We start from the raw sequence: 72,089 nt of genomic DNA, 5'->3' as shown, positions 1-72,089 counted from the left end.
AAGCAATAACAAAAATAACATCAGCAAAATCATGAATACCATTGACCGGTTCAATTGACATCAATGACAACATATCATTAATTCAATCTATATGCAAAATGCCAACAATCTAAAAATGCCAATATGGATATGTTTTGGAGGGTATAAATATGTTATATGAAATCCTTAGTAGGCAGTTAGAAGTTTATGAGTTCCTTGATACGAGATTGATAATTGGAGGTCTCTCAGAGATCTAGCTGGATTGTATTTTGGCTTGCATGTAACCAGTTGGTTACCAGTTGTATTCTGGCTTGTTAGCCTACATGTAACTAGTTGATACTGGATAATCTATGATGAATATATGATGGTGCGGAAATCTGATTCTATTATTTTTCAATGTGTTGTTGTTGCTTCCATTGTGTTACTCTTGTTGCATGGTTTGGACTATTCTCTTTGAGGACCCACTAAATTATGGCTGCACCATTATCATGTTCAATAACAGTTCTCTCGAGATCATTTTCATTCAATCGTAGGCTGTACCATTGGATGATGAAAAAAACTAATTCAAAGGACTTAAAGTCACACTCAAATATATCATCCAAAATCCCATAGTATCAATTTTCTAAGACTTCTGGGTGTATGTCGCTTCTAGATGAAGCATTAGTCACCTGAAAGACTGCAGTTATCCCAGAATCACAAGTTTTCTTCATGTCATCCAACTTTTTTATTTGAAATTTATGACCATTGCACCACATAGCCTTGTGGTGTTTCACCTGCAATATGTCAAACATGTAAAAATTATTGCATCATCAGTTGATAAACATATTTATTCTTGCCAAATGTATGCAAAGAAAAAAAACTCAACATATATACATCAATATAATTGAATATAATTAAATAATATGGGTGATTAATATATTTATATGTATCTGTTTATCTCTTAAACCATATGCTAAATTAATTTCCTTTGGTGTAACATTGGAATCTCCATTACAGTGAGCTTCTTTAACCAATGAAGCCACACCTTCCCATGTTAATGCACAACCAGATTGTTGACATCCTTTAATCCATACCGTCATCCAATCAAGACTGTTTGTGACGTACAAATATAGTGCATCCCACTCTCGACCAACTGTATAAAAAAAAAAAAATTCACCAACGACATATAATTAGTTAATTACCATGGTATACGACCTTAATTTATAATTGATGTATATTGAAGATTAATAATTAAATAAGTACAATATGTACATAAAAACCAAATGTAGAATGTATTCTAATTAATCTACATGACCATCTTATAATTACCTCTCATTTTCCTCAATCTACCTTTCCCCATCAGGCACTCCCCTTCAAATTTGTTAATGGAGTTGGGATCCCAAATGTGATCTACAAGGAACTTTGCTGCAAACTTAAGAAGATATTGAGTAATGTACACCATGGTCTGGTATACCATATATCCCTCCACCATAGAGCCCTCAAGATGTGCTCTTTGTCTAACCAAAGCCTTCAAAATTTCAAGTGCCTCTCAACCATCCACATTGACCTTGTGTGTATAGGTCCACACAATTCAATCTCCTCAACTTGGTGTATGAGGAAGTGTTCTTGTGCATTGAAAAATGCCAAAGTTAGACACTTTTTCATTTCACACATTAGACAAGGAATTTTTCTCTTCCAATAATTTATCTTCTTTTTGGTTTTCTTTAGATGACAACCATCTACAAGTGATTCAAGGTGCAAATATATTAACGAGATTTAATAAAAATATACAATATATTACATAACAAGTAAAACAAATGGCAAATATAAGTTTTATACAATGAATTGAACAAATATTGCTACTTACCTCATGTATTTTTCAAGATCATATATAACTTGCTTGACATTGTTGTAAAAGTTGTCTAGGAGAGATAGAGGTAAAACATACTGCAACAATTATAAAATGATCTTTTCATTATTTTTCCAAATGTAGTAAACATAATACATTGAAAAGTACATGCAGTATACAAATATATATAATATACCAGAATAATTACCTTAGTGAAGGTATGCCAATCATGCATTTTCATCCCTGACTCAAATTCAACTTCTTTTGTTATGATATTGTTTATGTTCGCAGCAAATCCTATGGGAAATTGAATTTTTCATATGACTTATTTTATAGCATTGCTTTGTTGCTCTATTAATAACCAAGGAAGGGCACTTATATTAATTTGGTCTCCATGGCTATTTAACTGAATGACATTTTTCATTGCATGATTGGCTTCCTAAATGTCACTACAAATTTTGACATTTTTTTCTTTGTCATGCCTTCCATCCAACATTTTCCATAACATTTATGTTACATTCTTTCCGATATGCATTGTATCAAACAAATGTACAATTTGTAGCTAGTCATAGTAGGGAAACCTACTAAATTGTCTTAGATAATTTTTTAGTCCCTGTGGAAGCCAACCATTAATGCCTTGATGACCTTCATGAATGTGATCTACATCGAACTTTATTGCAAACTTAGGAAGATATTCAGTAATGTACATCATGGTCTGGTATACCATATATCCCTCCACCATATAACCCTCAGGATGTGCTCTTTCTCTAACTAAATCCTTCAAAAAATTTAAGTGCCTCTCAACCATCCACATTGACCTTATGTGTATAGGTCCACATAATTCAATCTCCTCAACTTGGTGTATGAGGTAGTGTTCTTGTGCATTGAAAAATGTTGAAGGTAGACACTTTTGCATTTCACACATTAGATGAGAAATTTTTATCTTCTAATAATTCATTCTTCTTTATGGATTTCTTTAGATGACAACCATCTAAAAGTGATTCAAGGTGCAAATATATTAACGAGATTTAACAAAAATATACAATATATTACATAAAAAGTAAAACAAATGGAAAATATAAGATCTATACAATGAATTGAACAATATCGCTACATACCTCATGTATTTTCCAAGCTCATATATAACTTGCTTGATATTGTTGTAGAAGCTGTCTAGGAGAGATAGAGGTAGAATGTACTGCAACAATTATAAATGATCTTTTCATTATTTTTCCAAAAGTAGTAAACATAATACACTAAAAAGTACATGTAGTATATATATATATATATATATATATATATATATATATATATATATATATATATATATATATATATATATATATATATATATATATATATATATATATATATATATATATATATACAAGAATAATTACCTTAATGAAGGTATGCCAATCATGCATTTTCATCCCTAACCCAAATTTACCTTTCTTTGTTATGATATTGTTTATGTTCAAAGCAAATCCTGTGGGAAATTGAATTTTTCATATGACTTCTTTTATAGCATTGCTTTGTTGCTTTGTTAACAAATAAGGAAGGGCGCTTATATTAATTTGGTCTCCATCTCTATTTAATTGAATGACATTTTTCACTGCATGATTGGCTTCCTGAATGTCACTACAAATTTTGACAATTTTTTCTTTGTCATGCCTTCCATCCAATATTTTCCATAATGTTTCTGTTATATTCTTTCCGATATGCATTGTATCAAACAAATGCACAATTTGTAGCCACTCATAGTAGGGAAACCTACTAAATTGTCTCAGATAATGTTTCAGTCCCTGTGGAAGCTGACCATTAATGCCTTGATGACCTTCATGAATGCAATCTACATGGAACTTTTCTACAAACTTAGGAAGATATTCAGTAATATACACCATGGTCTGGTATACCATATATCCCTCCACCATAGAACCCTCAGGATGTGCTCTTTGTCTAACCAAAGCCTTCAAAAATTTCAAGTGCCTCTCAACCATCCACATTGACCTTGTGTGTATAGGTCCACACAATTCAATCTCCTCAACTTGGTGTATGAGGTAGTGTTCTTATGCATTGAAAAATGTTAAAGGAAGACACTTTTGCATTTCACACATTAGACAAGGAATTTTTTTCTTCCAATAATTTATATCTTCTTTATGGATTTCTTTAGATGACAACCATCTACAAGTGATTCAAGGTGCAAATATATTAATGAGATTTAACAAAAATATACAATATATTACATAACAAGTAAAACAAATGCAAAATATAACATCTATATAATGAATTGAACAAATATCGCTACTTACCTCATGTATTTTCCAAGATCATATATAACTTGCTTGACATTGTCGTAGAAGTTGTCTAGGAGAGATAGAGGTAGAACATACTGCAATAATTATAATATGATCTTTTCATTATTTTCCAAAAGTAGTAAACATAATACACTGAAAAGTACATGCACTTTAACAATATATTTATAATATACCAGAATAATTACCTTAATGAAGGTATGTCAATCATGCTTTTTCATCCCTGACCCAAATTCACCTTTCTTTGTTATGATATTGTTTATGTTCGTAGCAAATCCTGTGGGAAATCATTTTTTTGTATTGACTTCTTTAATAGCATTTCTTTTTTTGCTCTATTAATAACCAAGGAAGGGTGCTTATATTAATTTGGTCTCCATCGCTATTTAATTGAATGATAGTTTTCATTGCATGATTGGCTTCCTGAATGTCACTACACATTTTGACATTTTTTTCTGTCATGCCTTCCATCCAATATTTTCCATTATGTTTATGTTATATTATTTTTGATATGCATTGTATCAAAGAAAAGCACAATTTGCAGCTACTCATAGTAGGGCAACCTACTAAATTGTCTAGGATAACTTTTCAGTCCCTGTGGAAGCTGACCATTAATGTCTTGATGACCTTCATGAAGCATATAAGTTAAACACATTAACAATGACAATCATTGTCAATTACAACATGAGTAAACAAAACACAATATAAAAATATAAATTCCAAACATATCATATATGATAGATAAACAATTTGATCTGATGTATAACTTTGACGATTAATTCTATAATATTCCTTCCATAGGTGAGGTGTCATTCTTCATGGTTTTGATGTAGTCTCTTCTTTCCCATTGAAAAGATTTTTTTTAGTAGTTTGATACTTATGATTTATTTGGAGGAAGTACCTATACTCATCAAGTACCTGCTTTCCTAAACTTGTTGAATGATGAGATTTCATCTTTGGACCACAAGCTAGACATGCAAATTTTCCCTTTGTTTGAAGACCTGCAAGATCATATATAATTGGATTAAATATGTCAATTTTATATTTATATATAATGAATAGATTATTTAAAAAACATGCATGATATCTATTTCATAAAATTAAATAGTGTTAAAGTGTAGTCGAATGTTATAACATACCACAAAAATGTGTTAGCCTTGGGGCATCATGAATTGTCCATACAAGCATTACATGGAATTGAAAGTGTCTGTGTCCTATTGGTCTAGAAACATCATACATAGTGATGTCATTCCATAACTTTAGTAACTCATCTATAAGAGGCTCGATATATACATTCATATATTTAACTTGGTACTTACCTAGCTAAATGAACATAAAAATTACATATTTATTATAACCATTTTACTACAATATATATAAATTAATGTACATGACTATTAAATGAAAAAATATAAGTCATTATGCAACCAATAAGACAAATGAGATGCTACTACATTAAAGAAAATTGATGTAAATAGCTACTTCGAACAATCATTGCCAACATTATGTGCTCCCTCTTTATTGACATCCATGGCGGAATGTTATTGTTCATAACAAAAATAGGCCACATCGAGTAAATAGATCTCAACTCTCCAAATGGATTGAAACTGTTCATTGCCAATGAAAGCTTGAGATTGCGAGGTTCTTCTTTAAAGTGTGGTTATTTTTCCTCCATGTACCTAGATGCAGAGTGCATGGTAATCCTTAAATTACACTAATCTTTCGCACCTAAATAATCGTTGCATACGTGGAATAATGAGAATATAATGAATAAATTTGTGAGGCACCTTTTTTGTTAGTTGATCTGTTCGATATCTACTGATATGACATTCTAGGCATTCTGTTACAAATTCACATTGTTTATGATATATAATATGATCATTGGGACATGCATCTATTGCTTGATACTCCATTCCAATATCTTTCATAATGGCAGATAAATCTCGGTATGAGTGAGGTAAAATATTTGATGGTGGTAACAAAAATTCACCTATCAATCTACGACAAAGAAAAAAAAGTTAATATAAAGAATATTAATGGTACATATTTCATCATTTATTTACTAGTGATGAACTAACAATAATTAAAATAGATTAAAACAGATGACATATATGACATACCTTAACATCCGTGAGATTGCTATGTTGGATAAACCATTCATAACCTTCAAGTTCACTAGCAACAATACAACAGAGAGAAGAGTTATTTGCGATCCTTTATAAAGGGGCTCGTATGCCTTCTCAAGTATAGGTAAATCATGAACATCATCAAATTCATCTCGATCATCATGATCAGCTATGCCACTAAATGTGTCATGGATCAATGTATTTGTGCCATCATCTTCAACTATGTTTTCTAGCGCATGTTCATCTTCTTCCATAGGATCATTAACATCATCTTTGATATTCATAGCTCCATGTTCCTCCACTTACGAAACCATATTCTCCGGTATGTGATAATCCATATCATGTGCCTTAGGGTGTCCCACCTTTATAATAATGATTGACACAAATAAACCATGATCATGATAAACATAAAAAGACATTAAAAATGTTAAAACGATATAAACATTTACAAATTCAATCAATATAAAGACATATAATGAACAACTTACCAATGGACGATAATCATGCCCCCCTTCAATGTGACCATGTTGCCTCCAATTATTCTCAGTTGTTGTGATTAAAAGTCTTCTCATATTTAAGCCCTTGTAATTATTGCAAGGACAATAACATTTCTCATCACCCTTTCTTTTCAATCTAGCCCACAATCTAGCAAGTGTCTCTTCATTTTGTTCTGGACTAATATTATCTGACATGATTTTTCTTTACCAAGCTTGAATATTTAGATCTTCAAAAAATATCAAACTCACACTACAATAATTTTTAATCATAGACATGTAACAAAATCTAATAATTGTGATATTTTGCACCAAAAAAATTTGGTATGAAACCACCCCTGCAAAAGAGAAGATAACCTGAAGCTAATGACCCCAAAAAACACTTTAAAATGTTAATTCCAGAACTTATTAAATTCTGATTTTACTATGATTTTCAACTGTTAGACTCCTAAAATCAGAATATTGAACTTGCACAACAAAATCTGGAAATGAAATTCTGAAAATGCATGTCTAAAAATGAAATCTGATGAGATATTGCTTGAAAATATGATTTTCAAACCTGGAACAAATCTGACTTCACAAATGAATTCTGGAAAAAGACAATGACTACGCCCTCAACCTGGTGATATATTCTTGTTTTTTGGGATTTTTTTCCAATAAAATCATCCTTAGTTATCCACAAACTCTTGCAAGCATAGATAAATTATCCATCTCACTTTTATTTATTAAAAAACATGTAACAAAATCTAATAATTCTAATATTTTGCACCAAAAAAATTTGGCATGCAACCACTCCTACAAAAGAGAAGATAGCTTGAAGTTAATGACCCAAAAAAACACTTCAAAATGATAATTCTAGAACTTATTAAATTTTCATTTTACTATGATTTTCAACCATTAGACTCCTAAAATCAGAATATTGAACTTGCACAACAAAATCTGGAAATGAAATTCTAAAAATGTACAAGTCTAAAAATGAAATCTAATGAGATGTTGCTTTAAAATATGATTTTCAAACTTGGACATATCTAACTTCACAAATGATTTATGGAAAAAGACAATGACTACTCCCTCAACCTGGAGATATCTTCTTGAATTTTTTGTGATTTTTTTTCAAGAAAATAGCCCTAAGTTCACCACAAACTGTGGCAAGTATAGATAAATCATCGAGCTAACTTTTGTTTATTAAAAAAACATTTGTCGATATTTCGATGAACACGTTTGTAAGAGTTGTGACGAAAATATGGATCATTGAAATTCCAACAAACGTCGGGCATAAATTGATAAAAACTAAAAATTCAAATTAAATATCACAAGTATCCGACGATACATCTAATTATGCATCTTTCATCAGAAATTTTTGTCGAATTTTGCAGTCAAATGAGTTAGTGTCTTCATAATTGAAATCAAGTTCTTGTTGATTGACTTAGCCTGTCCATTTCCCTATGGGTTAAAATCTGAAGAGCAGGCAAGGCTAATTCCAAAATCATAATAGAAAAGAGGCATTTTAGCAAAAGAAAAACTACTAACATTATTACCTACAATCTTCTTGAGCACTTTGAATCTAACCAGAATATTTTCCTTCAAACATTCAACCACAACCTCTAATGTTGTATTCTTTACATGGATTGGTTCTACCCATTTAGTGAAATAATCCATGGTTGTAAGGAAATGAGTATGACTTGAACTTGAGTTGGGGTTTATTAGTCCAATAAAATATAAACCCTATTGCTGGAATGGTTCATCAATAACTACAAGTTTTAATGGAAGTGCTGCTAATATAGGTCTATTGGTTAATTTTAAACATTTTTCACACTTTGATGCTACCCAATCATAAGCATCTTTAAATATACCTAGCCAATAAAGACCTTGGTGAAGGATTTTGAAGGTGGTCACGGATGTTGAGAAATGTCCTCTACATGCTTAATCATGAAAGGTTTCTAGTAGCTTCTTTTGTTGGGCTTTATCCACACATTTCAAAAAGGTTCCATCTACTCCCCTCTTATAAAGGTTCCCCTCCCATAAACATATTTAGAAACTTTGAGTTTTAGGTTTCTTTTCTATTTGGGAGATAATGAAGGTGAGCACTCATCGTATGTTAACAAATAAGCTACAGCTAAGAACCATTCGTTAGTAGTGCTAGAAAATAGAATAATTGGTATAACCCTCTCCTCTTATGATGCCTAGGCACGAGGATTATCTCAATCATGAATGAGGCCTTACAAAATCACAATACCTTTGGGCTTACAAACCCCTCACAAACCATCATATCCGGGTTCCTAGGATGCATGATAAATGAACTTCTAAGGGCGGAAAATGGTTAACACATTAATTCCAAGAATACATTGACATAGGGATGTTCAAGACACTAGCACAAACCCCAAACAACTTATTCCAACCATGGCATGGCTTGGAAGCCAATTACAAGGTGTCTTCTTCCACATGGTGCACCTAGGCCTAGTAGCCCTTCAAGTGTAGTTTGCATCCAAAAAAAGGTCTTAACCATCTAAGGAGACACCATAGAAGTAAATATGGGTTGATTTAAATAATAGAAGCCACCCAAAGGAGTTTTTTAAAGGTTTTCAAAGGATATTTATGACTTTCCTAAAATGACTATCCTAAAACTATCACTATTTTAGGCTTGTAAAATTAGGCCTTCAACACAAGATTCACTACAAAGATCATACAAAATATCAACTCAGGGTACCAGAACTTGTTTTAGTCTCCACAAGGTCTTCTCCACCAAATTTTGGTCTCCAAGGGGTCACTTTTTACATCTGCACTTCCTTTTGCAGCCTTATGTCACTTTTTTAGGCTTGTCACATGAAGATGCCAAGCCTAGGACTTCACCAAACTCCTTCCAAACTTATCCTCCTACCCTGCCACTTTAAAAATATGAAAACACATACAAAAACCTATCATTCCACCAGGTTTCATGATCAGACCTTGATAGAATGAGGAGAAAACATGTTTTTATTGTTCAAATCCTAAGTGAGGAGGGTTTCCAGGAAGTTTTCAGTAAAACACTCTCCAAATGCACAAAAATCAACCAAATTGCACAAAATCAGTCTTGAATGAAATTTAGGTCACATAAATTTCCAAAAATTCAAACCTCACATGCTGATCTATCCATACAAGAAAGTTATGAATGCTGCAATGAGACTTTTACAAAGAAATCTAGGAAGTTGCAATCAATAAAACAACCAAAAATCTCAAAATACTTAATGAAAATTCATGAGACCAATGCCAAATAAAAGGTAAATTTTCCCTCTTTTAGAATATATGAACCTTATACCATTATTGTACTATACAGATTCACACCATGCATGGGAATAGAGAAGTTTCAAAAAAATTGCAGGAAAACTGAGTTTTTTGTATTGCTTATCACTCCAAAAAACATCAACAACTTGGCCTTGAACCGCATGAGGCCTTATAAATAATTTGGAGGGTCTTTCCAACTATCCCCAACTGAATTTCAAAAGTGTGTGACCATTGGAACCCTTTTACAACAAAACTTGAAAATGTTGCAAAAGTTGCGTAGCAACTTTTGACATTTTTAGCCAACACATCAAAATGACTCTAAATATATTCCTACTCACTAATACATGTAAAAATAGATCTAAATAGACAATAAAACATGAACTAAACCCATTTTTGACCCCCTTGGAATGGTTTGACCAAGGTTGACCCAATCAGGACCTAGTAGGACTACAAGGCCTAAATTGAGCCAAAGACCTTACAATTGAAATGAACTGATTACAAATGATTAGAAATGACATTAAATGGTCCATATGACCTTACTACAACAAAAAAAAAGTCAAATCCTTCAAAATATGACTTTGGGCAACTTTAAGACCCTAAGTGCTCCTGCACCATACACCCGAGGAGAGAAAAATATCAAGTCTCATTTGAGATCAGTTGTTGAATAGAAGTCCCATGTTTCTTGATGTTATCTTCACTTATCCATGTGGCATATACTTCAAGAAAGCCTTTCCATTTGACCAAATACTCCTTATAGACCTTCCTCCTTGTTCTTTTCACCTCCTTGGTGTCTAGGATGCTTTCATGATTCACGAGTTGACTAGGGGGTAACTCGTTGACCCAATATTAATCTTTAGGAGTTGTCAGAACTAAATCATCACCTAGAACCATGGAATTCTTAAAAGGATACAAATCTAATACATTAAAAATAGGAGAGCTACCCCAAGAGGTAACTCAATCTCATATGCATTTTGTTCAAATTTATGGACCACCTTGCAAGGTCCTATCTTCTTCATCATGAGCTTTGTGTACTTGCCCTTAGGAAGCCTTTCTTTCTTCAAATGTGAAAGCACCAAGTCACCAAATTTAAACTGAACATCTCTTCTTTTCAAATCTTCCCTCTCCTTGTACTTTTCCACCTTCTTTTAAAGAATTTCTTTCACTTGCTGATGAACATATCTCATGGTGATGGAAAAATATTCCCCTTGAGCACTCCTCTCCATACCTTTTATATCTCTCAATTCAAAAACACCTCTTGGGTGCATACCATAAACAACTTCAAAGGGGCTTCTTCCTATACTTTGGTTCATGGAGTCATTATAAGAAAACTCTGCCCGAGGTAGTATCAAATCCCAAGATTGACCATGCTCCTTAGTAAGACATCTTAGTAGGTTCCCTAATGACCTATTAACCACCTCTATTTGGCCATTTGTTTGTGGATACTAGGCAAAACTAAAAGACAATTTTGTGCCAAGATTCTTCCACAAGGTCCTCCAAAAGTGACCTATAAACTTAGAGTCCCTATCAGAGACTACCCTGAAAGGCAAACCATGTATCCTTACAATTTATTTGAAAAAAAAACCAACGATGTTAGATGCATCATTGATACATTTACATGGAAGAAAATGAGCCATTTTGCTAAATCTATCAACAACCACAAATACACTGTCAAAACCCCTTTGTGTTCTAGGTAGTCCCAACACAAAATCCATACTAATGCTTCCCAAGGCCTATTAGGAATTGGTAGGGGTTTATAGAGCCATGCAATTGATGTTCCCTTGGCCCTCTGACATATAGTGCAATTTTCCACATACTTTCTGACATTTGCCTGTATACTTGGCCAAAAGTAAAACCTTGTAACTTGCTTCAATATTTTATCAATACCAAAATGTCCCCAAGACTCACAAATACACTGTCAAAACCCCTTTGTGTTCTAGATAGTTCCAACACAAAATCCATACTAATGCTTTCCCAAGGCCTATTAGGAATTGGTAGGGGTTTATAGAGCCATGCATTTGATGTTCCCTTGGCCCTCTGACATATAGTGCAATTTTCCACATACTTTCTAACATTTGCCTGCATACTTGGCCAAAAGTAAAACCTTGTAACCTGCTTCAATATTTTATCAATACCAAAATGTCCCCAATACTCCCAATATGCTTTTCTTTTATTAAATTCTCCCACATTGAACATTTAGGCACACATAATTGACTCCCTTTTAAAAGAAAACCATTATGAAGTAAAAAATTAGAATACACCATGAAATGTATTCAAATATTGATTACAAACCTCATATGGCTATTTGAAATCTTCATCAGCTTGATACATATCCTTAAGTGCATCAACCCCAACACTTTGTAGTTGTACTTTATTGGTCATACCCTTCTTATGCTTGATGATGAAAGTGTATGCTTGCAAATACTCAACCCACTTCTTATGCCCATGGTTCAACTTATCTTGTCCATTCAAGAAACTAAGTGCATGATTGTCAGTGAATAATACAAACTCCTTTGGCAATAAATAATACCTCCACTTTTTGAGGGCTTGAACCATAGCATATAATTCTAGATCATAAGAGGAATACTTTCTTTTATCATCATTCAATTTTTCACTAAATAATGCAATGGGTTTGCCTTCTTGACTTAGGACAACACCTATTACTTACCCACTAGCATCACATTCTACTGTAAAAAATTTATTGAAGTCAGGGAGAGTGAGAATAGGTTGTTTTGATACCTTCTTCTTCAAGTATTCAAACCATTGGTCTGCTTCATTTGTCCATAGAAACTTACCCTTATTGTCCCCTTTGATGGTGTCAAGGATAGGTGCACATATTTGACTGAAACCTCATATGAAATTCCTATAGAAACTTGCCAAGCCATGAAATATCCTCACCTCTCCAACTAATCTAGGTGTTGGCCAACTAATAATGGCCTCAACATTGGATGGATCCATCTTCAAAATTCCCCTTGAGATGACAAAACTAAGGTACACCAATTCTTCTTTCATGAACTCACACTTCTCCAAGTTCATCATCAACTTCTCATGTAGCCTCCTTAACACCATATGAAGATGCCTCAAGTTCTCCTCCTTGGACCTGCTAAACACAAGAATGTAATCCAAATAAACAACAAAAAATTTACCAATAAAAGGCTTCAACACTTCATTCATTAGTCTCATGAATGTACTAGGTGCATTAGATAAATGGAAGGGCTTCACAAGCCACTCATAGAGGCCTTCATTGGTCTTAAAGGTTGTCTTCCATTCATCTCCCTCTCTGATCCTAATTTGGTGATAACCACTCTTCAAGTCAATCTTTGAAAAATAACAAGCACCACCTAGATAGTCCATGAGGTCTTCCATTCTTGGCATAGGAAACCAATATCTAATAGTTATCCTATTGATGGCTCTTGAATCAGTACATAACCTCCATTTACCATCATTTTTAGGGGCCAACATAGTAGGTACAACATAAGGGCTTAAACTCTCCCTAACTAGGCCCTTATCCAATAACTCTTGCACTTTCTTGGATATCTCTTCATTTTGGGAAGGGGTCATCTTGTAGGAAGCCTTATTGGGAAATTTAGATCCTAGTATTAGGTCAATATGATGACTGATATCTTTGGTTGGAGACAAAGAATTGGGCAATTCATCCACTATTATGCCCCTATAATTGTCTAGCAAGGTTTGTACATCACTGGGGATGATACTTTCTTTCTTAAAGGACAAACTTATTTGTTTATTGGCTTAATAATCAAGGCATATCCCTACCCCCCTTCCTCCTTAAAAGTCTTCAAAAAACCCTTCTCACCCACCATCATAATACTAGGTCCCTCATGATTAGCATTCCCTTCTTCTTGTAGAGGGGCAAGATTGTAGGTCACTCCATCTTTCAAAATGGCATAGGTGTTCTTCTCCCCATCATTCTTTTCTTTCCTATCATATTGGCAAGGCCTTCCAAAAAGTAAGTGACATACATCCATAGGGATGATGTTACATAGGAACTTTTCCTTAAATGCACAATTGTTGAAATCCACCCAAGATTTCTCATCTACCAACACTTGTTGCCCCTTATTGATCCATAAAACTTTATATGGGTTAGAGTGAGGGATTCTCTTCAAATTTAATTTTTCTACCATTTCTAATGCAACAATATTATCAATAGAGCCTAAATCCACTACTACCCTACAAACTTTACCTTGCACCTTGCAATTAATTCTAAATAATGCCTTCCTTTGTGGGGGTTCCTTGGCAACCGGTACCTTGAGTAGCATTCTCCTAATCATCAAACTTTCTCCAACTTCCGATGTAACACTCACCATAGGTGAAGTCACACTCTCTCCATCTTCTTTCACCAATTGGTTCCTCCTTTCCCTACCATGGGAACTTGATGCTTGTTTCTGGAAACACTTGAAGGCTAGGTGTCCCACTTGATTGCAATTGTAACACCTACGAAAAAAGGTGTTAAAGCCCCTTCCTGGTCCATTGAACCTTCCTCTAACATTTTTCCTCCTTCCCCTGAAGCTTCCTTTATTATTTGACTCCCCACCTTGTTCATTGTGTCGACAATTTGGTGGAATTTATTATGTGTTGCATTGATGTTTTGTCATTGATGTCAACACTAGCTATTTGGATGCTTTACCGGCACCCTTCTGGTCTAGGTAGGTTGAGTAGTTTCTGCTTGATTTGGATCTAACATAATCCGATAGGCTTCGATATAGTTTGGTTATGGAATTGTCTTATTCATGATACTCATGTTCATATTAGTAAGTTGGTTTTGGTCTGGTGATCGGATGTTATCCTGTTTGCTTGGAAGCTTGGATTGTGGTTTTGGCGAGCATCTCACCAGCAGAGCTTTTGATGAAGATATTTGATGATATGCATAAGTGGTATTGGTGCAGCTTTTGGTGGAGTTTCTAGATGTTATTGGTGATCATGTTCAAGACTTGAGAGATGGAGATCATTTCTATAGTGTGTGGACCTATATTGGGTCCCGATTGATCTAGGTTATGGATCAACTTAATGTAATGCGTGGATTGGAACTCTCAATGTGTTTCCGGGGTGTCTTATGTGTTGGATATTAGTTGTTTGGTATAAGGCAAACATGTTTTGTAGTTATGTAATTGGTTTATTGTCTGGTGGTTGACCTGATTGTTTATGTTCAAGGGTTTATATATATAGATGTAAGATCTCAGTGTAGATCATCATGGTTAATTATGGTCAAGGGATGTAATGTGAAAATAATGTAATATCATTCAAGAAAAGGATTCAATCGATCATTGGAGATTGAATTGGGTTTATGTAAGAGGATTTAGTCCTCCAGTATTGAGCTTAACCAAAATTGTACTCAGGCATAGGAGATGCTATATTTGCAATTCAACACTTCTTCGGATTGTGGTCTGGATTTCTATGTAGTCAGTGAGACTCCTTTTGTGATGAGTAGTGTGCTCTAGGTTGTTGGCCTTCCTACAAGTGCAGGCCCCTCAATTGTAATTTGCATACTTATTGCAGAAGTATTATCTGACTGTGGGTAGGCTTCCCATCATGGTTTTTCCCTTTACCGAGTTTTCCACGTATAAATCTTGGTGTCATGTGGATGGTATTTATTCTTTGATTATTGTTTATGCTTAATTGGTTTAACTGCTATTCCAATAGTTGGTTTAAGCATTCCAGTATTAATGTTTTGGGTTCTAGTATTAAAGTTTTAATTGCTTAAGGTTTAAATAATTTGTGACAACAAATTCACCCTCCCATCTTAGTTGTCTTCTAGTTATTTTAACTGCCTAACAATTGGTATCAAAGCTTTGGTCCTATCTATAGAAATCTTAACTGCTTGAGGAAGATCCTATGGCGAGTAACAGTTCAAGTTCATCCATTTCATCTAGAGATATCTTTCAGAGAGATATTCCTAGACTTGATGGAACAAATTACACAGTATGGAAGATTCAAATGGAGACTCATCTGAGATTTCTTGGCAAGGAGATTTGAGAGATCACATAGAATGGTGTCACACCTCATAATCCGACATCTGGAAATCCTCCTCTAGAAAACCTATATAAGGAGCTTGAGAATTATTGTAGAGAAAGAGAAGCCCTCTTGTGTGCACTTTTTGATCAGAAAATAATAGGATTAACTAACAAATCATCTAGAAAGGCTATATGGGATAAGTTCGAGACTCTTAATGAAGGTGACCCTACAATGAAGATTGCTAAACTTGATGGTCACTGGGTGAGATATGCAAACTTGAAGATGGAAGAAGATGAAAGGATTATTGCATTCATGGAAAGGGTAAATGAGATTGTTATGAGAATTCAATGTTGTGGTGGAACTCTGAGTGAAGATGAAATTGTTTTTGAAGTCTTGAGAGCCCTACCACCAACTTACAAGATGAAGGCTACTGCTATCAATGAGTTGAGAACAATGGCTAATACATCTGTCAATAGAGATACCTTGGTTGGGAAATTATCTTCTTTTGAGCTTGAAGAATTTGGACCTTCTAGAGCTATGAAGACTGAACCTTATTTTCATGCATCTACATCAACAATTGGTAAGCAAGATTGGAAAGCTTTCTATACAAAGGAATTGTAAGATATGAAAAGAGAAGATGATGAATTTGAGCAACTTGAAGCCCTATTTTCTAGAAGAGTACCTAAAGGACCGGTAGGAAGTAAGTATGAAGGAAAAGCACCTTTTAAATGTTTTGCATGTTATAAGATTGGTCATTTTGCATCTATATGTCCTGAAAGGAATTCAAGATTTGAAGAAAGAGTTAGAATATCTTTTAAGCCTAACCCTAGATAGCAGAATAAGTATAAGTATAGGAAAAATAGAGACAAATCATGATACATAGTGGATGAGGAAGGCATTATTGATTCTGATGATGAACCGATAGAAGACTCTACTAGTGGTTCCAACAATGGGAAGGAATGGGTGTTCTTGGCTATCAAGGAAGGTGTTCCGACACTGGAAGTGAATGTACCTAAAGAAAAGGCACCTTCTACTAAAATTGAAGACAAGGATGAATGGGTAATTGACAGTGGTTGTTCACATCATATGACTAGAGATAAATGGAAGTTTCTATCTTTGCAAGAATTTGATGGCGGTCTGGTTAGATTTGGAGATGAGACAGCATGTATGATCCAAGGAAAAGGAACCATATCATTAGATGGTAAGAACAATACTGACAATGTTTATTATGTTGATGGTTTAAGGCATAATATTTTGAGTGTGGGACAATTGGTGGATAAGGGATTTCAATTACAGTTCAAGGATGGAAAATGCAAAATCATTACCAGATCTGGTTTGGAGATTGCAACCGGTACACAGACAAAAGGTAATATATTTCATTTGAATTCCGGTGAGAAGACATGTTTGATTACACAAATTGATGATAGTTGGCTATGGAATAAAAGGTTGTGATGTGAATTTTAATTGCATTGTGAAGATCAATTCAACTAAGGCAGTTAGAGATATACCTAAGATTATGAAGCCCTATAATCTGGTATGTAAAGAGTGTCAAATGGGTAAACAGGTCAGAACCTCTTTTAGGAGTATACAAGATAAATCTAATGATGTTCTTGATCTTATTCATACTAATTTGTGTGGCCCTGCTAGAGTTAAAAGTTTTCAAGGTGATAGATATTTCATGCTAATCATTGATGATTATTCTAGAATGATGGTTACTTTTCTAAAAGAAAAACCTAAGGCATTTGAAAAGTTTAAAATCTTTAAGGCTAAAGTGGAAACTAAGATAGGATTGAAGATTAAATGTTCGAGGTCAGATCATGGTGGATAATTACATCCGGTGAGTTTAATAACTTTTGTGAGGAGCATGGTATAAGAAGACAATTTTCTGCTCCCTGGACACCTCAATAGAATGTAGTTGTTGAAAGGAAGAACATAACTATCTTGGATGTTGATGTAGAGCCCTCCTTGTAACCTTCCAATCACTCCAAGGTGTATGACACTAACCCTCAAAACAACAATAGGATCCTATCAAGGCAAGGCTCTACAACATTTGTTCAATATCTCACCATCTCCAAGACTAATTCCTACCCAGCTTGGATAACTTTCTCTAGCATACACTTCGAGACCTCCAAGGGTTATTGATAATTAGCACACTTTTTTGGGTCAAACATGACTCACCTAGACTAGTTCCAACCTTGGTTTTAAGGGTTCAATCCCATTCCCCATAGTACCTTCACAATTAGGCCTATTTGCTTGTAGCCCTTTTAAGCGGGTAAATGGACCTTGAGTTCAAACTTTCCCAAACACCCTAGCAAAAAAATTATGGATTTAAGTACCCTTTTTGAAGTTACACAATTCACCAAAAGGAAGGGTCAATGTCTGACAAACAAAGGTCTGAACCGGTAGAGTGTTAACTATCCTAAAGGATTAATTAGGCCTCCATTTATGAAGCATCTATGTCCAGGTGAGTAAACTGTACAATCACAACCCCATGAGCATGTGGGGACCATAAACCATCATGGATTCTAGGGTTACACTCTTGGAATCATCGCCATTTGCATTCAAGGGTAACTTTGTTGTTTAAGGTCTAGGTAGCCACATAGAGATGTCTACCTAGGGTCGGTTCAAACACACATCTCCCTTGCTCCTCCTGCAAAATACTTTTGGAATCATAGAATACACTGACCATACTTGTATTTCACCAAATACCATGGGTCTTAGATTGATAAATTGCACGTTATGGCCATGGAGGAGTAAAAACCCAAGGTAAACCCTGGTTTTCCGGGCACCTACAACAAAATTTGAATATCAGGAGTAAAACACACAACCATAACTTCAAACCAAAGCCAAAACAAAGATAAATCTACTCTCCAAGCAATTAACATCACTGGTAATTGATCCCAATCTGTACAATATCATACTTCATACCAAAACTATAGAATTGCAGGAAAAACTTAGAATTTCATTAGTTTATAGTCACCAAATCTTTCCTCCGTAAAATCTGACTTGGGAATCGGATCCACATGGTGTATAAAACCACTTCACAACTTCTCTTAACCAAAAATAAGAGGTTAGAGCCATTGGAGGAGTTAAAACAAACAAAAATGCAAAAAAAGTGCATAAAAGTTGCTCATGACAACTATCGACAACTTTTACAAAAGTTGTCAAAATGTCATCTTTCGCTTCCTAATGCCTTGGGTCAAGACTAACCCTTCCTAAAACACCCTAGAAGCACTAAAGCCACTAGGATAAATATTTCCTACACATATTTTATCTCCTATTTTCCAAAAGTCCTAATTGGCTTATTGGGATGCCAAAATAGGAGTTTGGCTCACAAGATGGGGTTCTTTATTACAAACACACAATGCATGGTTGAAACACATACAAAACATCCTAAAGACATGTCTGATGCCTTATCCTTCCTTCTCTGAGTCTGATTTATCATCTTGAAGAGGTTCTCCTACACCATACTCCCCGGAAGAAGAAATCTTAAGTCCACTTGAGATGAGAGCCTACAGGTCTGCACCATGGTCTTTGATCTGCTGTTCTATCATCTAGACTACTTCATAATCAGGTTGTCCTTTCCAAGCCACCAAATACTCCATGCAAAATTTGTTCCTTGTTCTCTTTGCAACCTTAGTGTCTAAAACCTTATGCAACTTTGGTGGTTCATGTTTGGGAATGCCATCATCCGCAATAACCTGAATTGTGTCTTCTCCTGCATCAACACTATATTTATAAAGAGTTAAGTCACATACATTAAAGATAGGTGACAAACCAAGATGAGGTGGGAGTTGAAGTTCATAGGAATTTGGGCCACATTTTCTCAAGATTTGTCAAGGTCCAATCTTTCTTTGCATAAGCTTTGTATATCTGCCTTTTGGAAGTCATTCCTTCTTCAAGTGAACCCACACCAAGTCTCCCACATCAAACTGAACATCCCTCTTCTTTTTGTCAGCATGAGCTTTATATCTTTCTGCAAATTGTTGAAGATGAGTTTTAACTTGGTCATGGATTTCCTTTATGGCGGTAGCAAAGGTTTCCCCATCTACACTAATGGCTTCTCCTTGAGGTATCTCTCTCAACTCCATCACACCCCTTGGGTGGATGCCATATACAATTTGGAAGGGTGATTTATCGATACTCCTATTCACTGTATCATTATAGGAGAATTATGCCTGAGATAATATGCTATCCCATCTTTCTCCATGTTGTCTAGTCAAACACCTTAGCAGATTTCCTAGTGACCTATTTGCAACTTCAATTTGACCATCTGTTTGGGGATAGTAGGATGAGGAGAAGGATAGACTTGTACCAAGATTCTTCCAAAGGGTCCTCCAATTTCACATCTCTATCAGAGACTATAGTCAAAGGTAAACCATTTATCCAGACAATCTCCTTGGAGAACAAGTATGCAGCATAAGAAGAATCACAAGTGGTTTTGCATGGCAAGAAATGTGTCATTTTACTAAACCTATCCACCACTACAAAAACACTATCATATCCTTTCCTTGTCCTAGGAAATCCTAAAACAAAATCCATACTTATGCTTTCCCATGGTCTTGAAGGGATGGGTAAAGGCTGGTATAGGCCTACATTTGTGGACTTTCCCTTTGCCTTTGGGCAGATCACACATGTCTCCACAAATCTCCTGACATTTGTCTGTAGTTTGGGCCAAAAGTAGTGCCTCTTCACCAAATCTAGTGTCTTGTCAAGACCAAAGTGGCCTGCCATTGCTCCACAATGTTTCTCCTTAATTATATTTAGTCTCATAGAGCATTTGGGTATGCATAGTTGTGCACCCTTAAACAACAATCCATTTTGAATCAAAAATTTAGAAAACTCAACATGAAACCACTCATAAAATGAAGCACAGACCTTATAGACCTCTCCAAAGTCTTCATCATCCTCATACATGGCTTTCAAGGAGTCTATTCCAACACTTTCCAACTGGATTTGATTTGCAGTTAGAACTCTTCTGCTCAAAGCATTTTCCACCTTATTCTTGACCCCTTTCTTGTGCTTACGAATGAAAGTGAAGACTTGTAGGGTCTCTACCCACTTCATATGTCGATGATTCAACTTTTCTTGACTATTTATAAAGATAAGGGCCTAATTGTCTGTGAAGACTATGAATTCCTTTGGCAGCAAGTAGTGTCTCCACTTTTTCAAGGATTGTACTAGAGTATACATCTCTAGGTCATAGGATGAATATCTTCTATTTGCCTCATTTAACTTCTCATTGAAGAAGGCAATAGGACTTCCCTCTTGACTGAGCACTGCCCCAATAGCCATGTGACTAGCATCACACTCCACTTGGAAGATCTTGTTGAAATCAAGAAGGGCAAGGACCGGTTGTTTTGCAACTTTTCTCTTCAATGTTTCAAAGGGGGTATCTGCCTCTTCTATCCAACTGAATCTGCCATTCTATCCTCCCTTTATGGTATCAATAATAGGAGCACAAAAATGGCTAAATCCTCTTTTAAACTTCCTATAGAAGGTAGCTAATCCATGAAAACTTCTAACATCATTCATTGTTCTAGGTGTAGGCCAAGACAATATGGCACTCACCTTTCCTTGATCCATTTTCAACTCACCATATGAGATTACAAATCCCAATTAAATGATCTCTTTCTACATAAAGAAACACTTTTCCAAGTTGATCATTAATTGTTCTTCATACAATCTTCTTAGGACCAGGTCTACATGTTTTAGATGCTCTCCTTTGGTTTGACTGAAAACTAGAATTTCATCTAGGTAGACTATAACAAATTTCCCTATGAAATCCCTCAAGACTTCATTCTTTAACCTCATAAATTTTCTAGGTGTATTGGATAAGACAAAGGGAATGATCTTCCACTCATACAACCCCTCATTTGTTTTAAATGTAGTCTTCCACTCATCTCCCAACCTAATCCTAATCTGATGATAGCTACTCTTCAAGTCAGCTTTTGTAAAATATCTAGCACCCCACAAACAATCCAATAAATCTTCAATCCTAGGCATTGGAAATCTACACTTGATAGTAATCTTGTTGATGGCTCTTGAGTCAGTGGAAAGCCTCCAAGTGCCTTCCTTTTTGGGTGCCAAGACTGTAGGGACTGCACATGGGCTCAAACTTTTTCCAATCAGTCCAGACTCCAATAATTCTTCAACCTGTTTTGCCATCTCAACATTCTGATCCAGTGTGAGCTTGTATGATACTTTATTAGGCAAGGTGGATCTAGGTATATGGTCTATGAAATGTTTTATATCCCTCATGGGAGGTAGTAACCTTGGCATGCCATCAAAGATGACACCCTTGTATTTGTTTAGTAGTTGTTGCACTGCAGGGTCAATCAACCTCAATATGTCTTCTTTCTTATCTTCAGACCTCTCCATCTTTGTTACTATTGGACTAGGGATAAGGGAATAACAAATCATGCCTTCATCTACCATGTTCTTCATGAATTGCTTCCCTCCTAACACCAACACCTTGGCCTCCTTTTGTTTGGTTTCCTCTTCATTCTCCATCAAAGGTAACAACTCAATAACCTTACCATATTTTGTGATAGAATATGTGTTCCTAGCACCATCATGTTGTGCCTAAAATAAAATTGCCATGGTCTCCCAAATAGGAGATGGCAAGCATCCATCCTTTCAATGTCAAACATCAACCTATCTCTATAGGTTCCAATCTAGAATTCTACCCAAGATTTCTCTTCCACAACAACTTGTTGTCCTTATGTGAGCCATGAGACCTTGTAGGGGCAAGGGTGAGTTAGTCACCTCAACTTTAGTTTCTCCACCATTTTTAGAGATTCAGTTGAACCAAAATTTATTAGGACCTTGCATACTTTCCCACCCACTTTGCAAGTGGTCTTGAATAGGGACTTCCTCTGTGGGGGTTCTTTATCAGTCATCTTCATGGTAGTCATTGCTCTTCTGATCATCAAAGCTTCACCTCTTTCAAGGTAGCCATATCTATCAGGGGTATTGACACTTTGGTACATATTTGCACTTGCCACACTTTGGCAATCAACTTCTAAAACCAAGTTACTTCTCCTTTCTCCCATGGAACTAGTAGATTTATCAGGGCATTTGTTGGCCATGTGTCCTTCTTGATTGCAGTTATAACATCTGATTGGACCTCTACCTTTAGATCTTCCTCTAAATGGTGGTCTCCTTCCTTTGAAGTTACCTCTCTAATTGTATCCTCTATTTTTATTAGAACTACTCTCTCCTTTAGTGCCTTCTTGACTAGTTTCACCTTGGTTTCCAAAACCATTTCCCTTTCTTCTGAAAAAATTTCTTCCACCCCTCTGTTGTCTTCCTCTTCCTTTATTGTTCTTCTCTTGTCTCCTTTTTATCTCTCTTCCACCTTGATCCCAAGTTTATGACATCTACCAATGGTATCTAGGCTAAGAAGATTTAGTTCTTCTTGAATGTTGTACCTTAATCCATTTAGGTACCGAGCAACTTTCTCACTTTCTTCCTCTTTTGTTTTAGACTTCATGCATAGCCTTTGGAACTCCTTAGTGTATGATTTCGCATCCATCTCCTTCTACTTGAGATTTTGTCTCCTCTTATGGAGTTGAATTTCATAGTCTTTGGGTACATAAGCCTCTTTTATTAAGGAAACCATCCTCTTCCAAGAAACAACCTTGGGCTTGTTGTCCTTCTCTCTTTCCTCTTGGACAAAGTTCCACCAAGTTAGGGCTGCTCCCTTCAACTTTAACTTAGCAATCTTCACCTTCTGGTGTCTTGGAATGTCTTTACATTAAAAGAAACTAGACAGGGAGTCTATCTAATCTACCACAACATCTAGTTCCATCTTCCCAGTGAAGGTTGGAAAATCTATCTTCTGCTCCATGGTTCTCCTCTCCATGTATTTGAGGGCATTAAGGAAGTGCCTCTGGTCAAGAGAAATCGCCTCTTCCTCTGGCATAGGGATCTCATCCTCATCCCCTTCTTCACCACTACCAGTGCCTCCATCTTCCTTCCCATCTAATCTTCCTCTCAACCTCTCTAGCTTCCTCTGCATTGCCTTGCAAGCAGTGGCCTACTGTCTCACAATATTTGTCAATTCCATGTTGGTGATCGGTCCCCTAGGGACTTCTTCTTATTGTCCCTCTGCCATCTCTCAATTCTCTATCTCCTTACCAAAGTTGTTACTAGCTCTGATACCACTTGATGTAGAGACCTCCTTGTAACCTTCCAATCACTCCAAGGTTTATGACACTGACCCTCAAAATAACAATAGGATCCTATCAAGGCAAGGCTCTACAACATTTGTTCAATATCTCACCATCTCCAAGACTCATTCCTACTCAACTTGGATAACTTGCTCCAACATACATTTCAAGACCTCCAAGGGCTATCGATCATTAGCACACTTGTTTTGGGTCAAACATGACTCACTTGGACTAGTTCCAACCTTGGTTTTAAGGGTTCAATCCCATTCCCCATAGTACCTTCATAATTAGGCCTACTTTCTTATAGCCCTTTAAGTGGGTAAATGGACCTTGAGTTCAAAATTTCCAAAATGCCCTAGCAAAAAAATTATGTATTTAAGTACCCTTTTGAAGTTACACAATTTCCCAAAAGGAAGGGTCAAGGTCTGACAAACAAAGGTCTGAACCGGTACAGTGTTGACTGTCCTAAAGGGCTAATTAGGCCTCCATTTGCGAAGCATCTATATCTAGATGAGTAAACCATACAATCAAAATCCCATGAGAATGTGGAGGACCATAAACCATCATGGTTTCCAGGGTTATGTGCCTGGAATCATCACCATTTGCATTCAAGGGTAACTTTGTTGTTTAAGGTCTAGGTAGCCACATAGAGATGTCTACCTAGGGTCGGTTCAAACACACATCTCCCTTGCTCCTCCTAAAAATTACTTTTGGAATCCTATAATAAACTAACCATACTTTCATTTCACCAAATCACATGGGTCTCAGATTGATAAATTGCAAGTTATGGCCATGGAGGAGTAAAAACCCAAGGTAAACCCTGGTTTTCCAGGCACCTACATCAAAATTTGAATATCAGGAGTAAAACACACAACCATAACTTCAAACCAAAGACAAAATGAAGATAAATCTCCTCTCTAGCCAATTCAAATCATTAGGAATTGATCCCAATCCATACAGTAGCGTACTCCATACCAAAACTCCAGAATTGCAGGAAAAACTCAAAATTTCATTAGTTTGTAGTCACCAAATCTTTCCTCCGTACAATCTCCCTTGGGAATTGGATCCACAAGGTGTATAAAACCACTCCACAATTACTCTCAACTGAAAACAAGAGGTTAGAGCCATTGGAGGAGTTCTAACAAACAAAAATGCAAAAAAAGTGCATAAAAGTTGATCATGACAACTTTTGACAACTTTTGTAAAAGTTGTCAAAATGTGATCTTTCGCTTCCTAATGCCTTGGGTCAAGCCTAACCCTTCCAAAAACACCCTAGAAGCACTAAAGACACTAGGATAACTATATCCTACACATTTGATCCCCTATTGTCCAAAATTCCTAATTGTCTTATTGAGATGCCAAAATAGGAGTTTGGCTCACAAGATGGGATTCTTTATTACAAACACACAATGCATGATTGAAACACATACAAAAAATCCTAAAGACATGTCTGATGCCTTATCCTTCCTTCTCTGAGTCTTATTTATCATCTTGAAGGGGTTCTCCTACACTAGATGTTGCTGGAACAATGATGATGGAAGCTAGTCTACCTCATATCTACTAGAGAGAAGCAGTGAGCACAACGGTTTATACATTCAACATAGTACATATCAAAGGAGAAACCGGTAAGACACCTTATGAGTTATGATTTGGCAATACACCTATAGTTAAGTATTTTAGAATCTTTGGTAGTAAATGTTATATCAGGAGTGATGATAGCATTGGAAAATATGATCCTAGATGTGTTGAAGGCATATTTATTGGTTATTATAATGAAAGCAAGTCATATAGATGTTATAACAAGAGATTGCAGAGAATTGTGGAGAGTGCTAATGTTAAAGTGGATGAGCTGAATAGAGGTCAAATCAGAGTTTATGAGAAGGAACCGGTGGTGGAACTTATTATATCTAAACCGGTAGCACCTTTATCGGAACAGAGTGTTGAACCAGTTACTCTAGCAGTATCACCAAATTCTACAGTAATTGAAGAAGCGGGAAGAGGAACAAAGAGTCAGAAGACTCCTAGGTATGTGAGATTGAATCATTCAGCAGATCAGATCATTAGGGATAAGAGCAATGGAGTAATGACAAGAAGAAGACTGACAACTAATGAGGTATGCTTTATTTCACAAGTTGAACTAGTATCAGTAATTGAGGCATATAAAGATGAATATTGGTTGAAAGCTATGGAAGAAGAATTAGATCAGATTGAGAAAATAACACATGGATTTTGGTTCCCCGGCCTAAAAATAACAATGTTATTGGAACTAAATGGGTTTTTAGAAATAAATTGAATGAGGATGGTCAAGCTGTAAGGAATAAGGCTAGATTGGTTTGTAAAGGATATTCTTATAAGGGAGGAATTCATTATGGAGAGACTTTTGAACCTGTAGCTAGGATTGAAGCTGTAAGATTATTTCTTCCCTGTGCTGCTCATAAAAACTACAAGGTTTATCAGATGGATGTTAAGTGTGCATTTTTGAATGTGGATCTTGATGAGGAAGTTTACTTTGAGAAACCTGGTGGGTTTTCACTATCAGATGATAAAAACATGGTTTGCAGGTTAAGGAAAGCTTTATACGGATTGAAACAAGCACCTAGAGCTTAGTATGCAAGGTTGGATAAATATCTTTTGAAGCTTGGTTTTACTAAGGGTAATGTTGATAGTAATTTATATTATAAGATCACTAATGATGATATACTAATTATTGAAGTATTTGTTGATGAAATTATTTTTGGAGGTGAAGATATGTTATGCATGGAATTTTCTAAGAATATGGAGAAAAAAATTGAAATATCTATGATTGGGGAAATGAAATTTTTCTTAGGTTTGCAAATTACTAAAACTAATAAAGGTATTTTCATTTGTCAAACTAAGTATGCTAGGGAATTTTTGAAGAAATTTGTTATGGGAGATTCTAAACCGGTAAGTACTCCTATGGTTACAAGTGAGAAATTAACAAGGAAAGATGTTTCTACATCGGTAAATCCTACAAGATACAAATCAATGATTGAAGGTCTACTTTATTTGACGCAGACTAGGCCTGACATAATGAATGTTGTTTGTATTGTATCAAGATTTTAGAGTGATCCTAGAGAAAATCATGAGAGTGCGGTGAAAAGGATTTTTAGATACTTGCAAGGTACATCAGAATATGGTTTGTGGTACCTTAAGGATGACAAATTTACTTTATGTGCATATACAGATGTTGATTGTGCTAGAGATGTTGATGACCAAAAAACTACTTTCAATGGAGCTTTCTTTCTTGGAAAGAATCTTGTTTCATGGATCAACAAGAAAAAATCATGTACTTCTTTATCTACTTTTGAAGCTAAGTATGTTGTTGTTGCTACTAACTATACACAGGTTCTATGGATGAAGAAAATGTTAAAGGATATAAAGGTGGATTGTAATGCACCAGTAGTTATTCACTATGATAACTCTGCTGCTATTGACATATCAAAGAATCTGGTATTCATTCTAAGATAAAGAACATATCTATCAAGTACAACTTTTTGAAGGAAAAGGTGGAAGCAAATGAAGTTAGATTGGTTTATGTGAACACTAAAGAGCAGATTGCAGATATCTTCACTAAACCTTTGCCTAAGGAATCATTTCAATATTTCAGAGATAGATTGGGGGTTTCTGCCCCTTCAGTAGAGACTTGATTGATGTAGTTTGGCATTAGTCCAGTATGCATTATCAAAGATACTATTCATTATGGCACTGATGTGGGGATGCTACTGCTCTGGGGGAGTAGTTAGCTTTGAGTTTCAGTGGTTTATGTTTTTTCTTTGATATTTTTGTCATATTTTTGGCATTGATATCAAAGGGGAAGAGAAATTGATGTGAAAAACAAAAACTTAAGGAGTTGTATACATCAGGGGGAGAGATATATGTGTTGGTATTATGGATGACTTCGTCATGTGTTGCATTGGTTTTGTCATTGATGCCAACACTTATCTTCTTGGAGGTCTATATTGTTGATTTGACACTATGGTTATATTGGTACATTGTTGAACCGACACATTGTGGTCCCGACATGGATATTGGCTTATGCACAGTCATTGGTATATGCTTCACCGATAGGTTATATGGTTCACTGACAGTGATGATGACTCGTTATTATCTGGAGATCATTTTGTTATGTCGAAGACATGGATTGGATGTTTGGTTTTGGTGTTTTTCTTATTGGTCTAATCGTAATCGAGTTCTCATATTTTCCTTTACCGGCAGATAGGTCTAGATTATGGACCAGTACATGATATCATATTCCAGATCAGCATGACACATTTTGGAAATGGTTTATTGATTGGATAATGTGTAAATGTATTGAGGCCAACATATTGTATCACATCAAGATTTATTTTGTAATTGATTTAAATGTAATATCTTTAGTGAGCCAACCTAATGATTTAAGTCTTAGGTTTTGTATAAATAATTGCAAGATCTTATTGAAGATCACATATGATGAGAGTGTGAAAATATTGAAGATCATTGTGAAGAGAAAATCCCTGTGTGAATCACGCAGACATTATCAGAAGGTTGAAGGAAAGGTTATGAAGGTGTTAGGCACTCATGGTCAAAGCTTAAACCGATATTGAATCTAGCATTGCAGATGCTATATTGAAGCAGTACATTTTTATTGGATTTAAACATCCAATTGTAGTCAGTGTGACTCTTATTTTGTGATTGAGCAGTAAGCTTTAGGCGGTTGGTCTTTCTGCATGTGCAGACCCCATTATTTTATTCATTTACTATCTACAGTAGTATCATCTGATTGTGGGTAAGGTTTCCCACCATGGTTTTTCCCCTTACCGGGTTTCCACATCAAAATCTTTGTATCATGTGTTGTGGATGTTGTTTCTCTTTTTGTTTCAAGCATTAAGTTATACCGGTATTAATATAACTGGTAATCTGTTTTACCAGCACTGAGTTCTAATTTGGAATAATTTGTTTTGGGTTATAATTTATTGACAACTGATTCACCCCCCCTCTCAGTTGTCCTTACCGGTTCCTAACAATATGTATAATTCAGAGCTTTACAGAGATATCATTCATAGGGGAATTTTGGTCTTTGTTTCAGAACTTCATTTCTATATCTTTATGTGGGAGATTGTTGGTTGTCTTCCATTGGGGGATACTTGTTTGGTATTTCTTGGTACTTAAATGTTTTTCACATCTAGTGTTATCATCAATGCCAAAGGGAGAGATTGTTGGCCATTTGGTGGAATTGATTATGTGTTGCACTGATGTTTTATCATTTATGTCAACACTACCTATTTGGATGCTTTACCGACACCCTTCTAGTCCCGATAGGTTGAGTAGTTTCTGGTTGGTTTGGATTCGGCATGATCCAGTAGGCTCCGATATAGTTTGGTTATGGAATTGGCTTGTTCATGATACTCATCTTCATATTCAATTAGTTGGTTTTGGTCTGCTGATCGGATGCTATCTTGTTTTCTTGGAAGCTTGGCTTGTGGTTCTGGTGAGGGTTTCACTGACAGAGCTTTTAATGAAGATCTTTGATGATATGCATAAGTGGTGTTGGTGCAGCTTCTGGTGGAGTTTTTGGATGTTGTTGGTGATCATGTTCAAGACTTGGTGGATGGAGATCATTTTTGTAACGTGTGGACCTATATTGGGTACTGGTTGATCTAGGTTATGGATCGGCTTAATGTAACGTGTGTATTGGACATCTCAATGTTTTTCTGAGATGTCTTATGTGTTGGATATTAGTTGTTTGGTCTAAGGCTGACACATTTTTTAATTATGTAATTGGTTTATTGTCTGGTGGCTGACCTGATTGTTTATGATCGAGGGTTTCTATATATAGATGTAAGATCTCATTGTAGATCATCATGGTTATGTTTAAGGGATGTAATGTGTGAATAATGTAATATCATTCAAGAAGAGGATTAGGTCAATCATTGGAGATTGAATTGGTTTTATGTAAGAAGATTTAGTCCTCTGGTATTGAGCTTAACCAAAACTGTACTCAGGCATAAGAGATGTTATATTTTCAATTCAACACTTCTTTGTATTGTAGTTTGAATTTCTATGTAGTTAGTGAGACTCCATTTGTGATGAGAAGTGCGCTCTAGGTTGTTGGCCTTCCTGCAAGTGCAGGCCCCTCAATTATAATTCACATATTTACTGCAGAAGTATTATCTGACTATGGGTAGGCTTCCCACTATGGTTTTTCCCTTTACCAGGTTTTCCACATATAAATCTTGGTGTCATGTGGATGGTATTTATTCTATTATTATTGTTTATTCTTAATTGGTTTAATTTCTATTCTTGTATTTGGTTTAAGATTTCCGGTATTAATGTTTTGGGTTCCGGTATTAAAGTTTTAATTTCTTAAGGTTCTGGTAATATGTGACAACAGATTCACCCCCCCTCTTAGTTGTCTTCTGGTTATTTGAAATGTCTAACACATTGTACCCACTGGATTCACCTTGCTACCTTTGTGACTATCCTCTTGCTCCAAAAATACCCCTACCTCTAAAATTTATTCCTCTATCTCTTCCTTGCTAATCATGTTTCCTTTTCAACTTTTCTTTTGCCCTTAGTTCCACTTGGAAGTGCTCATCTACGGTCTTAGGGATTAGAAGACTGATTTCATCTTGGATTTTGAACCTTAGACCATTAAGGTATCCACCTTCTCCTTTTCATTCTCTACATGTCCAGACCTTAGATTGAGTTTGTGAAACTCCTCAATGTAGGCAGCCACATCCATATTTTTTGTTTCAAGTTTTGCATCTTTGAACACCTGGACTTCATGATCGATAGGTAAGAATTTTCTCTTCAGTTTTTTCACCTTTCTATCCCATGAATTAATCATAGATTTATTTTTTTCACCCTTTCTCCTTGAGTGAAGCTCCACCATATCAAGGTAGATCCTTTCAATTTTGTTTTCACAATCTTCACTTTCTTGTCTTCTGGTACTTCCTTGTACTAAAATTAGTTGTTCAAGGCATCAATCCACTCTATTACCTCCTTAGCATCCATCTTTCCTCCATACATTGGGATTTCCATGTTGACATCAGAAGTCTCTTCCTTTACATTCTTCAAAGCATTAATAATCCTTCATTCTTCAGAAGCCATATCCTCTTCCCGAGGATTTGTTTGAGGGGTTCCACCTTCACCCTCTCCTTCTTCTTCTTTGGGGTCATTGTCACTTTCTTCACCCCCATCTCTCCTTCTCTCTCTATCTTTCAGTGTTGTAATCTCATCTTCTAGGGACTTCAATCTCCTAGCCATCACTGTGCCACTCTTTGGAGGCTTTTTGTCTTCACATGACAACTTGTTGTTCTTCACACACCACCAATTTATTTTTCCAATCAAAACTTGGATCTGATACCACTTTAATGTAGAGGTACAAGGACAATCTCAATCACTAATGAGGCCTTACAAAATCATAATACCTTTAGGCTTACAAACCCCTCACAAACCATCATACTCGGGTTCCTAAGATGCATGATAAATGAACTTCTAAGTGTAGAAAATGGTTAACACATGAATTCCAAGAGTCCATTGACATAGGCATGTTCAAGACACTAGCACAAACCCCAAAAAACTTATTCCAACCATGGCATGGCTTGGAAGCCAATTACAGGGTGTCGTCTTCCACACGGCGCACCTAGGCCTAGTAGCTCTCCAAGTGAAGTTTGCATCCAAAAAAAGGTCTTAACCATCTAAGGAAACACCGTAGTAATAAATATCAATTTATTCCAATAAGAGAATCCACCCAAAGGAGTTTTCCAAAGGTTTTCAAAGGATACTTATGACTATCCTAAAATTGTTATTGTTTTAGGCTTGAAAAATTAGGCCTTCAACACAAGATTCACTCCAAAGATCATACAAACTCTCAACCCATGGTACTAGCACTTGCGTTCAATCTCCACAAGGTCTTCTCCAGCAATTTTTTGGCATCCAAGTGGTCACTTTTTTCTTCTATGCTTCCTTTTTCAGCCTTATGTCACTTTTCTATGCTTGTCACATGAAGATGCCAAGCCTAGGGCTTCACAAAACTCCTTCCAAACTCATCCTCCTGCCCTGTCACTTTGAAAATATGAAATAAAATACAAAAACCTATCATTCCACTAGGTTTCATTATCAGACCCTGATGGAATGAGGAGAAATCATGTTTTTATTGTTCAAACCCTAAGTGAGGAGGGTTTCCAACCAATTTTTTAGTAAAACACTCACCAAAAGCACAAAAATCGACCAAATTGCACAAAATCAGTCTTTAATAAAAGCTAGGTCATAGGGATTTCCAAAAATTCATACCTCACATTTTGATCTATCCATACAGGAATGTTATGAATGTTGCAACATAACTATTACAGAGAAATCTAGGAAGTTGCAGTCAATAAAACAACCTTAACTCTCAAAATACTTAATGAAAATTCATGATACCAACACAAAATTAAAGGTATATCTTCCCTATTTCATAATATGTGACCCTTATTACATTACCATACTGTACGGATTCATACCATGCATGAGAATAGAGAAGTTTAAAAAAAATGTAAGAAAACTAAGTTTTTTGTATTGCTTATCACTCCAAAAATCATCAACAACTCGATCTCAACCCACATGAGGAATTATAAAGAATTTGGAGGGTATTTCCAACTACCCCCAACTAAATTTAAAAAGTGGGTGACCATTGGGACCCTTTTACAACAAAACTTGAAAATATTGCAAAAGTTGCATAACTTTTTGCAACTTTTGACAATTTTTAGCCAACACATCAAAATGACTCAAAATGTGTTCCTAACCACTAATCCATGTCAAAATGGATCCGAATAGAAAAAAGAAAACCAACTAAAACCATTTATGACCCCCTTGGAATGGTTTGACCAAGGTTGACCCAATCAAGACCTAGTAGGACTACAAGGCCTAAATTGAGCCAAAGACCTTACAATTGAAATGAACTAATTACAAATGATTAGAAATGACATGAAATGGTCCATATGACTTTATTACAACAAAAAAAAATCCAAATCCTTCACAAGGTGACTTTGGACAACTTTAAGACTCTAGGTGCTCCTACACCATCTTAGTGGGTAGAGTTAGCCATCATTTTACACAACCCTTTGCCTCAGACTAAGGTGGTGGGATTTATATAAATATCATACTCTTGCACCTTTTCTACCCAGGTACCCCTTTTGTTGCATCCAATATCTTGATGTGTTACGATGCTTTTGATAATGGAATTTGAGATAAAAACCATAGTATGAGAATGCAGGATATAAAATTTGGAACTTTTCAAGGCTTTGACTATTGCATATGAATTGTTTTCCATGGGAGAGTAATTGAGCTCATGTTTCTTAAAGGGAATGCTCATAAATGAAATGGGTGCCTCTATGCCTTGCTGATTTTTCTACAATAGTATGACTAACATGTTATGTTCTGAAGCATAGGAGTCAATAACCAAATCCTTTTGGAAATCGGGGTGGATTAATGTGGGAGAATTAGAAATGGCTTATTTGATATCTTGGAAGGATTTATTACCCTCTAGGGTTCATTTGAAGGTGGGATTATTATTCATCATTTTTACGATAAATCTGGTCAATTCAATAAAATCAGGGATGAATCTTCTTAAAATGTTTACCTGACCAAAGAAAGGTCTGGTACCAATTCAAGAAATAGGGAGACTTAGCTGTTGGCTTGTTTAGACTCTCTCTAAATCAATCTTAATTCCATCTCTAGAGATAATAAGTCTCAAGAGTTTTCTCTTTGTCATCACAAAAATAGACTTCTTAGGGTTCAGAGAAATACCAAAATCCCAACATCTCTATATGGTTTCCTCTAAGTCATGCAAATGATTCTCCCTTTTCTTATAGAATAATGTTAGCTCATCCAAGTAATCCACTATGATCTTACAGTTATTATTTATGTCTCCAAAGGTCAGATCCATAGCTCTCTAAAAAGTAACTCCTACATTGATAGACCAAAAGGCATTCTATTGTAAGCGAAAACCCCGATGGGAGTGGTGAAGGTAGTTTTGTGTCGATCCTCTGGTGGTACCTCTATCTAGTTATATCTAGAAAAAAACCATCAAGAATGGACATCATTTCTGAACTAGAGATAGTCTATAGTATATGGTCCATCACAGGTAAGGGATAATTATCCTTTGAGGAAGCCTTGTTAAAATTGTAAAATTCCATACAAATTCTTATCTCACCATTCTTCTTCCTAACTAGTACAATGTTGGCAATCCATGTAGAATGGTGGATGGGATAGATAATTCTTGCCTTAAGCATCTTGTCAATCTCATTAAAAATATCCTCAACCACCTTAGGATTATATTTTTTTTGTTTTTTCCTAAAAGGGGTTACGCCAGGCTTAAGGGGAATATGATACTGAATTTTACCATCTCTAAACTTTTTAAGATCAACATAACACCTTGCGAAAACATCCTTATATTTAGTCAATGTGGAAATTAATTTTTCCTTCTAGTCAGGGAACAATATTTCCCTATGCAAACCATCTTAAGGTCATCTGTTGTTCCCAAGTTGATCTGTTCATATTTAGAAGAAGTTATGAGTGAGGTAGAGTTCTTATGTTTGATATATTGGTCATGTCAATTGAAAAAGTTCTCCAAGAAGGCCAGGCCTTTGCGGATCTTGTTTCCTTTCAGCTAAATCACTCCATCTTCTTTTTTGTCCTTAGAAAATACCTTTCCTTCCAAAGAATCATTGCTCAGTTCATCATTACCTTCAAAGAACACATTGGCAAAGGCTAAGGCTTTCTCGAGGAAATTAATAATCTACTTGTCATTGTCAAAGACTTGCCACTAGTTGATATTATTAGTTATGCTAGGTGTATAGATTACTTCTACATTGTATGACTTATCTTTGAAGTCAGGGTGTGGAAATAACAAGGAGGTTGATAAACTAAGGAATCCGTCCTACTATTCATATCTCTAGGAATTGATTCTAATATGAATGCCTCAAAATCTTCAATGCAATTCCATACTTTGTCTCAATAGTATCTTAATCTACTATTTTTCACAGTGTATAAATGTCTCACCTTTCTAACTATCAACTTAGCATCTCCTTTGACCTTTAATTGTTTGATTCCCTTTTCTTTTGTAATAGCCAAACCCAAAAGTAAAGCTTCATATTATGTGGTATTGTTTGTATTCTAAAATTCTAATTTGTAAGGAAACAAAAATATATGATTGTCTAGGGAGATGAGAACTACTCTCATTCCAAATCTAACAATTGAGCTACTTTCATCAAACTCTAAAGTCTATAATTCATTAGATAGACATGGGTTGATTACATCAATGTTTTCTCACTTCATGGAAGTGCATATGTAGGTGCCAAAACGCGTCTCAACATACAAGATATCCACTTTAGGGTTGCCTGACTTTAAGACTATAAATTATGCCTTTGGTTCAGGATACAGACAAACATTCTTTTCATCCATGAGTATCATGGCATATGAGCAATCCATTTGAATCTGCCCTCCCAAGTCTTTACAAAAAAATTTACTAAGAAACATTCCATAGCTTGTAAGGATATCTACTATCAAGATGGTGAGCTTTAATCTCCTTTTGGGATAAGAGGCTAGGGTACCTTATGCATCCTTGATTTGGCCTAATATTTGTTTCTCAGTAGAGTCCATCGAAAATATCCATGAGAGGAGGTGATTGTTAGACCAAGGGCTTTAGATACCTGGGAGGGCATCATTTTGTTAGAGGCCTTTAAGTAAATCACACAATTACTTAGTTTAAATCCACCTATGTATAAGGAGACATAAAATGGCTTCGAATTTTCTAGAGGATTCTTGAGATTAGGGGGCTTTGATTCTTGTGAAGAAAAAGAAATATTTTGGTTTCCTATAATTATTGGATCCTCTGTGGTCATTTGGGCATTAAGAGATGAAGGGGCAGACCCTCATTTGACAAAATAGACTGATCTATCCAATTTAAATGGGTTTATCTTAAGGTACTCATCTTGAGAGATTTGGATTTTAGTATTCTTACAAGATTCAATAATATCAAATGAATTTGGAGATAAATTATTGATGGTATTCAAAGGTACCTTGATAAGAGTTTGCTTGGTGCCCTTATATTTTGTCCTTTTGGCATTACAAGTTTCTCCTCTCATGAGGAAAAAATTGGATTCAGATGTGCTAGATTCATTTTGATCCTTAATTTCTCATTCTTTCCTTCATGCATATTATCTTCTAGTGAATACTGCAAAATTCACAACATCCAATTTAGTATATACATCTTCTATTCTTTCTAGGATGGATTTATATTTGAAGAAATTTATACTAGCATCCCTCGATTGAGAAGGTTTAACAACCTGATACTCTTCCAGTTCATTGGTTGAAATCATTTACATAGTCAACACCATTTCTGGACAATCAACCTCATCATGATCCATGGTAATATGGAAATTACATACCATGGGATTTCCCTCATTTGTTGTAGGAGGACCTTCAATGGCCAATCTTGGAGGAGGACCAGCTATTTCTAAGGGTTTTGGATAAGCCCCAAACTAATTGAAGTCATTTCTTGGTATATCTTAGTAGAGGGGTTGCTAAGAGCTTCTAGGCATTTGTCTTTTTAGAGTGATGACATAATTTTCCAACCTTTAAATTAATATATTAGTGGATTGGTCATTAATGTTTGCCCATTTGCAATTCTTTCTTCCATTTACCCGTCATTATCAAGTCATCTTCTATTGAAATAGCCAATGTTTGAGTTGTGGCTAGGTTAGCTTCTCTTTCTCTCTTCAATGTAAAATTGACATCCAAAGGGAGAGTATTTATGAAGAAACTCTTCAACAGTGCATGTGCGAGTCACAAGGAAACTAAAATTCTATTGGGTAGCTTAATAAATTTGGCCACAAAATCTTGCATGGGTTCATGAATTTCCTTTTTCATCGAGGAAAATTGTGTTATTAAAGTATGCTCATTTTTAATAGTCTTGAATCTATTTTCAAATGTGGTTCTCATCTATGCTCAATTTTGAATTGACCCATTTAATAAGTGATAGAACCACTGTGTTGCTTCATCAACCATAGATTCAATGAAAAGCTTTATAGAGACATCTTCATGCTAAATAACCAATATTGAACAAGAAGCAAACAAGGCATTGATGTGTTCCTCAAACATAACATTTCCACCTCCTTTGAGCTTAGGGATAAACTTTCTAGACCCTTTTGGTAACTGATTGAATTGGGTTGTTAAACTGAGTGGGGCCAATGGTTACTCCCCAAGGCACTTGTTGAGCCATAATGACTGGGATGGGATTCGGATGTTGGAATTTAGTAGGGGGAGTTGTTCCAGTGAGGAAAGGTGCCTGTAAAAAAGGGCTAGGAGTAACTACTTTAGGAGAAGAAGGTGTATAAGGTGGCCCGGTTAATGATTTAGCTTACTTCTTTTGAGTAGGGGGAAAGATAAAGAACTTGGCAATTTCAAGTGTATCAAAGTTAGAATTAGAAATGCCTTTCTTTCTATCCTCCTAGTATATATCTTAGTAGCCAATTTCAAACCAAGAAGATAAGGACGTCAAAGCTGCCAAACTCACACTTAGTTAATAGGAGGAGGATTTTGAGGAGGATTTAGTTGGTTTCTTGGTCAGTTAATAATTTAAGGTCTATTAAGAGGTGGATTTCAAAGTTCTCTTCTTTGAATATACACTCAAAGAAAGGACTCAATCACTCTTTCAAAGACTATCTTAGGGTTTTGAGCTATTGCTTCCTCTTCTTCCAATACAGATTGTATACTCCTATATTCAGTCACACTTCTACTACACTTCCAAGCAATTGTATTTAAAATGGATATGATGTCTTCATGATCATTTTACCAACCCAAATTTGGTTGCAAAACAAGGAATATATTCTCATGAGGCAAGATAATTATTAGGCTAAACTCTTTCTTAATTGCATCAATAAACTTTATAATCTTTGATTTTCCCTAGCAGAGTAACCAAAAATATGTTTGTTGATAGATTTTGTCACTTAGCCATGTATTCTACCGCTCTGATAGGTAACAAACTATACAAATAGTTGAGATAGGTGTGACATCCTTCTACACCCACTCTTTGCTTCTTCTACAAGGCATAATTATGTTCTAATGTTTGAAATGAATAAAAAACTACATATGCTTTTAACCTGAAAGAAATAAAAAGTAGAGATTTTGACCAAAAAGATTTAAAGATCATAAAACTAAAATAATCCCGAAAAGAATATTAAACAAAGAATCTTCTAATCGATTCTAACTCTCATATCAAAGTATGATAGGGATTATAATAGTAACAAGAACTTAAAAATTGAAATATTATTACCATTCAATATTTATATCCGAATGAACACTTCATTACAATGGAGCAGATAAAGATAAATCAATCACTTTAATATTTCTCCGCAGAATACTAAAACAGAGATGCATTTAGCATACAAAGAATGTATATCCATCCAACATAGAACAAAGTCAATAATTTTAGAATACTCCTTCAAAGATTTCTATTTTTAATATCAAAAGTAATTGATCAAACGTGTAAAGAGGTATCTTTTCTTCTCAAAACAACACAAAGTTTTCTTCCCCCCAAAAAAGATCCTTTCAAATTATATTTTCAAAACATAAATAGCCAACCCATACATTTTAGTTTTTAAAATATAACAACTCCTTTTAAAGACAACTGGTTAAAATATAAGTCCTTAAAATAGGAAATAATTAAACAACCCTCTAGAGCTAATAGTTTTTGAGGAAGAGGAAATAAAACATGAAAATAAAATTAATCATGTTAGGACACATCAATGTTGGCAATTGACACTCAATTTGGTTGGTTTCAATATGTTGTCATTGATGGCAACATGGCAACATGTTCCGGCTTCATATTTTTGTTTAGTTGTGTACCGATAGACACTTCACCAGCACCAGCACCAGCACCAGCACCAGCACCAGCACCAACAGGTTGGTAGGAATTATTTGGTTACCGACATTCCAGGCTGACATGACTTCATCAGGTTATAAGTATTGGAGGCCGACATCATTTGGGAGATCCGACATTGGAAATTATTTTTTATATTCATGTTTTTTATGTTATTGAGATGACATGTATATTCATATTGTAATCATCTTTGTAAGTCGACATAAGGCATGATGGATTGTAAAGGGGTATATAGGTCAGTTGATTAGATCATTTTGTATCTTGTATATGTAGGAAAGGATATGGATATGTAAGGTTATGGAATGTAATGGAGATACAAAATATATAAGAGAGATCATGTATATGAGGATATTTATGTAAGAGGGTATTTTGGTAAGGGTTTAGGGTTTCAGACTGAAACATATAGAGATTAATCGGAACTGTATTTAGGAATAGAAGATGCTATCATTGCAATTCAATCATTTGTTTGGATTGTAGTCTAGATTTGTATGTAGTTAGTGAGGCTCCTTTTGTGATTGAGTAGTGTGCTCTAGGCTGTAAGCCTTCCTGCAAGTACAGGCCCCTATATTTTGTAATATCTCTTCATATGGCCAGTGGATTGATATTGTGGGTAACAAATCCCATCGTGATTTTTCCTCTTTGAGGTTTTCCATGTATAAATCTCCATGTTATGGTATTCATTTGTGTGATTGGCTTATTGGTTGCTTTACTTCTTTCAATTCTATATGTACCATTATATCGGTAGGTGAATGCATGTTTTAATAAGGTTAAAATTGATCATCCTAGTAGAACACTAATTCACCCCCCTCTCAGTGTTCTTGGATTCCAACAATCAACACCTTCTAATTTGCCAATTAGTTCCACATCATCATCTAAAGCCAGTTCATCATCATCTAGAACCTATACCTAGTTGGCCAACTTTGTCAATATTTGCATCCTCTTTGTGTAATTCACATATGCTTGAAGCATTGGAAACATTTCACTCTTGTTTGGACAACCAGTCAGGTCATTTTAGAGCTTTCACTTATGGATTTCCTGGTCTGCTTCTACTATCTGCCATGGTAACTCATTGATATGTTCTCTCATCCCAGGAATGAGGATTAGGGTGTCTATTATTATTTCAAGGGCCTAAATCCCTACCTTTGCCAGCGAAATGTCATCCTCTATCTTTCTCACCAGGTCTCCTCTAACTACATCTATTGCTAGTAATTCCTACCCATCTCTAAAAATATTAAGACCCAAAGTGCTAAAATTTGTGTGAAGGGTCCTAATGGTAGATACATGTTAGGTGATAGCTGTTGGAATTCTACACTCTTATGAGAATGGTTTACGAATGGTTGTGTTTTCATTGATGGCAAACTGATTGAAAAACTGATAGACAACTAACTGGCATTCACCAGCATCAAGATTTCTACATACACCGACAAGCACCGGCACTGACAAACACTCACACTGGCACTCAGATTACATAGACAACAATATACTGGCACTCAAGCTGACATGGAAATATCCTTTATTGTAATATAATTATCTCTTTGTATGCCAACTTGGTATATTGTAAAAGAATCATATATGTATGAAGTCTTGTAGGTCATTTTGGTAAGTGAAGTGTGTGATGAAAGAGGAATGATATGATGCAAAATTGATAGAAGAATTTTGTATAAGGACAACAAGGTTTTGGTTATAGATTGAGCTTAAACTGACACTGAACCTAGCATAGTTGATACTGATTTGAGTAGTACGTTGTATTGGATTTAATTATCTATTTTGTAAGTCAGTGAGAATTCTATTTTGTAGTTGAGCAGTGAGCTCTAGGCTGCTAGCCTTCCCGTATGTGCAGGCCCCTCATGTAAGTAATATTTATTCATTGGCTAGTGAGTGAATATTGTGGGTCACAAATCCCACTGAGGTTTTTCCCACACTGGGTTTCCTCGTTAAATATCTTGTGTCATGGTGTGTTCTCTATGGTGTCTTTGTTATTCGTATTTGCTGCATTAATTCTTATTTATCGGTACACTGTTTTGAGATGCAAAGTTTTAAATAAGTATAAATATTTTGTTAACCGGTTAGAGACTGATTCCCCCCCCTCAGGTACTTTGGGATTGTCATTGATTCTAACAATTGGTATCAGAGCTTGGTCCTCTATTTGAAAAAGCCTAACAGCTTGAGGAAGATTCTGACACTAGTACAAATAGAGAACTTAAGAAAACAATTGGAAGGAGCTCTTGAAGATTTTGATGCAGAGAAATTGAAGAATATCAAACTTGAAGATGATCTAAGGACTGCATAGGAATTCATTAAAGGACTTCAAGAGAACTTTTCTATAACACAAAATAAAATAAAAGAACTTCATAAGAAGATGCACAAAGATGATGATGAAAAAGAAACTCTTAAAGAAGTTGCAAACAAGTTGAGACAAGAAAACAATAATATGAAGAATGAAATGCAAGATATGACTATGAGGTTATGTAAAGATATTGAAGATGTTAGGGGTCCCACAGATACTGAGAGGGGGGGATGAATCAGTATCTAACCAGTAATAAGAATTTCTTGAGTTAAAACATGTAGAACATAATATAACAGTGTACCGATATGCAAGAAATAATGCAATAAACAGAATCAAGAACATCCACATGAAAAGTACACCATAACACAAGATGTTTAATGAGGAAACCCAGTGTGGGAAAAACCTTAGTGGGATTTGTGACCCACAATATTAACTCACTGGCCAATAAGAGAATATTACTTATAATAGGGGCCTACACATGCAGGAAGGCTAACTGCCTAGAGCTCACTGCTCAATGGGAAGTCACATTGACTTACAATAAGGATTATACTAATCCAGTGACTTGTACTACTTTACAATAGCATCTTCAATGCCAGATTCAGTACCGGTTCCTGCTCTATTCTTTACATATACCCTTGACCTATATTTCACACATTAGGTCTGCCTAATATTTTCCTTTATGCTCCTACATCACTTCTACAAATGTCTACAATCATCTCCTTTATATATAAGAGTCATTTTACAATTTGCCAAGTCGGCTTACAATAATAAACAAAATATTACATAACAAAAATCCTATTGGCCTCTGTGCCGGTATACTTGTTTTCTTCTATGCTGGTGCCGGTGTCCTGAGTGATCTATTGGTGTCGGTGCACTGTCTTGTCGATGTAATGCTTTTTCGGTATGATGTCTTGCTGGTGCCATAGGATTGCAAGGTTGCTTGTGTAATGCTTTGCTGGTATAATGTCTTGCTGGTGCCATAGGATTGCAAGGTTGCCTGTGTAATGCTTTGCTGGTATAATGTCTTGCCAGTGCCATAGGATTGCAAGGTTGCCATCAATGACAAAACCTTCAATCACATACAATGTCTCATTGGAGTGTGCATATGCCAACAATCTCCCCCTTTGGCATTGATGGCAACACTCATGAGAAATTTCAAAAAAGTATCCAAAAATGTGTAGTCCAAAAATGTTACCAAAAATGTTTACCAAAAATGTGAGAGCTCCCCCTGAGCATATGATTCCTATGTTTTGAATTTTCTCATCCTACTACTCCCCCTTTGGCATCAATGACAAAGGTTGTCAAGATGTCAGAAGAGTTTGTAGGTTTAGCTATCCATAACCTCAACCTTGTAGCTGGGTAGTTATTATCTGAAAAAGGTCTCCCAAAATTAAGTTTATACTATCCATAAACTTCTTACTATCTTTTATTGTTGTCTCAGTTCTCTTCACTGTACCGGTGAGATGCTGCAAATGCTCTGTCGGTGTTTTGCTTCACTGTGTTAATGCCTTAGAATTTTCCTTCCGTAGAGATGCTAAATAGTCCAATCTTGGACTCGGTTTAGATCTCAAATGTTTTGCCTTGTTTATTATTCTCTCTTTCTCCCTTTCTAATTTGAGTAGTTCTTCCTCAAAATTTGCTATCTTCTCTTCAAAAACTGATAATGAATTAGGTGAGTTGACAAAATTGTCTGCAAGCTTATTTATCTCATCCTGTGCCTTGCTTATTTTCTTGTCAATATCTACAGTCAAAAAGTTTGTTTTACATGTATCTTTATACATATTTTTGTATTCTTTCAACAAAATACATAGTTCCGGTAGAAGTGTGTCAAAATCTCTATTACACTTCTTTATTTCCTCATCAAAGAATTTCTGTTTTTCAATCTCTACCTTATCCTTTACTGATTCTTCCTTTATTTTCTCAATATTTTCTGAAATATATTTACACAATGTATCCAATTGTCCTAAAGAATCTTTATTATCTATATTACAGCTGGGAGCTATTACCTTCAAAATTGGTATAGAATCATCAATTGCCTTATAAGCCTATGAGCTGCAGTCAGTTATTTTCTTGATAGAATCAAGTAATACCTCAGTCACATTTGTTGACTTGAATACTGATGATGATCCAACAATCTGAGTACCGATGGAAGTAACCATGCTTGTATTGACCTCTGGGAGGTCAGTTTGTGTCTACATTTCTTTTAGCACTGGTTTTCCTACTTCACTAGTTATCGGTGGCACTATTTCCTTATGTACCTGTTCCGGAGCCTTTAGCTCTGTTGGTTTCTCTGTATGTTGTGTTGTCTTTGTCTGTGACTCATTCTCTTAATTTTTCTCTGTATCATCTGTTGGTTTCTCTGTTTCCCCTGCTACCAGAGGCTCATTTGCCATATCTAACTTATTAGTTGTATCTTTATCTACTATTATGTTGATCTTCTGAGTATCAACATTTATAGTATATAGGACTTCAAAATTAGGATTGTTATCCTCTACATCCATACTTTCTACTGCCAGTTTGTCTTCAGTAGTTGTAATTTTCACCGGTGGGGGTAGGTTGTCTTTAACTTTGATGCTTGGTGGTCCACCAACTTTGCCTTTCCCCTTGTCTCTATCTTTCTAAGATAACCTTATTCTTTACTTCATTTTGGTTTTTAATGCTTGAAAGAAGTCATTAATATTGTTCTCCTTGTTCTCACCTATGGTATTGAACAGTTTTGTCAATTGCTTTCCTACCGGTATGTCATATCCAAGTTCTTTATAACCTATACCAGGAACCTGTTTTGTTATGTGTAGCATTAGGCATACTGATAGATTTCCAAATCTGAAAGTTCCTTTCTTGTCCTTCTTGATTTTTCCAAGGTTGTCAATTAGTTCATCCTTTTAACATTCACAGATGTCAATTTTTGCATTATCTGTTACCCTATCATAAGCACTCTTAATGCATAAACTTTAGACTGAGTTAAGTCTATTAGCATGAGTGGCTTTATAACCTATTATCATACTAATGAATCTCACATTGATATCTTTTACATCATTAAGCCTTAGAGATCTCTTATCGAATGTTGCACTAGTTAGTTTTGTAACTAGGTCATTGGGAACCTTTTTGGTTTTATCTGGTCTCTTACCAGTGGTCGGTAACCCTGTGACATCTTTCATAGCTTCCTTGGTGATCTTATGGATTGCATCTAACCAGAAAATTTCTCCATGAACTCTGCTTAAAACTATCCTAATCACATCCTTAGGAAATTCAAGAATGCTAAGGATTTCTGTGAATCCTAGGGTTTCAATAATCTTGTGTTCATCTTTAACATTGTCGGTATCATCACATATTATGGTTTTATACATGGTTTTGATTTCCTCATCTCCTAACTCTTCAATGTTGTAGTGGATGTACATTCTAGGGTCTTCAATATATACAACTTCCTTAGGGATTTGAGAGAAAGCACCTAAGGTATCATCCTTCTTTTCTATCTCGAGAACTAACTGAAATATGGGCCTAGGGCCTAGGTCTTTTAATTACTTCAACAATAGTAGGGTTTTCTATGTATTCAATTGCAGAGGTGGATGCCATGATTAAATACCTTTTACTGCCTTGGGTGGATGATTGCTTAGAGTGTGCTTGCTTCTTGCTCGAAATGCCTTAGCTCGGAACCTTCGCGCTCTCTGAAAATTTGAAATCACGGTGAAATGAAATGGAGCCAAATACTTATTTATATAGTGTCTTTTCGCCATCTACCACATTAATTGTATGCTGGTTAAGTATTTACTTAACATTGTCTGCCGGTAATAAGTAATTTTCAACTTCTTATCTCTAACTGAGAGAATATTTAGCACATGTATCATTTGATTGCCAAACCCTCAAGGAAATTTTCTTCAATTAGATGAAGAACTTCCTACCGGTGGAGCACTCCTCTATCCTACCGATGAAGCATCACTTTGTCCTACCGGTGAAGTATTGGTTGGTTCTACCGGTGGAGAAGTATTCCCAATATTTAGATCAGTTTTTCTAATCCATTGTTTTGAGAATTCTTGCTTAACCTCTTCAACTTTTTCTTTACCTTTCAAGCTAGCACTTTTGTTGTCAACTGGTGTTCCTTTACTTCTACAAAATTTAGCAATATGCCCAATCTTGTTACATGCATAACAAGTTACATTATTCTTCTGAATAGCTTTCCCATAACCTATGTCGGTTTGTGTTCTGCATTGATTTGATAAATGTCCAAATCTTCCACAAACATAACATCTCACATTCATTCTGTAGTTTTCAGAGTTGTGACCAACTTTGTTTCATTTTGAACATTGACCGGTGGGTGTATTGATATTATGATAATTCCTAGATCTACATTCATTTTCTCTATGACCATACTTATTACAGTTAAAGCATTTTCCATTGAATTTATAAGCATTAGGTTGTCTTACCGGTTTGCTATGATCCTGAGTATTTGCAGTACTGGAGCTTTCACCAACTTCAAAGCCAATTCCAAAAGTGTCACCTTTAGGTTTTTGATTTTTCAGCAAGGTACCAAGTTCCTTTGAGCTTTTCTTGAATTTTTCTTTGTGTTGATTTGCAGTTTCCAGTTCTCTTTCCAAGATTTCTTTTTGTCTCATCAGTTCATTTGAGTCATTCTGAGTATGCATCAAATTTGTCTTCAACATGTCATTTTCATAGCTAAGTCTTGTATTCTCATTTGCTGCATCACTTAGTCTTCTGGTCAATTCTTCTTCATTCTTCTTCTTATCCTCAATCTCTTTGCAAAATCTCATAGTCATATCCTGCATTTCATTTTTTGTTGTCATGATCTCTTGTTTCAACTTGCTTATCATATCATTAAGTGATTCCTTTTCATCATTTTCATTTTGCAATTTTTCACAAAGTTCTCTTCTCTTATTTCTTGCAACAGTAAAATTTTCTTGAAGTGCCTGAATGATATCCTGAGCAGCTCTTAAACCATCTTCTAATTTGATATTTTTCAATTTCTCTGCATCATAGTCTGTAAGAGCTCCTTCAAGTTGCTTCATTAGATTTTCCATCTTTACCGGTGTCAAGATCTTCCTCAAACTGTTAGGCTTCTGAAAATAGAGGACCAAGCTCTGATACCAATTGTTAGGGGTCCTAGAGATACTGAGAGGGGGGGGGAATCAGTATTTGACCGGTAATAAGAATTTCTTGAGTTAAAACATGCATAACATAATATAACAGTGTATCGGTATGCAAGAAATAATGCAATAAACAGAATCAAGAACATCCACATGAAAAGTACACCATAACACAAGATGTTTAATGAGGAAACCCGGTGTGGGAAAAACCTCAGTGGGATTTGTGACCCACAATATTCACTCACTAGCCAATAAGAGAATATTACTTACAATAGGGGCCTCCACATGCAGGAAGGCCAACTGCCTAGAGCTCACTGCTCAATGGGAAGTCACACTGACTTACAATAAGGATTATACTAATTCAATGACTTGTACTGCTTTACAATAGCATCTTCAATGCTAGATTCAGTACCAGTTCCTGCTCTGTTCTTTACATATACCCTTGACCTATATTTCACACATTAGGTCTGCCTAATATTTTCCTTTATGCTCCTACATCACTTCTACAAATGTCTACAATGATCTCCTTTATATATAAGAGTCATTTTACAATTTGCCAAGTTGGCTTATAATAATAAACAAAATATTACATAACAAAAATCTTGTCGGCCTCTGTGTCGGTATACTTGTTTTCTTCTGTGCTGATGCCAGTGTCCTGAGTGATCTATTGATGCCAGTGCACTATCTTGTTGATGTAATGCTTTGCTGGTATGATGTCTTGCCGGTGCCATAGGATTGCAAGGTTGCCTGTGTAATGCTTTGTCGGTATAATGTCTTGCCAATGCCATAGGATTGCAAGGTTGCCTGTGTAATGCTTTGCCGGTATAATGTCTTGCCGGTGCCATAGGATTGCAAGGTTACCATCAATAACAAAACCTTCAATCACATACAATGTCTCATTGGAGTGTGCATATGCCAATAGAAGACAGGAAGAAGAATGAAGAAGACTTGACTAGGAGACTTAATGATGCTGGAAATGAAAATTTGAGACTTAGTCATGAAAAGGATATGCTGAAGACAAATCTGATCCACTTGCAACATGATAAAACTAAGCTTATGAGACAAATGGGAATTCTGGAAAATGAGTTGGCTACTACAAACAAACACAAACAAATTCAAGAAACTTTCAGAGGAGCTTGATGACACGCTGAAGAGTCAGAAGCCTAATGGAGATACTAATGGACTTGGATTTGAGATTGGAGAAATTTCTAGTACTGCAAATAATCATGATCACAATAAACCGGTAAGACAACCTAATGCTTATAAGTTTAATGGGAAATGCTTTAACTGTAACAAGTATGGTCATAGAGAAAATCAGTATAGACTTAGAAATAATCAGAATATTAATGCACCCACCAGTTAATATTCCAAATGTAACAAAATTGGTCATAATTCAGAAAAATGCAGAATGAATGTGAAATGCTATGTTTGTGGAAGATTTGGGTACTTATCTAATCAATGTAGAATACAAACTAGCATAGGATATGGAAAGGCTATTCAGAAGAATAATGTGACTTGTTATGCTTCTAACAAGATTGGACATATTGCAAAATTTTGTAGAAGCAAGACTTCACCGGCTAACAATAAAGGATCCAGTTTGAAAGGCAAAGAAAAGGTATATGAAGTAAAGCAAGAATTTTCAAAACAATGGATTAAGAAAATAGATCAGAGAACTGGTGAAACTATCTCTGCACTGGTAGAATAGAGTAATTCTCCACCGGTAGGAGATTCTTCATCCAACTGAGAAGTAACCCTTTGGGGGTATTGCAGCAAGTTGAAAATCATGTAGATTACCCTTAGTTGATGGTGAGAAGATAGATTTCTTCTTTACCGGCATATGTGTTAAGTTTTCACTTAACTGACGAGCATTTAATGTGGTTGGTGGAAAATATGTCATTATAAATCATCGGATTTCCCTCATTTTTGAACTCATCAAACATTCAAATTATCAGAGAGTGTGAAAACTAAGTGAAGGCATTCAAGGCGAAGGTGCGAAGTGATCTCTACAGATATTTTGAATATTTTTAGGCAGTAAAAGGTATTTTTCAATGGCTTCTTCTTTTGTTCTCGAGTTTATTACAAACCCTACCATTGTTGAGAACAATAAAAGACCTATGACCATGTTTAAGATAATTCCCGAAATTGCTAAACAAGATGACTTTGTTGGGGTATTTTAAAAAATTCCTAAAGGTGTAGCATTTGTTGAAGACACTAGGATTTACATACATTGCAATATAGATGATCTAGGATCTAAGGACTTGAAGAAAATGTATGATGAGGTTATAACTGATTGTGGAAACCTTAGGTTTTGTTGATATTTTGAACATCCCTGTATTCCCTAAGGAGTTTGTCAGACTTGTGTTAAGTAGAGTTCATGGAGAGTTCATATGGATGGAATCAATTTGCAAAATTACCAAAGAAGCAATTAGGGCAGTTACAGGTTTACCCTTATCCGGTAGTAGACCTGATAAGACAAAGAAGATTCCCAACAAAATTGTGATAAGCTTAACTAGAGAAACATCCAAAAGTAGATCACTTAGAGTAAATGATATTAAGGATGAAAATGTGAGATTTGTAAGTATGGTTCTAGGATACAAGACAACTCATGCAAATAGGCTAAATTTTGTTTCTAGTCTCTGTATACATAGTGCTTATGAGATGGTAAACAACAATGCAATGATTCATGTTTGTGAATGGTTGAAAGATGAGCTTATTGATAACTTGAAAAAGATTAAAGGAGACAAGAAAGGCACATTCCGTTTTGGAAATCTGTTGGTATGTTTGATGTTGTACTTTGTTAAGGAAATACCTGGTATTGGTCACAAGGACTTTGCATATGACATCCAGGTAAGTAAGCAAATTCTGGAAGCTTTCACCAGTATGGAATCAGACTGTGAGAATAAAATTTATGATTATTTCAAGACTTTCAAAGCTAAGATGAGAGCTAGAGAAAGGTTACCACAAAGTATAGTAGATAAATATGACAAAGAAATTTGTTTTGATATCAAAAGAGATGAGACATAGATGGAGGCAATACTCCCTAGGACTATTTGGGTCACCGAGATGGGATATGAAGTAGATCTTACTATTTTGGAGACATATGCCAAAGCTTTATTGGATGCACCAAGAGAACCATTACAAAAAGTCTTTGGTGTTGCTGAGACCATTGAGAGTGATGAAAATCAGTTGAAGAGAGAAAAACACATTACAGATGCTTCTAAGAAAGTAAAAGAAATCAAAGAAAATGTCATGAATCTTAGTGGCATATCGGCTAGTGAGCTTGAAGGACTTCAATCAGAGGCACATCTTTCACCGGTTGACACATCTTTTGGAATTGACAGTGATAAGGCAACAAAATTTAAAAGAGTTGAAAGAAGGAAGAGAAAACCTTCACCGGTACCCTCTCTTTTACCTAAGAGAACAAGGACCTTAAGAAAGAAACAGCAGGCAATAAGGGGACCGCCCAAGAAGCTAACACCAAAGAAGAAACAACAACCGGTTACCTCTTCTTTGAATGATTTGTTGAATGAAATAACTGAAGACGACAATTTGGCTAATGTGCATAAACAGTATAATACATTTAATGATTCTGATAGGGAGAGTATTGAGAATAGAATTATTTTACACTTGGACATATATAAGAAGGTTCTGTTTGAAGTTGTGGATGATTTACCAAATGAACTTTATAGAAGATTGGAAGCAAAAAGGATAGCAGTAATGGAGCTGCATAAGAAACTGAAAATTGAAAAACTTCTAGCTGTACATCTTGTTAATTCAAGAGATTAAATTGATGAATTGATATCTAAAGCAAATCGGTCCATTTTTGGCAATGGGCACTGACAAGTGAGCTTGATGGTAGGAAGAGTGAAAGAGATTGCAGATGAGACTGCAGATAATTGGGATATATTTTTTGTGGAGAAAGAAAAATAAGAGGAAATGAACAGACCTAAAAAGACATTCAAAGTGTATCAGAAAGACAAGGACAAGGGAAAAATAAAAATTGGTGGAGTTCCAAACATTAAGGTTACTGACAATCTACCACCACCACCTTTGGATACTGCACCGGTACACTCAGAAGATCCACCGGTTATTAACATTGAAGGTATTACACATGATGATACTAATCCTGAATCAGAGATACTCTTGATAACTCAATGATGAAAGAATAGTACCAAATCGATACTGAGAGGGGGGGGTGAATCAGTACAGACAAAATACAGACCTAAACTAGTTCAGCAACAAACACTCCAAATGACTAACAAATAGTGACATCGGTTTGAAACAGAGTGCAATTGGTAAAATTCAGAACAACTAAAACAATCATAAACCGGTTACTCACTGAGCTTTCCACTCAACTCAGAACTACACTACCATTTCACCCTTATGTATGAACAGGTAATCTATCATCATATCTTCACAACAGCTAGTTCAACATGTTTTATTGACAGGCATAAAACACAGAACCATCATATGCTTAATAGGTAATAACAAAGCATAACAAGATAAAAGCATCACACATGACACACATATTTTTCACGTGGAAACCCAACTGGGAAAAAACACGGTGGGGATGAATACCCACAAGCTTGTTGTTGAACTCTCTGGAAGTCCACTCTGTTAGAAGCCTTATCTGGTTAAAGACATTACAAAAGGTTCTGCTAGGAACCGATCCTGTTAGAGATCACCCGGTTAAGGGATGGCTACAATACCCAGTTAAGGGTTAAACCCTTTTAAGGGTACCTTGTTAGAGGATTTCAAGAACTCAATAGCTAAAGGATTTCCAGAGCTCACTAGCTTTCTAGATCTTAATAACTTTGAGCTACCCTATTAATGGATTTACAGCAAGTCGATTAAGGCTACCCTGTTAGGGGATTTTCCAACTGTTGAGGTGGTTAGAGATCAATAGGTATTACAATGATCTGGTAACAACACTCAATGCCAATGCAGATCTCCTTAAGATCCTCTTCACCTTCTGCACTTACACTCTACAAGTATCACTTCTCTCCTCTGGTCTGGCAAGGATCTTGTATCCCTTCTCTTGGATACTCATACATAGCTTTTGCCAGCAAGCTCTGAAAGAATCACAACATCAACCTTATAGGACAACAGACAGGTCGGTAGCATAAACCCTAAACTCTAGACCTGTTACGTTAAGGAATTCAAATAGTTCAATCCTGATTGTTGATCATACTATATTAAATGCAGTAGATCTTGAATAAGTCTCAAGACATTCTCCATCATTCATTATCCACCGATTTCATGGCAGCTGATAATCCATCACACATTTTCACCATTTACAAACTTCGCACATTCTCAAGGTAGATAGGGATAGTCTTCTTCATACAAGATCCTTCATGCGCGCAAGGCTGATGTGGCAACATGATCTTATTCTTTGTTATACTGCTTACTCATTACACAAAGATCGCCAGTTGAGCCATACAGGCTTGAAGTACTTCAACCGGAAACCTTGAAGTTGAGATTACCAACTGGTAGTCATACAATGCTTCCATGTGCCAGTTCCCATAACCATATGCCGGTTCATCTTGAACAAGCACACCACTTCACTTTGGCACAAATGCTAGTTCACAGTGTTATACTAGTTCTCACATATGCCGGTTCATACCTCTTCAACATATTGACATCAATGACAACATACAATGTCATTATGTCCACATACCGGTTCACATAATTCCAACAACTCTTTACCATGAATGTGGATACTCAAGAGGTAAACATTATTATGGATAAAGATAATTCAGAGGTTAAAGTAGAAATTGTTGAAAATAAAAAGATTTCAAAGGAACCAACACAAACAGCTGACTCTTAGGAAGCTGAGATCCCAACCCAAACAGAGCAACCGTTCGAGACTGAAAAACCTACTAAAGATAAAGGTACTTGCACAGGGCCACTAGAGATAGAGATACTAATAGTTAAACTCTCAAAGAAACAAACTGAGGCAGAGGTACACACAAAAACAGTGAAACCAAAAATCACGGAGACATTAAAATAGGCTGAGAAACCTTTGCAAGTTGAGATGCAAACCCAGACTGATCCACCAGAGGAAAATACAAGCAAAATGGATACACCTGATGGAAGCAATGAGGTAATAAAGATAGTTGGTCAGACATCTAGCACAACTATAGGTGAATTCAGACCTACCAATGTTACAAAGGTACTTTTGGATTCAATCAAGAAGATAACAGATTGCAATGCATTGGCCTATAAGGCAATTGATAATTTACTAGTTCTTAAGTTGATTGCACCAAATTGTAACATAGATCATATTAAGGATTCTTTAGGTAAATTGGACACATTGTCCAAATTTATTGCTAATAATGTAATAACTATTGACAAGGTGAATGAGGACACAATTAAGGAGAGAGTTGAAAAAGAGAAAAACAAATTTTTTGAAGACGCTATAAAGAAGTATACAGATCACTTGAATACATTATTACCAATACTTAACTCTACAATTTTGGAGTACAAGGAACTCTATAGGGAAACATGCAAACCTCACCTTTTGATAGAGGACATAGATAAGGAGATCGGTACAACACAAAAAGAAATTGATGACATAACTAATAATATAATTGGTTCATCTAGACATATATCAGTTATTGAGCAGGAAATGACAAGTTTTGAGGAGAAATTAGAGAAACTTGAGAAAGAGAAGGCAAGGATAAGGTCAAATGCCCGGGAACTTAAAGATAAACTTGGTCCCAAGTTGGACAATCTTATCTCTCTAAGAATTGAAATCTCTAAGGCATTACTTCAAGGAGAGTGATCACCGGAAGAACACATGCACTAACTCACTGACTCGATCCAACAGACTGAGGCAACTTTGAACGATAGCAAAAGGTTTATGCAAAGTCTGAATTTAATTTTGGCAAATATTTTTCAGATTGTAACCAACTGGTTACAGACCTTAAAGTGAAATTCTTACACTTGTTTGACTATTTTTGACAACCTTTTTCATTGATGTCAAAGGGGGAGTAGTGGAGGAGAAAAATGCTTATTCAGAGGAGATCATTTGCTCAGGGGGAGCACATCTTTTTGGATATCAAATTTTGGATAACAGTTTTTTATTTTTCTCATGAGTGTTGCCATCAATGCCAAAGGGGGAGATTGTTGGCATTCTACACTCTTATGAGAATGATTTATGAATGGTTGTGTGGTCATTTATGGCAAACTGATTGACAAAATGATAGGCAACTAACTGGCATTCACCGACATCAAGATTTCTACATACACCGACAAGCACCGACACCGACAGACACTTACACCGACACTTAGATTACATTGGCAACAGTATACCAGCACTCAAGCTAACATGGAAATATCCTTTATTGTAATATAATTATCTCTTTGTAATCTGACTTGGTATATTGTAAAAGACTCATATATGTATGAAGTCTTGTAGGTCATTTTGATGAGTGAAGTGTGTGATGAAAGAGGAATGATATGATGCAAAATTGATAGAAGAATTTTGTGTAAGGACAACAAGGTTTTGGTTATAGACTGAGCTTAAACTGGTACTGAACCTGGCATAGTTGATGCTGATTTGAGCCGTACATTATATTGGATTTAATTATCCATTTTGTAAGTCAATGAGACTTCTATTTTGTAGTTGAGCAGTGAGCTCTAGGTTGCTAGCCTTCCTATATGTGCAGGCCCCTCATGTAAGTAATATTTATTCATTGGCCAGTGAGTGAATAATGTGGGTCACAAATCCCACTGAGGTTTTTCCCACATTGGGTTTCCTCATTAAATATCTTGTGTTATGGTGTGTTCATTATGGTGTCTCTGTTATTCTTATTTGTTGCATTAATTCTTATTTACCGGTACACTTTTTTGAGATGCAAAGTTTTAAATAAGTATAAATATTCTGTTAATCGGCTAGACACTAATTTCCCCCCCTCTCAGTGTCTTTAGGACTGTCATTGATTCTAATGATAGAAACTATTATCTTGCATTCAATTATCTTAGTACAAACAATCCCCATTTAACCATTTCCCTCCAATCAACCTCTTTGTTCTCCGTACAATCCTTAATAATTTTCTACTTTATCAATAGGACGAGGTGCATTTTAGAGATTTCCTCCAATCGGTGGGAAGTGAGCTCTAGACCTCTCATCTCTCTTCTAAGATCCTTCAAATTGGTACAAAGAGTGTTTATTTTGTTCTCAAGGGTGGCATGAGCTTGCAGAATTTCTTTAATAAATATAAAGCATTGAGTTCTAGCCTTGTTTACCCAATCTTTTATAACTATTATTATCGTCTGACATCTCTTGACTTGTTCCAATTGATCAGCATTGATATCTTCTAACATTGGTGCATTTGAGGTACCTTCATCTATTTATTCGCTAGTTGATAGAAAAGATCAGATAAAAGTGATGAGGGCATTCAATTGTTGGATCAACTTATGATTTTTCTATTCTTCCTTTTTTACTCTTCACAACAACTTAAATAAATTTAGTGTGATAAATATCATCTTCTATATTAGAAGAACCAATATCGATCCTGCTCAGTCGATAATAAACTTTAGTGAGTTCATGCTCCTCTTTATCTACTACAGGGTCAACAATTTCCTTGACTTGATGTCTTGTACTAGAATCAATGACCATATGACAATTCTTCTATCCCTTTTGGGTTTCGGTGTATCGGGTTCACCTAAAGGAAGGCCTAAAGAAAATTCTTCATCTATATGATCAAAAAATATGTGAATCATTATGAACAGTAATAACAATGGGGGTAGCTACCTATCACATCAATAATGCTTTTGGTGGAGCTGACCTCTAATAATTCTTCCTCTTTGGTGGATTAGAGATGCTTAATTCACAAACTGATTTCAATTTTGCATATGATCTTTCGAGGGTTCCTCATCTCCTCTAGACTGAGAGCTGGACTTGTGTGATTTTTCTCTAACGTCGATTGTAGTTCTAGTAGCCCAAGATCTTTGAGATGAACTCTTCTCTATAGATGGGGTCCCTTTTTGTGAAGGAGAGCTGACATGAGATCTCATCTTATTTTCCAACAACTATTGGGTTCTCTTCAAAATATAAGAGGTGCATATATTGATATATGTCATTTCATCTTGAGACCATTCAATTGGAGGGAGAGGCATTGTTGTTGCATCATAGTAGGACTCATCAATTAGGCCCGAGCCATCATTTATTTAATTTTATAAGAGTGGGAGAGGGACATTGAAAGTAATAATTTGATCCACTGTTAATCCCATAAAATCTCTCCTTTGGACTTCTTTATTGTCTCAACAGTCTTCCCAGAAATCTTCCAACTAAGGTACATGGAGACATGAATCTGAACCATAAATATTACCCCAAGAATAGCCTTTTCTATCAAAATTTCTCCTCAAGAGTAGGTAAAAGAAACCAAACTTGACTAAAAACTTGTTTGCACTCTTCACAACTTCATTATTTTTGTAGGAAAAATAAGACAGAGATAAAAGAAAAGGATATCCTTTCTTTTTCAAGTTTGAATATTTAATATTCACAAATGACATTTGGCAGAACAACTTCGGGAAGACAAGATAATTTGAGGTATACCTAGGTAGCTTCAAAGGAGAACTTTCATATTTTTATATCCTAGATAGCCAAAGGTGTGGAGATAAATGTAAAAGCTACCAAATTGTATCACTGGGGCTGCAGCCTCTGCAAAAATTCTTTTCTTAGGAGACCCTTAAATTCTCTGCATTAGGGTCATGAAAAATGCATCATTCACATGATAAAAATCCTTCATGCCCATATCATCCCATAATTGGTTAAAATAGTCATAGACAGGCCTACCTTCTTCTAGTGAGTTGTCCACAATTAGGCTTGGCCAAACCGCTTCACTACAGACAAGTATATAGAACAACACAAAACAAAAATGGAATTCCCTTCTTTTTGGGTAGTTATTCAATTGTTCATGCATGAGGTAACCTATCAATGTCACCCAGTCTACATATTAATCCTCAGAACAAAAATCTAACAAGAACTTGCACATCCATTCTTTGAAATATTCTATGTTGGGTCTACCAGTTGCTCAATGTAATAATATAATCACATTAGCAATATCGCTTTTAAAAATCTTCATTTTAATTCAGGAAGGGAGCTTTGACTTGCCTTTTCTTTTGACCTCCAACCATGTTTGAGATAATTGGGTGAGACATCAATATGCATGGTTTTGAAAGTATTCCCATCCATACTACATTGATAGGTCTATGTACTACTCCTAGTCTAGAATTTGTAACACACTAGTTGCACTCTCAGAATCTATCCTTTCTATTGTGGTTCCATTTGACCCTATGATTTCATGGGAATCAACATGATAGTTTTATATGCATGTCATGACCAATTATAGGCATGCAATCATAAGTCTACTATCAACTACTTTTTGTGCCATGGGGAGAGGATCTCATCTCTGCAATCTCCTTAAAACTTCCCTAAGACTAGCACCTCACATATTTGTATCCCTCACATTCTCCAATTCACTCTTTATACAAGGGGATGCCTTGGTTTTCATTGTATGTATCAAAAAAGGGCTAGGCTTTCTGAAAATATTATAGGAAATAGAGAAAATGGTAGGAAAAATGGGGTGTAGAAAGGAGAGGAGTTCATATACACCATCATAAGGTGAGTTCATATACACTGTCATAAGGCTTTTTTCTTGAAAGACTTTTCTAAAACCTAACTTTTATGACCAAAAAAATAAAAAAATGATATGAGGGAAAGTCTTACTTGGGCTTAATTATCTTGAAAAAGCTTGCTCAAAATCCAAACTTATCTGTAGCCTCTTCTTCCTTCACAACCCAAGATGTAAGAAGAAAATCACATGAAAGGTGGTAGCTATTTATGTTCCTTGAGGAATAAATTCATTTAAGTCTGACAACTTACCATACCATCTTACTTGCCATCAAATAATAACATTCTTTTATTAAAAAGATGTTCACATTTTTCCCATCATATGATTTGATTTTGCATTAAACTTTTCAGTACATAGTGCTTGATGAAATCACTTTCCAAAAGGGTGCTTTGGAAATCAAATTGCTCTTCATTGGGTCATTATCTTATGCCAAAACTAAGGAAGTAATAAAGTTTGTTCAGAATTGCTAATAAGTGTGATCGGTCGATACTTAAGATGAGTGGAGGCCCCTAGTTGACTACTTAGACTTACTTTCATCAACACATCGAATAATTGAGGAACAAGAAGTATTCAAGACTACAAAAGTAAGGATCAATATTCTGATATCGAGCAATATGTTGATACTATAAAAGGGGTGGGGCCTCTTTGAGATAACCTTGACATGACTATGACTTAACTTGTACATGGTTGATTGGTCGATCAGGGAGAACAAGAACTACAAAAAATAATAGGCATGGTTCTGAGATGTTATAAAATATCATGTGATATATAAATCTCATAGGCCAATATTGAAGGAAGAGAAATTACAAGGACTTAGGTCATGACCAAACATGGGAGACATCTAACTCATACCAAATGGGACATGTATGATAAATTTCCATGTCTTATTTATATTCATGTTTAATTTTAACCATTGTTGACTGAAATGTATGTTGGATTTTATGTTGTTGGCATTGTGTTGTCATTGATGTCAACCGGTATAGCATGGAAACCGGTATGGGAGATTGAAGTGTATTGTTGTCATTGATGTCAAATAATGTAGTAGGTTACCAGTATAGCTTGTCACCAATAAGGAAGAGAATATCATCTAGCATAGTGGTCATTGGAGTCACTGGTACAAAAGTTAGTGTTGGCTTGTGTTGAAGACATAAGGACTGCAGATCGGTAAGTGATATGTTGGTAGTGCATTGTTGCCAACCAGCACACTTGTAACCAACAAGTAAGCAAGGAGGATCCACTGAAGATGTGCAAAACTGGTATGCAGTTGGATGTCAATCAACAAGACTCCCACCAGATAAAGATGCTATCATATGATGCTAATATGACCGATAAGTTTTGGACTATTGCAAGTTAGTAAGGTAGACAAAGGGAATGTCTACCAAGTTATGTTCTAGATTAATGATGTGTCTGCTCAATGTCAGCTAAGGCATATTGGTTCAATGCTAGAAGCAGATGACAAGGATCCACTCCCATTGGTAAGTGATAATGCTCTGGGATAAGTCAGAGATATTAAAGGCAAATGATTGATGGCTCACACTGGATGAACTAGGAAAACACAAAGATGCCTCAGGTGCATGAAATCAAAGATATGCATTGAATCAACTAGAGTTGGCAATTTGAGTCATCAGGACAATGAAGGAAGAGTAAAGAAGTGATGGGTTTTTCACTTTGACAAACCAGTTGAGATGATGTCCAGGCTGATAAAGAAGAAGACAAGTTTGAGCAGCTGCAGATAGAGAGTGCAACCGTAATGCAGATACAAACAAATGCAGACTATTAAAGATTCATGACATGGTGTCATCAAGGTGGTTACCAGTAAGTATCTCCACCCGTAAATATGACAAAGTGACAAGTGAAGAGATCTTGTTTGATGAAGATGAGCATGCTATGGATTGGCATGTCTGGTTACTGGTTAAGGTGTTCCACCAGTAGAACAACACAGTGCAAACTTGAAGGTTCATTGGTTAGGGTATAATCGGCAGGGTTAGAATATCGATAAATGAACTTGGTTGTATGTTGGTTGGTGACAAAGTCTAAACTGACACTGTGACTGAGCTAAGGTGCATGCAAACAATGATGACACATAGGAGATAGGTGTCATGCATGTTGTGGTCAGTGAAGTGTGGGTCGGTGAGGTAGCTACTGACTGATTCTACATTTATGGTCGGCTGTGAAAAATCATGAGTGTGTCCAGGGGTTTGCAACTCAAGATCAAATGAACAAATAAGATCCAGGATGCATTGATTGAGTAGATCAGAGTAGGTGAAGGAAACCGCATCATGCATGATAAACGACAAAACACAAGGCCAACATATCAGGATGTAGGTTTCCATGTTTGCTAAATATAGCAAATGTGTTCAAGAAGCAACGTAATTGGTGGTGATAGGTGATCTATGAGGCCCTACCCTGAACCATCCTAGCATTTCAGTGATTTTCATGTTGGAGCTATTATGGATGCTTTATTTTAATGCATTATGGATATAGAACTTCATATGATCCCAGGATGGGATAACATTGATATGTATTGATGCTTCATTTCTATGCATTATGGATATAGAATTTTATATGATTTTAGGATAGGATAACATTGAGATGTTGTATGTCATTTATTTGTTTTGCAGGACTTTATTATGATGTTAGAAATATGATGCATATCTTATGAATAGATTAAATTTATGAGGACTATGATAAATTGCTTATGTGGATTGCTTTGTTATATGGTAAATTGATTTGTATGATGTCAATTATATGCAGAGTGATTGATTTGTATTCTTATTTATGTGTTTAATATTATATGAGGCTATTTGGGAATTACTAATGTGTAATTGAGATGCACAGGAAAATTATCCATGTGACCATGGAAACATTATGGAGAATCAAGCCTAGACCTATGTACGTTCATAAAATCAGGGGTTGTCTATTTGGAGAGACAACACCCCGTATGTATTGTATTTTATTCATAAACATAAATGTTTGCATGTGTGTTAAATTGTATTTATTAATTTGTGTAAATCCTACAAGAGACAATTGCCATGTGTGTATTTGTGATGTGGAATTCTTTTGTAGTGTCACTTGACACATATGTTGTATGTTGTGTTGGTATTGTCATGTCACCTTTTGAGAGATTTATTTTACCAATGATATATTTCCAAATTATCCTTGAAGTTCCCAAGAAATCTAGGATAGAGAGCCATTAGGAGGGTCAACTTAGAGTTGACCCGTAGATAAACTTTGGGTGGACTTTCAAAGAGTTAAACCAACTCCTAGAGTTAGTTTTGGAGCATTTTTAGTGGGCCCTATGGGGTACCTATGGATGAGGGCCAGATTTGGCCATGTGTCCACTCCCTAGGGCTTGTTTAACCTCCCCAAAAAGTGGATTTCCCAAGATGGCCGAATTTCATCTTTAGGAGTGTCATCCTTGGTTAGATAACCATCTTGGTATGTGTCATTCCTCTTCCCCATTCCATTCCTCTTCTTGAGGTGCCTTCATTAGGGAATGTGTAAGACCTAGGGAAGACCAGCCAATGGGAGCTCTCACTCTATCCAAGTGGTTAGAAGGAGTGAGAGAAGCCTTCTTAGGCAAGAGATTGAGACTTTGAAAGTTAATCACCCACTCTCCATCTTTGGAAATGAGATCTTGTAGTTTTGAAACCAGTTTAGAATAGAATTTTTGGCTAAGTGTTGAAGAAAAGAAGTGTGGATTTGGGCTGCTCTTCTCTAGACTATCCCTAGCAAACCCTTGAAAGATTCAAGGTTGGTTCATTTTCATACTTTATATGTTGAAAATCTATTTTGAAATGTTGCTTGAATGTAGATGTTTGCTTCCCTTGTATTTTCTTTGTGAAGATATTTATGTGATTTTTCTCTTAGTTTTGGTATGCAATTTCTTGTGTTTTTGGAGTATCCAAGGCCATCTTACCCTTGGGAGGGTAGAGTGGTCTTGGGGGTGGAAGGTTGTTTGACAGCCTTAGAGTGAGAGGCTCTCTTTAAGAGAGTGATCTCAAGGGTTTATTTATGTGACCCTTGCTGCGTAGTTTTGTTTATACATTTGGGGGTCATAAGGGGAGATATATGGCATGTATGCCTTGGGGGTCATAAGGATGTTGGGTCAAGATGGATTTGTGATGTGTTCTTGGTTGCCATGAGATGGCTTGTGATCTACTATCTTGCAGGTCTCCTCAAGGTACTTGGTCCACTTCCACCTATGTAAAATTCACATTATGTGATGAAGTCCAGCCTTGGGATGGGAATGTGATTGTTTTAAGTTTTTCCTTGCTTGTTTGTATATTGATTGAGTGTAACGCATCTAGGTCTTGGTTCTCCAAGCTTGGGGGTGGCTTCTAGTAAGCCTAGATTGGGAGGTGAGCCCTCCATGGTCAAAACCTAAAGATTTTGTATTGCGGGTTGCTTTGGGAAGGGATTGAAGGAAAAGCTTGGATATGGTCTTGTTGATTCTATTTTAGTTGCATAAAAGAATAGGGAATATAATATTGTAGTTTAGTTGCAGAAATATAAGAGAAGAGTTTTATGTTGTATTTATTTTGAAAAGGAAATGTACTATTCAAAAAAGCTTACCATGTAATGTAGTGTATTTACTAAAGATGATGATCTTTTAAGTAAGGAGAAAGCATTTTGAATAAATTTTGTAATGTTAATGATGCTGTCATTTATTTGAAATCTGTCATTTTCCTTCTAAATAATACAAGAAATTTACATAGATAAGTTAATTTATTTCAAAGAAAGCATGAGTGTTAGTAAGCTGGAAATAACATTTAGTCTTAGTTATTTAGATCCAAATGCAAAAATATGGTTAAAAGGATATTAGAGGAATAATAGGTTTGCATTCTTAAAGTTTTTAAATGATTTCTAGACTGCTATAAGGTTGTTGTAGTATTATTTATCTCTGTCATTTATTCAAAAAAAAAAGTGCAGAAAGTATAATGGAAATAAATGAAACAGAAAGGCATGAATGTTACTAAGAGAAAAGTAATTATTTAGTTCAAGTTATTTTCCAAATGTAAATAGGGTTAAATAGATATTTGAAGTATAATAGTTTTGCATTGTACAAAATGATAATGTTTTTAAGTGTTTTCTAGACTATTTTAATGCTGCAGTAATTTTATTTATTTCTGTCATTTAATTATTTCAAAAAAAAAAATGCAGAAAGTTAAGCTAGACAAATTTATCTTTTCCTATAGTTAACTATTAGAGGTTTAAAATGAAAAGAAATGCTGTTAGTTAAATCTGTTAGTTTTAGAAAGTCTATTGTTATGTGATTAAAATATATATATATATATATATATATATATATATATATATATATATATATATATATATATATATATACAGCTTTAGACATAGAAGAGAAATCTAGAAATTCAGATAGATTTAAAAAAAAAAAAAAAAACTTGTTCGTTTTAAATACCTTGTAAAAAAAAAGAAGGAAATACATATTTAAATAATCTATACATTAAAACTATTAGAAAGGAAATATTTTACTACATATTGCTGGTTATTTTAACAGTCACCATTATTCCATGCAAATAATCCCCATATATTAATCCAGGTATATATATATATATATATATATATATATATATATATATATATATATACGTATATAAATGCATATATATATATACATATATAAATATATATTATACATATTATATTCTAAGTTTTTATAAAAAAAAATTTAAACAAAAAAAAGGGAAAGCCCTACTTGAGGGTCCCGCAAAGCCCAAGCTCCATGCGGGAGACCCTCGACAGCCCGCACCCCGTAGGGACGCCGCAGTGCCACTACGGGTCGCGCCCCGCAGTGGCGCCTCGACGCCGCTACGGGTGGCCCCGCCTTTGAATGCTGCCCCTGTCATACCTTCCGCGACCCCTCCTATTAGCGTCGCCAACCTCCAAAATCTGTCGCCCCTTGTATAATCTTATCTGCCGCCATGGTACGACCGCCTCCCCTATCGGGTCCCATGTACACACAGAACACACAAAAAAAAAGGGGGGTAAACCCTAGCATAAAAAAAAAAAAAGAGCATGAGCATGAACTGTAAAATATGCAACCCTAACCCATATTCGGGTTAGGGTTAGCATATAAAATTAAAGAGGAAAATAGGAAATGCAACCCTATCCCATATTCGGGTTAGGGTTAACATTTAGAAAAGGAAAGTAAATTACTAGAGTTGGTTTTAAATAAAATTTAGTAGAGAGATAACTCAACCCTATTTAGGGTTTGAGGTTTAAAAATATTAGTTAAAGAGGGGGAATTCTTTTTAAAGCTTGAAAAAGAATTTCCCTCCCATTTAATCAAAGCCAAGTGGGGAATTTAATTATAACTCCTTATTTGACTAAGGTGAAGATTAATTTATTTTAATATAGGCTTTTTTATCAACGCATAATAAAAAATGGGGGTTAACTTTATATAGATATATTAATTTGCAATAGTTGATTTAATTTTAATAACTAGGGTTATTATATAGTTAATGTTCATATTTAATTAAATATGGACATTAAGTTAAATTTAATTTGTGGGAAATTATTAATGAATAGTAATAATTGTTTTACGCAAAATCTAGCCTATGAGCAAATATCATTATTGAATTGTTAACCTTATTGGTTATATTTAAAAAGTGAATTTGCATGCACCCAATTAATTAATTTTAATTTAAGATAACATTATCATTATTTTAATTAGCCTAGAATATTTTAAATACAATTGAGATATTTAAATATATTTTGACTTTAATAAGTGGAAAATTAATTAGGTTAATTAATTATGTTGCTGTGACCCTCTTAGGGAGTAATTAGTCTTCATTAATTATTGTTGCTTTATTGATTGAGTTAATTATTTCAACTTTAGTAAATAATTCTATTTACACCTTAGTTAAGACAAAACTTAATTGATTTCATTTTAATGTAGATTATATTATGAGTTTATGTTGCAAAAAAAAAAAATTTGTTGTTCCATTTTTTGCCCAAAAGTTTGAGCATGACATTTTGATATCAGACCAAGGTTTCCAACACTAGGAACCTTTCTCCATTACATTTCACTTTAATTATTTATTTAATTAATTTTTTCTCCAAAAATTATTTATTTATTTCATTTTATTTTATTTTCTCATAAGGATGCCTCCGACTACGCGACAAGCTTGCAAGCACAGTAGGGGTCCTAGGCATACACGTATGGCATGCGAAGATGTTGATAGGGAGGAACCGGTTCCAGAAGGGAACCCAACGGCCCCTCCCAAATGACCGGTTGACCCAAACTAAGACATCTTATTAGTGCTTCAAAACCTGATTGGGATAGTATAGGATAGGCTTCCAACAGTTGACCATCATGTAGAAATCTAGAATTCAGGGAGCCATAGATCAACAGTTAGGGAATGGAGTAGGAGTCCACCTCCTAATCCCTTAGAGGGCCAGGCTGAGCATGAGCCTGATTCCGTTCATCTACCCAGACCACCTCCAGTAGTAGCACCTATATATTTTGAGAGAGCACATCATGATCCAGGGGATCTGATCAGAGAGGTTTTGCTCCTCCAACCACCATCTTTTGGGGGATCTATCGACAGGTAGAAGCTGAGGCTTGGCTTTTGAGCCTAGATCGGTGCTTTGCATTGCGTTCCTATGAAAGCAATATGAAGGGACGAGTAGCAGTTCAGCTTTTGAGAGGAACGACCTCCACATGGTGGAGACAGGAGGAATACAAGTGTGGCCTAGTTGCAGACACCCTCACATGGGAGATCTTTACAGAGAGGTTCAGGGAGAGATACTTGTCGGATCACTTTAGGCAATGTAGGATAGATGAGTTCCATGACCTCCAGCAGAAGGGTCTCTCAGTGACCCAGTATGAGAGTAAGTTCATCGAGCTCCTACCATATGTGGATTACCTAAAGGACAAGAAGCTTCTCATCAACCATTTTATCAGGGGACTGAATGTCGGGCTAGCAGGACTGGTGAGGATGGCCGCTCTAGGAAGCCTTCGGGTTGCCATGGAGAAGGCCTTTATAGCCAAGGAAATTCATGTCAGGCCTCATGAAATGAGGGATTAGTTTCAAAACCGAAACCCTGCACCCTAGTCTTTTGGATTTCAGAAACCCCACTGGAAAGGCAACCACAGGAGTACATCGGGGTCCTTTAAACCCCCTCCTCCATAGGAGTCATAGCAAAATCAGAGGTAGAGGCCCCCTCAAGGACAACAAGGCTTTAAGCCCAAGTAGTGACATTCACAGGGTCCTAGGCGCGACTAGAGAGCACACCTCCAGTACGAACTCAACAATCCTCTAGGGGTGGGTATAGTGGTTCGAGCGGGATAGGTGGACAGTCTTTCTCTAGGCCTCAGGGCGTACAGTTTCAGGCACGCAGTGCTTGTTTCACATGTGGAGCCATGGGGCACATGACAAGAGAGTGTCTGTAGGGTCAGATGGCAGGTAGTCAGAGGATGGCAACATCAGAGCCTATGATTGGGGATATGGGCAAGTCCCATAGGGTCTTCTTAGCGGTTGACAACCGCCAGGCAGAGCACCAGGCCATAGTTATTGAGGCTACAGGTATGATCAGTGGTATCAGTATTTCTATATTGTTTGACTCAGGAGCTACTGACTCCTTTATATCTCCATTGGTTGTGGAGCATTGCAGGCTAGTGGCAATTAGGCAAGGAGTTAGTTGGGAAGTGGAGTTAGCTTCAGGGGCTAGAGTGTTAGTGGATTCAAAGGTTAAGGGATGTCAGCTCCAGATTGGTAATAACACCACCTTAGTAGACCTTAGAGTTACACCACTCAGATCTTATGGCATTGTACTTGGCATGGATTGACTTTACGCCCATAGAGCCAAGATGGATTGTCAACTGAAAAAGATCGAGTGTGAGGATGATCATGGTGCTCCCATAGTAATCACTGGGATTTAGATGCTCATATCTCTTCATATGATTTCCACTAGGCAGCTTAAGTAAAGCATGCGAAAGGGATGCCAGTTGTTTGCTATCACCATCAGTGACAGAGAGGAAGAAAATGAGAAGGAGCCTTCCCTAGATGATCATCCCATCCTTGAGGAGTTTACAAATGTGTTTCCAGCTGAGCTACCGGGTAAGCCACCTAGCAGATAGATTGACTTCCACATAGATCTTGTACCAGGAGTCGAGCCAGTTTTGAGAGCACCTTATACGATGACCACAAATGAGCTTAGTGAGCTCAAGATGCAGCTTGAAGAACTCTTAGAGAAGGGTCACATGCATCCTAGCATCTCCCCTTGGGGTGCACCAGTCATCTTCGTGAAGAAGGATGGGTCCCTACAATTATGCATGGATTACAGGCAGTTGAACAAAGTAACCATCAAGAACCGCTATCCCTTGCCCAGGATCGATGATTTGTTTGATCAACTTGAAGGTGCTAAAGTGTTTTCCAAAATAGATCTGAAGTCAGGGTACCATCAGTTGAGGATAGTGGAGAGTGATATCCACAAGACCATGTTTCATACCAGATACGACCACTATGAGTTCACCGTGGTCCCTTTAAGTCTTAAGAATGCTCCAGCTGTATTCATGAGTCTCATGAAAGGGGTATTCCACACTTTCCTCGACCGGTTTGTGGTTGTGTTCCTCAATGACATATTGATATATTCTCGAAATGAGGAGTATGAGGAGCATTTGAGGCAGGTTTTGCAGTGCTTGAGAGACAACCAGTTGTATGACAATTTGTCGAAGTGTGCTTTCTTTAGATCAGAGTTCAAGTACCTTGGGCATGTTATATCCAGTGATGGGATCTCAGTTGACCCATCAAAAATCATATCTATTATGGATTGGCCAGCACCAACTAGTGTGACAAAGGTCAGGAGCTTCATGGGTCTAGCAGGGTACTACAGACGCTTCGTTGAGGGATTTTCCTGAGTTGCACATCCCATTACATCCCTTAAGTGAAAGGGAAAGAAATTCAAGTGGATAGATAGGTGTGAGAGGGATTTTTAGGACCTGAAAAGGGAACTCACTGGTGCACCTATTCTTATTGTGCCAGACCCCATGGCTGATTTCATGGTATGCACAGACGCTTCTTTGGATGGATTAGGAGCAGTCCTTATGTAGGAGGGTCAAGTTATAGCTTATGAGTCTAGGAAGCTTAAGACTCACAAGCTTAACTACCCTATGCATAACCTTTAGCTTACAGTAGTAGTGCATGCACTTGTGAGGTGGAGACACTTCCTTTTGGGTCATCATTTTGAGCTTCATTCAAATCATCAGAGCTTGCAGTACATCTTCACCCATCCTAATCTTAATGACCATCAGAGGAGATGGATGGAGTTTCTATGTGAGTATGATTTTGATGTCCACTACATCAAGGGGAAATAGAACATAGTTGCAGATGCCTTGAGTAGGAGACGTCATGATGTATACTCCATATCTATGAGCACATATTTGAGAGATCATATATTGCAGTGGTTGCTAGAGGATGGATGGTATTTGGAGGTTTTTTAGGTGATTTGATCATGAGAGACCCTAGAGGGGAAGTATGTGGATTATTCCTTAGAGTTCGATGGACTATTATGCCATAGAGGGCACATCTATGTACCTTCTCCCGGGGGTTTGTGAGAGTTCATTGTCATGGAGGCTCGTAGAGCTCCCTATGCAACACATCCCGGGGTTAAGAAGATGCATGTAGAATTGAGACAGTTATATCATTGGCCAGGTATGCGACAGCTTATTGCTAAGTTAGTAGCCCGATGTCTTGAGTGTCAAAGAGTCAAGGCAGAGCACTACCATCCTAGTGGGTCGCTCTAGTCCCATGCTATACCAGAGTGGAAGTGGGATACTATATCCATGGATTTCATCATTGGTCTTCCCATGTCATCTCATCGCCATGATGCCATCTCGGTGACAATTGACAAGTTGACCAAAGTAGCCCACTTCTCACCAGTTCGGACTACCTTCATAGCACCAGCAGTGGCATAGGTGTTCTTGTGAGACATTTTCAGACTTCATGGCATTCCACGCAAGATTATCTCTGACAAGGACTCCCTCTTTACTTCTTCCTTTTGGAAGGCATTATAGACAGCCATGGGTACCAGACTCAACTTTAGTACAACCTATCATCCAAAAATAGATGGTCAGACAGAGAGGGTAAATCAGGTGTTAGAGGATCTTCTTTACATGTATGTCATGGATCATCAGACCAGATGGGAGGAGTATCTTCCTTTAGTAGTGTTTGCCTATAATAATGGGCATCACAGTTCTTTGGGGATGTCACCATTTTAGGATTTGTATGGCAGACCTTGCAGGACACCTTTGAGTTGGGACCATATTGAGGATAGAGTGGCCATAGGTCCTGAGATGGTTCATGATATGGAGCAGCAGGTAATTTTGATTAGACAGCACCTTAGAGAGGCACAGGATGAGCAGAAGAAGTATGCAGATGCAAAGAGGATAGACTGGAGCTTCATGGTTGGGGATAGATTTTTCCTGAGAGTGCAACCACATAAGAGTCCAATCCATTATGGAAAGGGTTCTAAGCTCACACCTTTCTTTGTCAGACCATTTGAGATCCTTGAGAGGATAGGACCAGTTACTTATCGCATAACTTTGCCACCTAGCCTGTCACGCATCCACGATTTGTTTCATGTATCAGTTTTGAGGAAGTATATCTATGATGAGTCTCATATTTTAGATTGGGATGCCTTGTAGGTGGACTCAGACAGGTAGCTAGCTTTGGAGCCCATTCGCATTTTTATTCACCAGACATTGGCCCTTTGAGGTTGAGAACTGGACTAGGTTAGGGTTCAGTGGGATTGCTATGATGAGGTTACAACTTCATGGGAGGACGCAACACGTATGAGATCACAGTACCCTCATATTTTTGATGAACTCCAAGAGGAAGTTCATGCCTAGAGGGGGAGGGTGTGAGGCCCTAACCTGACCCATCCTAGAATTTTAGTGATTTTCATGTTGGAGCTATTATGGATTCTTTATTTTTATGCATTATCGATATAGAACTTTATATGATCCCAGGATGGGATAACATTGATATGTACTGATGCTTTATTTCTATGCATTATGGATATAGAATTTTATATGATTTTAGGATAGGATAACTTTGAGATGTTGTATGTCATTTATTTGTTTTGCAGGACTTTATTATGATGTTAGAAATATGATGCATATCTTATGAATAGATTAAATTTATGAGGACTATGATAAATTGCTTATGTGGATTGCTTTGTTATATGGTAAATTGATTTGTATGATGTCAATTATATGCAGAGTGATTGATTTGTATTCTTATTTATGTGTTTAATATTATATGAGGCTATTTGGGAATTACTAATGTGTAATTGAGATGCGCAGGAAAATTATCCATGTGACCATGGAAACATTATGGAGAATCAAGCCTAGACCTATGTACGTTCATAAAACCACGGGTTGTCTATTTGGAGAGACAACACCCCGTATGTATTGTATTTTATTCATAAACATAAATGTTTGCATGTGTGTTAAATTGTATTTATTAATTTGTGTAAATCCTACAAGAGACAATTGCCATGTGTGTATTTGTGATGTGGAATTCTTTTGTAGTGTCACTTGACACATATGTTGTATGTTGTGTTGGCATTGTCATGTCACCTTTTGAGAGATTTATTTTACCAATGATATATTTCCAAATTATCTTTGAAGTTCCCCAGAAATATAGGATAGTGATCCATTAGGAGGGTCAACTCAGAGTTGACCCATAGGTAAACTTTGGGTAGACTTTCAAAGGGTTAAACCAACTCCTAGAGTTAGTTTTGGAGCATTTTTAGTGGGCCCTATGGGGTACCTATGGATGAGGGCCAAATTTGGCCATGTGTCCACTCCCTAGGGCTTGTTTAACCTCCCCAAAAAGTGGATTTCCCAAGATGGCCGAATTTCATCTTTAGGAGTGCCATCCTTGGTTAGATAACCATCTTTGTATGTGTCATTCCTCTTCCCCATTCCATTCCTCTTCTTGAGGTGCCTTGGTTAGGGATTGTGTAAGACCTAGGGAAGACCAACCAATGGGAGTTCTCACTCTATCCAAGAGGTTGGAAGGAGTGAGAGAAGCCTTCTTAGGCAAGGGATTGAGACTTTGAAAGTTAATCACCCACTCTCCATCTTTGGAGATGAGATCTTACAGTTTTGAAACTAGTTTAGAATAGAATTTTTGGCTAAGTGTTGAAGAAAAGAAGTGTGTATCTGGGCTTCTCTTCTCCAAACTATCCCTAGAAAACCCATGGAAGATTCAAGGTTGGTTCATTTTCTTACTTTGTATGTTGAAAATCTATTTTGAAAGATTGCTTGAATGTAGATGTTTGTTTCCCTTGTATTTTCTTTGTGAAGATATTTATGTGATTTTTCTCTTATTTTTGGTATGCAATTTCTTGTGTTTTGGGAGTATCCAAGGCCATCTTACCCTTGGGAGGGTAGATTGGTCTTGGGGGTGGAAGGTTGTTTGACAGCCTTAGAGTGAGAGGCTCTCTTTAAGAGAGTGATCTCAAGGGTTTGTTTATGTGACCCTTGCTGCATAGTTTTGTTTATGCATTTGGGGGTCATAAGGGGAGATATATGGCATGTATGCCTTGGGGGTCATAAGGATGTTGGGTCAAGATAGATTTGTGATGTGTTCTTGGTTTCCATAAGATGGCTTGTGATCTACTATCTTGCAGTTCTCCTCAAGGTACTTGGTCCAATTCCACCCATGTAAAAATCACATTATGTGATGAAGTTTAGCCTTGGGATGGGAATGCGATTGTTTTGAGTTTTTCCTTGCTTGTTTGTGTATTGTTTGAGTGTAACCCATCTAGGTCTTGGTTCTCCAAGCTCGGGGGTGGCTTCTAGTAAGCCTAGGTTGGGAGGTGAGCCTCCATGGTCACAAACTTAAGATTTTGTATTGCAGGTTTCTTTGGGAAGGGATTGAAGGAAAAGCTTGGATATAGTCTTGTTGATAATATTTTGGTTGCAGAAAAAGAATAGGGAATATAATATTGTAGTTCAATTGCAGAAATTTAAGAGAAGAGTTTTATGTTGTATTTATTTTGAAAAGGAAATGTTCTATTCAAAAAAGATTACCATGTAATGTAGTATATTTACTAAAGATGATGAACTTTTAAGTAAGGAGAAAACATTTTGAATAAATTTTTTAATGTTAATGTTGTTGTCATTTATTTGAAATCTGTCGTTTTCCTTTTAAATAATACAAGAAATTTACATAGATAAGTTAATTTATTTCAAAGAAAGCATGAGTGTTAGTAAGATGGAAATAACATTTAGTCCTAGTTATTTAGATCCTAGTGCAAAAATATGGTTTAAATAATATTAGAGGAATAATAAGTTTTCATTCTTAAAGTTTTTAAATGATTTCTAGACTATTATAAAGTTGTTGTAGTTTTATTTATCTCTGACATTTATTCAAAAAAAAAGTGCAAAAAGTATAATGGAAATAAATGAAATAGAAAGGCATGAATGTTACTAAGAGAAAAGTAATTATTTAGTTCTAGTTATTTTCCAAATGCAAATAGGGTTAAATAGACATTTGAAGTATAATAGTTTTGCATTGTACAAAATGATAATGTTTTTAAGTGTTTTCTAGACTATTTTAATGATGCTATAATTTTATTTATTTCTGTCATTTAATAATTTCAAAAAAAAAAAGTAGAAATTTAAGGTAGACAAATTTATCTTTTCCTATAGTTAACTATTAGAAGTTTAAAATGAAAAGAAATGCAGTTAGTTAAATCTGTTAGTTTTAGAAAGTTTGTTGTTATGTGATTATATATATATATATATATATATATATATATATATATATATACAACTTTAGACATAGAAGAGAAATCTACAAATTCAGATAGATTTTAAAAAAAAAAAAAGAAGTTAGATTTAAATACCTTGTAAAAAAAAAAGAAGGAAATACATATTTAAATAATCTATACATTAAAACTATTGAAAAGGAAATATTTTACTACATATTGCTGGTTATTTTAACAGTCACCATTAT

The sequence above is a fragment of the Cryptomeria japonica genome, chromosome 7 (assembly GCF_030272615.1).
Source record: "Cryptomeria japonica chromosome 7, Sugi_1.0, whole genome shotgun sequence".
NCBI classification, from domain to species: domain Eukaryota; kingdom Viridiplantae; phylum Streptophyta; class Pinopsida; order Cupressales; family Cupressaceae; genus Cryptomeria; species Cryptomeria japonica.
Note: the sequence above shows the minus strand (reverse complement) of the source record.